The sequence below is a fragment of the Trachypithecus francoisi genome, unplaced genomic scaffold, assembly GCF_009764315.1.
Source record: "Trachypithecus francoisi isolate TF-2019V2 unplaced genomic scaffold, Tfra_2.0 Contig01461, whole genome shotgun sequence".
Classification (NCBI taxonomy): domain Eukaryota; kingdom Metazoa; phylum Chordata; class Mammalia; order Primates; family Cercopithecidae; genus Trachypithecus; species Trachypithecus francoisi.
The window spans coordinates 12,865,574-12,936,726 of record NW_022681433.1 but is presented as its reverse complement, the minus strand read 5'-3'; the positions used below and the strand labels follow the sequence as shown (position 1 = coordinate 12,936,726).

Below are 71,153 nucleotides of genomic sequence, written 5' to 3'. Positions count from 1 at the left end.
AGGGGAGAGAATGTGGAGGTGGGGGCGGGAAGGAGGAGGTGGGAGAGGGGAAAGCGGGGGAAGGGGAAGGTGAGGCGGGCGGAGGTGGGGGCAGAAAGTGGGGAGGAGCGGGGAGGGCGAGCGCCGCGGGTGGGCACGCGGCCCCAGGGAGCGGCGGGCGGGCGAAGCAAGTTCCTTAGTTTCTCCCAAGCCCGGGAACTGTTGGGCGGGCGGGAGCGCCCGGCTACCTGGAAGGCGTCTTCGGGTTTCGCGAGCGCCACAGAGCTTTCCTGCAGCCGCTAAATAAATAAATAACTACGGACGCTCGCCCCGCCCCGGCCCGCCCATCCCCGCCCAGCCCAGTCCCAGCCAGCCCAGCCCGGGTCGGCTCAGCCCAGCTCAGCCCAGCTCCCTGGCCGCGGCGGCTGTGGTGGCTGCGGTGGTGGCGGCGGCGGCGCCGCAGGCAGGGCTGGGCGCTCGGGGAGCTCCGCGCGCGGGGCAGCTTCCCCGTGACCGGCGGCCACGCAGCTCAGGGAACTCAGCTCCGTGAGGCTTCCGGGAGAGGGGAAAGACTGTTCTCCTCCTTTGATGCTCTTTGGTTTTACAGTGGAAAACTACAATTTAAAAAACATAGCCATGAAAATAAATGAGATTAGAACCTGCCGGCTTCACTTCCTGGAGGCTTTTTGTTGTCTTGAAACTAGGATCTTTGCGGGTCATCCCTGTAAGTGCCTTTTTAATCCATTCACACGGATGCTTGTGCGTCTCTGCCGCGTTTAACATCGGTCAGCGGGTGACATTGCATTAATTTACTCTGGTGGCGATTTCTGCTTTGCCAGGTTAGCATTGCCTCGCTTGATGACACCTAATAAATGCACACACGTTGCAAAAATTAGGACACAGGGAGAGGCACCTTTTTAACTCTGCCATAAAATAGATAAGAAAATCTCTTCTAAAGCGATGCCAAAATTGGGAAAATGGTTTATTATTTAGACTGTGGAGATATTAAAAACAACAAAACCTAATTAATTATTCATAGCCATTCTACATAAAGTAACATGATAAAATCATTAAATAATAGCAATGACAAAACTCAATTTGTTGTTCTAAACTTACTGTTTTAGAATGTTTATCGTGTCATATATAGTAAATCACGTATCTGGTTTTTGTGCATGTGTGTCAGAGAGAGACAGAGAGACGTGGATAACTTCTGCTCTGAATCACAGCAGGTTTAAGGCTTCAGTACAGAGAAGTTCCATGTGGAAAATCTCCAAATACAATTACAATAAAGGAGATACAATACAGAGTGTTATTAAACTGGAGGTTCTTCCCCCAGAAAGTTTACTCTATCTTCCTTTAAAATAAACTAGGGCCGGGTGTGGTGGCTCAATGCCTGTAATCCCAGCACTTTGGGAGGTGAGGCAGGGGGATCATTTGAGTCCAGGAGTTCAAGAGCAGCCTGGGTAACATAGCGAAACTCCGTCTCTAAAAAATTACAATATTAGCCGGGCGTGGTGGTGCACACCTGTAGTCTCAGCTATTAGGGAGGCTGAGACGGGAGGATGGCTTGAGCCTGGGAAGTGGAGGTTGCAGTGAGCCGAGATAGCACCACTGCACTCCAGCCAGACCTTGTCTCAAAAAAATAAAATAAACTGAAAGGCCAGGGAATCATACATTTAAAATTGGCCAGTGCTCATTAAAGATCACTCAAAAACCAGAATTAGGCATCCTTATGGTGGGAAGGTAGGGTAATAAAAAGATGCAATCCCAATTTACAAAAATCTGGCCTTCAGGCCACATCTGATACACTTCCATAAAATCAAAAGATGATGCAATGCATGTTTTTCTAAATTAAACCAGAAATAGTGGTAGGGATATACCTTCATGCCAGCAGATGCACAGACAGGTTCTGATGGAAACCGTTTTCACTAAACCATGTCCCAGTTACTTTATGTAGCTTAACGACCTGGGATGCACCCAACCAGAGGGTGCATGCTGGAGCTCCATGGGCCTGAACTTGTCTTCCAGACCTGTTTGTTTGGCCTGCAGGGTGTAGTTTAAACTTTTGAACTAGTTATGGATATTTTGAAATTGTTATGTTTCACATGGAAAGCTGGACTTTGGGCTTCTCTGAAACACGAGAAGACCCGGCCACCGTGGGTGGGACTGTTGGCGGGAGCCAACAGCAGTGTTAGGTGTGACAGTGACAGTCTGCACCTTTCCAGCTGTCTTCCCCCACCTCTGCCTTCACTCTGTTAAGGCACTTGTCCACTCTGCACATGTGAATTTTCTAAAAATTCGTCCTGATTCAGACAAACCACTGCACCCAGTGCTTTGACATCTTACTAGGATTATTGAAGTCATAGATGACTTTGACACTCTAGGATCTAGAATTATGTAATGTTAAAACCTCAAATCTCGATTTCTGGAGACTCATTTAGGCAGATTCAACCAAACAGAGGCTGAATGTACATTTCCTGAAGGCAGGCACAACATGATGTCCTAGTTTCCTGGATTCTGCATTCCCCTAAGGTGCCGTGAGATGTAGGAGAGTGTGTGGTCTCTGAAATTAAGCTCAGGAATTTGGATCCCCAATAGTTACTTGCCATTCAGTGTAAAGCAAGTTATATACTATCCCTGAGCTTGTTTCCTCAAACATAGTTATAATCAAACTACCTCTGTGGATTATTGCATATTAAATTACTATATGTATGTCTGCTCAAGAGTTTACAGTAAATTTAAAATTAAATAAATCAATAAAATTACTATATGTGAAAGCATCTTGAACAGTACCTGGCCCACAGTGACCATCCAAAATAGTTGTTTCTCTTGCTCTTGGGATTTCAGTTTCTGGAGTGCAGTCAATCATAGCTCACTGCAGCGTCAACTTCCTGGGCTCAGTGATCTTCCCAGTCCCGCCTCCCGAGTAGCTAGGATTACAGGTGTGTGCTACCATGCCCACCTAATTTTTAATTTTTCATTTGTAGATACCAGGTCTCACTATGTTGCCTAGGCTGGTCTTGAACTCCTGGCCTCAAGCAATCCTCCTACCTTAGCCTCCCAAAGTGCTAGGATTACAGGCATGAGCCACAGTGCCCAATTTGGATACCTGCTTTACATTCCAGTTTCTGTTCTCTCCCTCAGGATTTTGATTCAGGAAGTCTCAATGGGGCCTGAGGGTTAACATTTTAACGTTTAATCCTGGGGGAGGAGTTCTCAGACCACACTCTGACAGTGCCCATCCTGGATTGGCCACAGTTGTTCAATTAGATGAGTCAGAGAACAAAGAGATAGGCCCTGGCTGATTCCCTGGCTGGTCCCGGCCAGCATGCTGATCCTGCAGCTCCATTGGATGCACTGCTTGGCTCCCAATTGTCTACTTATCAGTTTATGGATATTTATTGAGCACCTACTAGAAATATAGTGAGGCAGGCACTTGAAGTGGTTCCTGTTCTCAGGGAGATTGGGAATGAAATACAAAGCCCAGGGTCTGGCATTGGGCTGCAGTCCCTCCCTTTCCTACCACTCACCATTCAATACCATCTCTAATGCCTTCTTCCCAAAGACAGTCACTCCTCCCCACCCAGCGCCATGCATTCTCATACCATATTACTGAGTCTTGGATAACAGTTACTTTTGCATTACATGCAGACACTTAACATAGTACTGTTTAAGTGTTCATCACATATTTGTGGGACTTAATTTCCTTGGACAAATCTGTCTTCTGAAACTTCAGCTTATGTTTATTCACTTATCAAATATTTATGGGCCGGGCAGCGTTTTCACGCCTGTAATCCCAACACTTTGGGAGGCCAAGGTGGGCAGATCACCTGAGGTCAGGAGTTTGAGACCAGCCTGCCCAACATGGTGAAACTCCATCTCTGCTAAAAATAACAAAAATTAGCCTGGAATCCCAGCTACTCCAGAGGCCGAGGCAGGAGAATCGCTTGAACCTAGGAGGCAGATGTTGCAGTGAGCCAAGATTGCGCCATTGCACTCCAGCCTGGGTGATAAGAACGAAACTCTGTCAAAAAAAAAAAAAAAAAGGAAAGGAAGGAATGAAGGAAAAAAGGAAAGAAAGAAAAGAAAAGAAAGGAAAGGAAAGAAAGGACCAGACACAGTGGCTCAGGCCTGTAATCCCAGCACTTTGGGAAGCCAAGGCTGGTGGGTCACCTGAGGTCAGGAGTTTGAGAACAGCGTGGCCAACATGGCAAAACCCCATATCTACTAAAAATACAAAATTAGCCAGGCGTAGTGGTGGTCGCCTATAATCCCAGCTACTCGGGAGGTTGAGGCAGGAGAATCATTTGAACCTGGGAGGTGCAGGTTGCAGTGAGCTGAGATCACGCCATTGAACTCTAGCTTGGGAGACAAGAGTGAAACGCCTTCTCAAAAAAAAAAACAACAACAACTATGGATGCGAGTCAAGGCTTACACAAAAGTGAGGGGTCGGGAGGGGGAATGTATGGAGCACCTTCTATTAGCCAGACACTGGCGCAGAATCTGGGGATACAGCAATGGACAAAATTACAATCCCTGCCCATATGAAGCTTTTAGTTGGGGAAGACAGGTCATATAAACATACTATTTTGAATTCTTACTTATTCAATCGTTTTCTGTACCCTGACATCTGCTCCAATCTTACTTGCTCTCTGAATCCTAACTTATTTTCCTGCCAGATGGACTTCTTTCCTAGTCCTGGTCTACACAGCCTGTGCTTAGGTGGTGATTTTATTATCTATAGCTAGAGAGCTCTCTGCATATACTGTTACATTTTGATTCAAAATGTCTGTGTTTCTTCCAGGCTTTGATCAAAATCAACCGTTCCTTTCCAAAATTCAGAAGCTTCCACAACAAGGTAACTTTTAAAAATGCAACTTGTATATTCTTTTCTTACAGAATATTGCAGAGAAGGCTTATTGAAGCCAAGTGACTGCTGTCCCATTTTTTGTTGTTCTAATACTACTTTTCTTTTTAAGTTCCTTAGCTCTTATGGCAAATATAAAAATAACTCTGACTACTTTGCATTCATATTCCATAACTTATTTTGAGCAGTGCCATTAATAATTTATTGTAAAAGATAATCTTACCTTTAAATATGTGATTTTTAAATAAGTTTTGCTACCTTCTTACTGAGGTTTTCATGTCGGTCTGGGTGTAATACTTGTTCTACAGAAATTCAAGTCCAATTTTATAATTAAAATGATAGTTTTCAATATATTAAGTATTGTATAAAGTGAGTTACATCTGAAAATTCAGGTAAACAAGTATAATTTACATTCGTACTCTAAAGTGATAACTTTTTGTGAAAATGCCCCAAAATATATTATTTCTATCCCTTTGCATGAGTATATTTGACCTCTAGTCATTATCTTCTTTGGCTCTCAGTTGATACATTTTATCATTTCCCATGTCTGAATTACTTCCTGTTGAGAACATGAACTGGTTTAATAGAAATTCCTCAGGAAAAAAAAATTCAAACACCAAGGATCTCACTTTGTGCTGTGAAATACAAGGTGAGCAATCTGATCTGGATATAATATCAGTCTTCAGTCAGGCAGCAGGTGAATATGCAGGTAGAATTATAATGTGTAAGGCCGGGCGCGGTGGCTCACGTCTGTAATCTGAGCACTTTGGAAGACCAACGCAGACGGATCACTTGAGGTCAGGAGTTCTAGACTAGCCAGGCCAACATGGTGAAACCTCGTCTCTGCTAAAAATACAAAAAAAGTTAGCTGGGCATGGTGGCACGTGCCTGTAATCCCAGCCACTTGGGAGGCCCAGGCAAGAGAATGGCTTGAACCCAGGAGGCGGAGGTTGCAGTGAGCCGAGAGGGCGCCACTGCAATCCAGCTGGGGCAACAGAGCGAGACTCTGGCTCTAGAAAAAAAAAAAGCTTTATAATGTGTAGGATTGTGGATGATCACTCTAATCAACCAGTGGGCAAGTTGCTTTGCTCAGCGTAAGTTCAAACTGCCACATCAGAACGTTATTTGAGTGTATATATATGCAACCATTAAAAGTGGCCGTTACCACGATGCATTCTGGGAAAGGAGCAGCACCAAATCCAAGATGGCGGCCAGCAGGAGGCTGATGAAGGAGCTTGAAGAAATCCGCAAATGTGGAATGGAAAACTTCCGTAACATCCAGGTTGATGAAGCTAATTTATTGACTTGGCAAGGGCTTATTGTTCCTGACAACCCTCCGTATAATAAGGGGGCCTTCAGAATCGAAATCAACTTTCCAGCAGAGTACCCATTCAAACCACCGAGGATTACATTTAAAACAAAGATCTATCACCCGAACATCGACGAAAAGGGGCAGGTCTGTCTGCCAGTAATTAGTGCTGAAAACTGGAAGCCAGCAACCAAAACCGACCAAGTAATCCAGTCCCTCATAGCACTGGTGAATGACCCGCAGCCCGAGCACCCGCTTCGGGCTGACCTAGCTGAAGAATACTCTAAAGACCGTAAAAAATTCTGTAAGAATGCTGAAGAGTTTACAAAGCAATATGGGGAAAAGCGACCTGTGGACTAAAATCTGCCACGATTGGTTCCAGCAAGTGTGAGCAGAGACCTCCGTAGTACATTCAGACACCGCGCAAAGAAGGACTCTGGAAATTAACATGCCACTGCCTGGCGTTCGCTTGCAGCAGTTACTGACTTTCTACAGTTTTCTTAATTAAAAGTGGTCTAAGTAACCTGTAAAGAAAGGATTAAAAATTTAAGATGTTCTAAAATAAAAAAAAAAAAAAGTGGCCGTTAATAGACGGAACTATACATTGGACTAGTTGATGTTTTAAAAGCATAAAATCCGGCTGCCCTAACAGGATAAGCAGACAGCAGGATGTTGACACAGGGTCCTACCAGAACCCAGGGAACATAAAAGAAAAGAGATTGTATGCTCTATTCCTTGCTTTTTTTTTTTTTTTTTTGGTGGATGTAGATAGGAAATGGGATGAGAGTGGCCACAGGAATTCGTATTGTTCGTGGGAAATCCATTTTTGTTTTAATTGATGTTTCCTGTTGAACTGACGTTTAGATTGAAATACCTGCGAGCTGGGTTTGGTGGCTCACACCTGTAATCCCATCACTTTGGGAAGCTGAGGTGGGTGGATCACCTGAGGTCAGGAGTTCGAGACCAGCCTGGCCAATGTGGTGAAACCCCATCTCTACTAAAAATAATATAAATAAATAAATAAAATTAGTCGGGTGTGGTGGCAGGCTCCTGTAATCCCAGCTACTCAGGAGGCTGAGGCAGGAGAATCATTTGAACCCTGGAGGCAAGAGGCTGCAGTTAGCCCAGATATCGCCACTGCACTCCAGCCTGGGCAACAAGAGCAAAACTCTGTCTCTCCACCCCATCCCAAGAAAACTGACTGAAATGCCTGGAATGCACACCATAATTGGGGTGTCTTTAGGCTGAAATGGAGACAACAGAAAGTGAGGTGGCTTGGAGGGATTCAGATGGCATTGTAAAGGAAATGAAACAAATGCAAATTTCAGACAAAAAAGTAACTTTGCCACCTCTCATTTTGGCTGGGCTGCTCTGAAGTGCTGCATCTTTTATCGTGTCTAGGCTCTCATCCTTAATGACATTTTCATATTCTCCATCCCCCATCCCCCACCACCTCTCCAGTAAGGCCTTTTTGACAAGCTGCACTTCCCTGCTTTAGTAATTGGTGATAAGATTTGTCCTGTAGAACATATACATAGAGGATTGTTCACTGTCCTCCTTTTATGAAATAATTTTTAGAAATTGAGCTGTTAAAGGTTGTGTTTGAACACATTTTTTTGGAACGAGAACTTTAATTAAAGGATCAAAAAACCCAAGCTCTTGCTTTTGAATAACTGAAGCCGGTGTCTATAATTTCTCATATCTAAAATCTGTAGGAACTAGTTGTGTGATTCCAGGGGTGCATGGGACCCCTTGGGTGTCTGAAGAGAAGGGTGTGGGAGGGAGAGCCGCACCCGTGCAGTCTTGCTCTGCTGGGGTAGTGGGCAGCTGTCCACCCCCACCCCACCCTGCACTTCAGGCTCTGGAGTCAGCAGATTAAGCATTTGATAAATTATATTTTAAGTATATATTTTAAACTTGTCAAAAAGATACATCAGTCTATAGAAACTATTATCAATCTAGCTTCTTTTACCTTCAACTTGTAAAGAAAGTTTGCCTTCTTGAGTTCTTTTGCGTCATGTGCAGTAGGAGTAGCTCGTGTGAGTATCATCAGTGAAGGGAAACTCACACATCTTGGTGAGCAATGAGAAATCACCATGTTAAGATTCCAGGGATTTTCGTCTCTGGTCATTGTCATAGCCAGTGTCTTCATGGAAGACATATTTTCATTTCATTACCATATTTGATGCCCAGGTATTTACTAATCGTTTATGACTACTAAACTTTTGAGGATCTTAGAATTTAACTGGCTCTAGAAAGTAGCAGAGAAACCTACACATGATTCCATGTCCTAATCCGTAAGACATGAGCGATACAAGCTGAGGAGGGAAGGTGAGTCACTCCTCCTGTTAGTCTGGGGGAATGTGTATGAGTCATTTTGTGCTTCTTTTTTTCTTTCTTTTATTTTATTTTTAGCATTTTTAATGAAGTACCAAACAAAGAGTTGTCTGGTTTTTGTTTTGGAGAGTGAGGGCTACTGGTGAGGGTAAATTTCTGAACTACCCCGGAGAATGTAGTCAGGAACCTCCCAGCAGGATCAGAGAGGAGCCATCAGCTGGAGGGAGAGGGGAAAGGATCAGGAGAGGTAAGGGAACTAAGATTGCTTCACATGCAAGGGGTAAAGTAGAACCAAAAAGAATTTTTGTGCCCCAACATGGAGCAGGGAAATCTGAGAAGATGCCAACCAACTTCTAAGATTATTTTATTGATTCAGAGAAAAATGCAAATTTCAGCCACAGCTAAACAATAAAAAGGGAAACTTTTCATTTAGAACCAATAGTTATCATGAGTTGATTAAAAACATGAGCTGGCCTAAAGGTGGTATCCTAAACTTCTGGAGTGTGGAAAGTGATTGTTAAATTGCCTTAATTCTCTACCTAACATTTTTCTACAACGCAAGCATCTAAGAAAAGACTGAAAAAGTGGTAACCCAGATATTTGAAGTCTGCTTTTGCCCAAATATGAGAAAATTTTTAAATGTCAGGTGGGCAATGGTGTTGGTCTTGCTCCTCCAAGGCATTCATCTTGCAGGGACAGTGTTGGGGTGCAGGTGGGGTGGTCATGAGGACACAGACCTGCTCTATGAAATCAATTTCCAAAGCTTGAGCTCACTTCCAAAAACACTTCTCAAGCATGATGATAACCAACTATAGATTTATCCTGAGGGAATAATCTTTCTACCAGCTTTTATGTTCACTGTGTTGGCTTCTGGTAGCTAGTGAAAACTGGGTGATTTCCTCCCCTCATCTAGAGGTTGACCATTTAGAAACACAGTAGAAGAGGTTTCCAAAATGAATAAATATCTCTTGCTGTTTGAAAAGTGAACCTTCTAACAGATGAAGAAGCTGCCCAGGCAGGTATTCTGAGTCACTGTGTGATTCTGGACATGCCATTCAACCTTTCTCCAGGCTTAAGTGAAGTTAATGTTTTTCCTCCCACTGACTCGTGATGGTGCCTTGGGGACAGAAGAAATGAATGTTAGAAAGTCCAGAGCAAATTTCTAAAATGCCACAGGAAAAATCAGGTAAAAAACACTTTTTTGTGAAATGTAGCTGCTGTGTAAAAGACACGTGGCACACAGCCTTCCTGGCTCAGGGACAAAAATATTCATCTTTCTATAATTCAAAACCAAAAGCGGAACAACACCACGGAAGGGACGCAGGGTGTCCTTTTTACACCAGTGAGGTGAGTCATGTTCTTTTCTGATGTCTCTGGGAAGGATGTGATCAACATAAAGATGTTTTATTGCCGATGCCTAGGTAAAGCAATCTCAGTATTCATGTCTCAGAAACGTGTCTTCAGATTCAGTTTCACTTCTCTGAAAATGAGCTCTCCTATGGGAAGGTTTGGTTACTAGTATAATTACAGGCTTCTGAGGGTGCCCTGGCTGTGTCTTTTGTCCATTCCCAACTGTTGCTCCTTCTTTAAAATATACATGTCACACTTCTGTCTGATCTCTTGACAGTGCTGACTACAATGCCTTTTCCTACTGGTGGGCCACATGCATCAAATAGTTTCACAACATATGGTTGTCAGAAGGGCCATCTATGAAGCAGCATATAGACCAGCACTTAATGTTAGCATCTCTCACCACTTAGTGAACGAATTTAGTCACAAGTCAGGCTGGGATTCTAATTTTTTAATTATGTATTTACTTATTTTACAGACAGGGTCTCTGTTGCACAGGCTGGAGTGCAGTGCAGTGGCACGATCATAGTTCACTGTAACCTTGAGCTCCTGGGTTCAAACGATCCTTCTGCCTCAGCCTCCAGAGCAGCTGGAACTACAGGCACGTGCCACCATGCCTGCTAATTTATTTTAAACATTTTTTGTGGAGACAGGGTCTCACTATATTGTCCAGGCTGGTCTCGAACTTCCGGCCTCAAGTGATCATCTGCCTCAGCCTCCCAAAGCACTAGGATTACAGATGTGAGCCACCGTGCTCACCCCGGCTGGGATTCTAAAGATAGGCAGGCAAGGGCTTTTGTTAGAAGGAAATTGTCTAAAATTTCAGCAAGCAAACGTGTGTTTTTTCTTGATGAGGACACCATACAACACACATCTCCACTAAGGCAAGACACTTGGAAACGGGCTTTGCCAGAGATATTCCACAAGAGGTGAGGCGCTAAGACAGTTAGTTTACTGGCCTCAGCAGTAAGCAAGAAAAATAGGTCAACATTTCAGAATGACATAGAATTCTGAGGAATTCATGAAGTACAGAGACTCATGCCCACGTCACCTGCTAAAGTTCAAAGGATACACCTTTACACGTGGGAAGATGCTATGCAGTGACTATTAGAAAAGGATAGAAAAGTTTAAAAGGGTTTTTTGTTTTCTGTTTTTTTGTTTGGTTGATTTTTCGGACTCACCAAAGTAGCCACTAGACCATCAAGTCTGCGAGACACGACTTCATAAAACACAAATGTCTGTAATCCCAGCACTTTGAGAAGCCAAGGTGGATGGATCACTTGAGTGTAGGAGTTCAAGACCAGCCTGGGCAACATAGTGAGACCCTCATCTCTGTAAAAAATACAAAAAAAGTTTGCCAGCTGTGGTGGCACATGCCTGTGGTCCCAACTGCTTGAGAGGCTGAGGTGAGAAGATCACTTGAGCCTGGGAGGTTGAGGCTGCAGTGAACCGTGATTATGCCACTATATCCTAGCCTGGATGACAGAGCAAGACCTCATCTCAAAAGAAAAAAAAAAAAAGAAGAAAAAAGAAAACACAAATGCCTGCTTGTGTGTTTAAGATACTCTTCTATTCCCATGAAAAGCTTGGAGAGGCCAGGCATGGTGGCTCACGCCTGTAATCCCAGCACTTTGGGGGTCTGAGGTGGGTGGATCACGAGGTCAGCAGTTCAAGACCAGCCTGGCCAAGATGGTGAAACCCCGTCTCTACTAAAAACACAATAATTAGCTGGGCGCGGTGGCAGGCACTTGTAGTCCCAGCTATTTGTGAGGCTGAAGCAGGAGAATCACTTGAACTGGGGAGGCGGAGGTTGCAGTGAGCCGAGATCATGCCACTGCACTCTAGCCTGGGTGACAGAGCAAGACTCCATCTCAAAAAAAAAATAAAAAGAAAAGTCGGAGAACTAGAAATTTAATTTGTTTACTCTTTCATTAAGTTGTGCAGCAAACTTCAATGAACACCTCCAATGACCAAAAGCTGCACTTGGCCCTGGAGAGAAAACTATAAAGGGGACCCACACCCTGCCTTTGAGGAGCCTCCAACCCTTACCCCATTTTAGGCTCTGCATATGTAGTTTCAGGCTAATTTGCACAACTGGACCACCTATTTGGAACATGAGAATCAGAGAGAAGTGGTTTCTTGAACTCATCAATAACCAATTATCACTAAAAATTCTATGCCTAGATATGAGAGTATTCCGTGACCTATTTCAAAAACCTCATCTAAAAATATACTTGGTGGCCAGGTGCAGTGACTCACACCTGTAATCCCAGCACTTTGGGAGGCTGAGGTGGGAGGACCACTTGAGGCCAGGAGTTCAAGACCAGCCTGGACAACATAGCAAAACTCCATCTCTAAAAACACTGGAAAAAAAAAAAAAAAAGTTAGCGAGGCCTAGTGGTGCATGCCTCTAGTCCCAGCTACTCAGGAGGCCAAGGCAGGAGCATCACTGGAACCCAGGAATTTGAGGCTGCAGTGAACTATGATGACACCACTGCACTCCAGCCTAGGCAAAAGAGACAGACCTTGTCTTTGGAAAAAAACAAAAACAAAAACCACCACCACCACCACCACCACCAGCAAACTCAGAAAACAAAAGTAAAACAATGGACTTTTTTTATCCTAAAGGGAGGTAATATTCCTGAACGCCCACATATTTTTGGATATCCACAACAGCAGAGCAGAAAAGATGAGGTTAAGGAGAGATGCTTGTTGGGGCCTGTTCTTTTCCATCATTTTAGAACCAACTTGTTCTCTCTGTATTTGAGAAGTATTCGAGGCCATCACCCCTAAGAGGCCAAAGAGGCCAATCCAACTGTAATGGAGTCACAGAGACTCACATAATCAGATAGACTTGGTTTTGTTGTATTTTTTGGGTTTTTGTTGTTGTTGTTGTTTGTTTGTTTTCTCAGGACTGAGTCTCGCTCTGCCACCCAGGCTGGAGTGCAGTGGCACGATCTTGGCTCACTGCAACCTCCACCTCCCGAGTTCAAGCAATTCTCTTGCCTCAGCCTCCTGAGTAGATGGGATTGTAGGCGTGAGCCACCACGCCCAGCTAATTTTTCTATTTTTAGTAGAGACAGAGTTTCACCATGTTGGCCAGGCTGGTCTCAATCTCCTGACCTCAGTGATCTGCCTGCCTCGGCCTCCCAAAGCGCTGAGACTACAGACGTGAGCCCCCATACCCGGCCAGACTTAGTTTTTATAGAAGGGTAAAAAGCCTTACAGATAATATGGCTGGCCAGAGCCTGGATATGGAGGCAAAATTTCAGTTTTGGAATGACCCATCTGACATGTCCTCTTACTTGTTCGGGCCCCAGGTTACTCACTTGTGAAATGAAGGCATTACGCCAGATGATGTCTGAAGTCCCTTCTCACATTCCATTATTACATGGTAACAGTGGCATTCTTAGCATGTTTTGTGATTTTAATTCGTTGATTAGGTATTTCATCAAGGACCAAAGTTGCTTCAATGCTAAGATTAGAACAATTTTGGTGAGGCTTCAAAGTTAATAATTAATGCAAATAAATGAGCCATTTCACACCTCCACTGGTATGCTCTCCTTTCCAACTCTGTACAGGAGAAGAAATAATAGCAAACAGCAATGAATTAATTCCCAAGCAAAGATTACTTCTGGCAATTAGGAAAGACAGACTCTTTTCTGTTTATCTATACCTATGCTGTATATAAATATGTGTTCACATTTATAAATATATATGTACCATTTTTCATTAAATGCAAATATTCCCAAATAATATTATGATGCTAAAACCTATAATATTTGTTGAGCACATACTGTTGAGGACTTCATAGACATTATCAATGATTTCTTATTTTCATTTATTTCTTCTATTTCCAGTCTTAATGCCACAAATGATTTCTCAAAATATGGAGATTTACAAAGTTTATTGTAAACATTTTATCTAGCAGGCACAAATGTTATCAGAGTATAAGGAAATGACAATTCCTAAAAAATACTCTCAATTTATCTGAACTTTTGCTAATGAACTTTCTAGAAATGTATTCATTTGAGCATGTTTATCTGGGGACACGGATTTTGTCTCCACCAAAACTTTCCTCTTTTGGACAGAGAGAAAAAAATCTTGGAGATTATGGAGGACGGGAGACATTGCCATCCCTAGAGAGATCAGAAAATTTTAAAAATCTCAGTCAGCCTCAAGGAAAATTTCCTGGCAATGAGGTTTATATTTGATAAGTTGTGATATTTGAACTACATGCTCTGGAAACAGTTATAAAATAAATTTTCACGTAACTGAGACAATTTAGGTGTGGTTCTTTCCATCTGGACCATATCCGAATTCATACTGGAGCTGAAATTTCTTAGAACCAATAATTTCCATCTCCTTTGCTCATGCAGAACTCCCAGAGCAGTGATGAAACACTTAATAGCATAAGGGATGTGTTTCGTATTATGATGATTATAAGGCTACATGTTTTCCCAAAATGTGCAAATACAATATGCCACGTTTTCTCTACTCATATGCCTGCATATGGAAAGCAGAAATAAAAATTGTTTACTTTGGTGACAACAAATGCCATTCTCTTGCTTAGTGGCTTTTGATATCCTTCAGCCAAACATGCAGCCTCTCAAGATACCAGAATCTGGCCGGGCACGGTGGCACATGCCTGTAGTCCCAGCACTTTGGGAAGCCAAGGCGGGCAGATCACCTGAGGTCAGGAGTTCCAGACCAGTCTGGCCGACATGCTGAAACCCCATCTCTTCTAAGAAAATACAAAAATTAGCCAGGCATGGTGGTGGGTACTTGTAATCCCAGCTGCTTGGGAGGCTGAGGCAGGAGAATGGCTTGAACCTGGGAAGTAGAGGTTGCAGTGAGCAGAGATTGCACCATTGCACTCCAACCCGGGCAACTGAGTGAGACTTTGTCTCACAAAAAAAAAAAAGGCCGGGCGCAGTGGCTCACGCCTGTAATACCAGCACTTTGGGAGGCTGAGGCAGGTGGATCATGAGGTCAGGAGATTGAGAGCATCCTGGCTAACACGGTGAAACCCCATCTCGACTAAAAATACAAAAAATTAGCTGGGCATGGTAGCGGGTGCCTGTAGTCCCAGCTACTCGGGAGACTGGGGCAGGAGAATGGTGTGAACCCTGGAGGCAGAACTTGCAGTGAGCCGATATGGCGCCACTGCACTCCAGCCTGGGCGACAGAGCGAGACTCCGTCTCCAAAAAAAAGATACCAGGTCTGTATTAAATACAATAATGAGTTTCTCACTCCCAGCCTCCTTTTTCTCTCTTTTCCTTTTTAAATGACTCCATTGTTAAATAAGAAATGGATAATGTCAGCTTTCCCAGTGGCACTAGTAGTATTTGTTGCTGTTGCATAAGTAATTTAGGAAAGCAACTGAAGCATAAAGAAGCTAATTATTTATTACTGTCTTCTCCTCTACTGGATATCACTGTAATCTTTAATATTAATGTCTTTCTTACAAGTATAAGGTTAGAAAATTGAAGTCAGTGAGTTTCATGGATAAATTAAGCAGCTATGAAATGTTATCAGGTGACTAGCTGATCCTGATTTTATCATCAAACTAAAACAGTGCTTTGCTTAATGCATGCATTATCTAAATATTTAATCTAAGTGTGTGTTGATGTATTCTTAATTGTTGTAACACCTTCTTTAAGCAAATCTCTTTTAGGGTCATAAGCAGTTTGAGCTGGTTCTCATAAGCCAAGTGCAACCTTACCAATCAACTGTTCGACAACCAGTGTGGTATGGACAGGACAGACTGAGCCAGGACAGAGCAATAGCCTGAGTGATGGAAGCTGTGCTCAGAAGCCAGCCTCGCCAGAGCTGGCAATTCAGGTAATTCACAGGATAACGCAAAAGCCACAATCTGGGAGCCTAGAATCAGAAGAGAGGTGTCTGATATGGATATTGTTGGAAAGTGTGTGCATCATACAGCCAGAGTATGTCAGAAGAAACAGGGTTCTAGTACGTTGCTCTTCAAACTACAGGATGCAGGCAGAGATCATTAAGCAAATATATGTCAGAAAGGACAGGAAGCTCCTTGCCTGGTTCAGCTACCACCTCTCTGTAAAGAGGAGTGCATAAAACCCACACAGATAACCCACCTCTACCCACCCATAGAGCATCCTCACCTAGGATGCATGAAAATACCTAAAGGTTTTCAAGTCTCTCGATGGCCTTGTGAAAATTAGCCTAAAATCACATGTGCAGAGGCTAAAGATGCGAACCGTTTTCTCAAATGAGCACTGCATCTTTTCAATTGTTCTGGAATTGGTGACACTACCATCATCCTCTTGATTCCTGTGGAATCTTCTTGGACCCTGCCCTTGTGGTCCATTTTGTCTGCCCCACGCTGACCCAGCTCCAGTGAGTGCTTTACCTCCAATGGCCGGGACACCACAGAACACGCTGCCTGAAGCACCATTTTTTTTTTTATTGTTTGAGACAGGGTGTCACTCTGTTGCCCAGGCTGGAGTGCAGTGTCACGATCTCAGTTCGCTGCAGCCTTGACCTCTAAGGCTCAAAGGATTCTCCCACCTAAGCCTCCTGAGTAGCTGGGACTATAGGCACACCACCATGCCTGGCTAATTTTTTTTTTATGTTTTGTAGAGATGAGGTTTTGGCGTGTTTCTCAGGATGGTCTTGAACTCGTGGGCTCAAGTGATCAACCCTCCTTGGCCTCCCAAAGTTCTGGGACTATAGACATGAGCCACAGCACCCAGTTTTTGTTTTTTGTTTTTTTTTTTTCCCGAGCCAGGGTCTTGCTCTGTTGCCCGTGCTAGAGTGCAGTGGTATGAACTCAGCTCACTACATCCTTGACCTCCCGGTCTCAGGCAATCTTCCCACCTCTGCCTCTTGACTAATACAAAAAAATTAGCCATGTGCGGTGGCACGCACCTGTAGTCCCAGCTGAAGGCTGAGGCACAAGAATCTCTTGAACCTAGGAGGCGGAGGTTACAGTGAGCTGAGATCACACCACTGCACTCCAGTCTGGGTGACAGAAAGACTCTGTTTCAAAAATAAATAAATAATAAATAAATAAATAAATAAATAAATAAAAGAGGAAATTAAATTAAAATAACTTTTGCATGCTCCCCATGTTCTAACGATGTCATTTTTTTGCCCCTTATAAATACATACTTAATAAACAAATAACTTACTCTGCAGTGGAGAAAATAAACCGCACACATATAATTGCCTGATTACTATTCTATATTTTAGAGTCTGGAGACAAGTGGTTGTTTCTGTTTTGTCCAACTATGGATACATAGCAGAAAGGTTTGCTGTGCTCAACTAGTTAAAGTAGCACCTGATGCCCCACGTCCATGGCCAGATGCAGAACTCTGGGCAACAAGGGCCGGGGCCTTTTTCTAATCTAGCATTTCATGCCTCCAATGGAAAATGTTGACAGGAAGTTGATAGAGCCTGAGAGTGCTACCTCACTTGCGATTCATCTGATGGATCAGTGTGACCTGAAGCACTAAGTTAACCAACAGGCTCATTAATTTTTAAAAGAGGTGCTTAGTAATAAACCAACAGTGGTGTACAAATCCAATAGCAACCTACACACCTTCAAAAGTCCCCAGAATGAGATCAAAGGACAAGGCAGCATCCGTTTCATTCCAACAATAGCATTTTGATTGAACATCTACTTTGTTGGCAAATGTGCAGGAATTAAATGATGTGTATTCCTATAGTAATTTATATCCTAAATTACCCTGAAAAGCCTAGTTGGTGTCCAACAAATTCTATTTCCTTTAGACTGTAGCTGTATTAGTTTGAAGAATCAAGTTTTTACTGGATGAACCGATCAAATACATCTAAAAGTATCAGCATTTTAATGGAATATCCATTACCTAAGACCGGACATGGTGGCTCACACCTGTAATCTCAGCACTTTGGGAGGCCCAGGTGGGCAGATCACGAGGTCAGGAGTTCGAGATCAACCTGGCCAATAAGGTGAAACACCGTCTCTACTAAAAGTAGAAAAATTAGCCAGGCAAGGTGGTGCGCATCTGTAATCCCAGCTACTCAGGAAGATGGGGCAGTGAGAATCACTTGAACCTGGGAGGCAGAGGCTGTAGTAAGTTGAGATCACACCATTGCACTCCAGCCTAGGCAATAGAGTGAGACTCCATTTCAAAAATAAACATAAATAAATAAATAATGCATGCCTAATGTATCATAATGGTTCAAAATACCCACAATCATAGCTGGTTCCCAATGAATTTAATTTACTTGAGCTTGTGGCCATATGATTTTAAGGAATCAAACTTTTTGCTTAATTAGTCAAATCAGCCAAAACTTATAAATTCAGTGAAAAAAATAGTTGCTTGGCTAATTTGAGTGGCTAATGCAGCAAAGTAAGTCAAATTATTAGCTCAAAATACATACTGCCTTAATTTGATCTGAACTATAAACATCTGCTTTGCCTTTTTGGTTAGGACAAGACCAAAAAGCATTAGTTTCCAAACTTAGCTGAGCATTAAGAATCACCAGGAATGCTTTTTTTTTTTTTTTTTTTTTTTTTTTTTGAGACGGAGTCTTGCTCTGCCGCCCAGGCTGGAGTGCAGTGGCCGGCTCTCAGCTCACTGCAAGCTCCGCCTCCCGGGTTCACGCCATTCTCCTGTCTCAGCCTCCCGAGTAGCTGGGACTACAGGCGCCCGCCTCGTCGCCCGGCTAGTTTTTTGTATTTTTTAGTAGAGACGGGGTTTCACCGTATTAGCCAGGATGGTCTCGATCTCCTGACCTCGTGATCCGCCCGTCTCGGCCTCCCAAAGTGCTGGGATTACAGGCTTGAGCCACCGCGCCCGGCCCAGGAATGCTTTTAAAACTTCCAAAGCACAAGCCACACCCAGACCAAGTCCATCAGAATCCCTTGGGTGAACCCAGGCATCAATCCCCTGGATGATTCCAATGTTCAGAATTCAAGAAATTCCTTGAGATCAGGAATTCAAGACCAGCCTGGGCAACATAGCGAGATCCCATCTCAAAAAAAAAAGCAACAGCTAACAATGTATTAAGCTGTTACCAAATGCCAAGCAAAATGGCAGGCATTTTCCATTGATGATTTTATTAAATTCTCACACATCAGTGAAAACTTATAAAGTCAGTATGATTGTGCCCATTTGACAAATGGAGAAATTAAGGCACAGGAGGTTGGGTCCTTGCCCAAGGACACCCATACTAGCAAGTGGTCAAGTGAGAGTCGTCACAAATGCAGTGACTCCAAAGCTTTAACTTGAATTATTTCTTAAAACCAGTGACTTAAAACTCAGTGCTTCTTTAGGTCTTTGTACTTCTCTGTCTTATCTCTCGAGGGCATTGGTTTGTTTCACTTTTGTTTCTGGATGCCGGCGCCTCTCCAAATAGCACACAAAAGCAATTTCTCACGCCCCCGGGAGAGAGGTAGGTGTGGCTTTATGGATATGATAGGCAGAGGACTTAATATTCTGCATTAAGATCTCCTTCTCTCTCAAGGGAATTTCTGGCAGACTTAAAGCACTGTAGGCAACAGAAAGGAAACCTGAAACGCAACATCCACCTGGAAGACACATACATATTTGCTGAAGTGTGTTTCAAATTTAATTGAAAAAGAAGAAGAATATAATTGTGCTTCTCATTCACTGCAAATCTTGTTATTTCATAAAGTCTTCAGTGTTGACCTGTCAACCTGTGTGGGTTGTTTAAAAAGTTGTTTTTTTTTTTTTTTAAGGCAGACCACTTAAGTATCATGTATTACTGAATACCAGCTGAATTATTTTGTTGTTGTTGTTTCGAGACAGTCTTGCTCTGTTGCCCAGGCTGGAGTGCAGGGGCCTGATCATGGTTCACTGCAACCTCGACCTCCTGAGCTCAAACGATCCTCCCACTTCAGCCTCCTGAGTAGCTGGGACTACAGGCGTGCACCATTATGCCCAGCTATTTTTCAAAAAAATTTTTTGTAGGGATGGAGATCTCACTTTGTTGCCCAGGTTGGTCTCAAACTCCTAGCCTCAAGCAATCCTCCCACCTCAGCCTCCCAGGGTTCTGAGATGATAGGTGTGAGCCATTGCATCTGGCCCACCAGCTACATTATTAATATTTAAATTATAAACATTACAATTTTTTGCTGCAGAGCAAAACTGAAAAGAAGAAAGATGAAAATACAGTACAACGTCATGGTCATTTGCACCAGTTTCCTGTGTACAGCTCTGCTGCTGTACACTCATTTCTTAATCAGGTTTTATCTCTCTTTTTCACATTAAAAGCTGAGAGAGGAGCTAAAACTGCCCTGAGAAGCTCCCGCAGGACCCTGGCTGGCCATGAGGGGAATGGGGCCTACCTCAGCAGTCTAGTTTCTTCATTCAGCCCTCCTGCCTCAGGAGAGCAGTTCGTCTTGCCCAGAGGAAGCAGTGGCCGCTCTATCCCATACCCCGTCAGACCGTTTCCCATGGGAGACGACCTAGGGTGTGTGCTCAGGGTTCCAGTTTCTGGGGCGTTGAGCGGGTCCAGTACTCCTTTCTACACCAGGCTGAACCCCAAGGAACCCCAAGGAAGAAGATGTGCCTGGGATTGCACATAGACTGGGGCCCCATCCCTGTGCCACCCTGTGTGTGGCAGGGCAAGGAGATGCATTTTAAATACCTTTCAGGCTATGCTTCCTTTTTCTTTTTTTTTTTGGCATACTGTAACTCCAACGTTTCTTCTGTAAGTATCACCATTTATTTTACTAAAATCTAGATTTCCCAATCCAGGTGTTAGGAAGGTAGTGTGCTGCTTTGGGGCTTTCGGTCTGGCAACATCTATAAACAATGCAATAGTGAGTCTAGTCAGTTTCACGGTCTCATGTCTGAATCTTTTTTTTTTTTTTTTAAGACAGAGTCTCACTGTTTGTCTCAGCCTCCCGAGCAGCTGGGATTACAGGCGCCCACCACCATGCCCAGCTAATTTTTGTATTTTTAGTAGAGACCAGGTTTCACCATGTTGGCCAGGCTGGTCTCGAACGCCTGACCTCAGGTGATCTGCCCACCTCAGCCTCCCAAAGTGCTGGGATTACAGGCGTGAGCCACTGACTGCGCATGGCCTTTTTTTTTTTTTCTCCCCGAGACAGTCTGGCTCTGTGCCCCAGGCTGGAGTGCAGTGGGGCGATATCTCGGCTCACTGCAACCACTGCCCCCACCAGTTCATGTGATTCTCCTGCCTCAGCCTCCCGAGTAACTGGGATTACAGGTGTGCGCCACCACAAGCGGCTTATTTATGTATTTCTAGTAGAGACAGGGTTTCACCATGTTGGCCAGGCCCGTCTCCAATTCCTGACCGCAGGAGATCCGCCCACCTCCACCTCTCAAAGTGCTGGGATTACAGGCGTGAGCCACCACACCTGGCCTAGGCTTCCTTCTTTAAAGACCAGTTTCCAGTGGGGGTCTGTAAGTAATCCTCATCTTTTCGCGTTGAGGAGTGTGGCCAGAGGAGGTGAGTCTTGTGTACGTAGCAGAGAGCACAGGAGGGAAAAAATGGTCCGGAGATACCGTAAAAGGACTAAGAAAACCAGAGGGAAAAGGCCAGGCTCCAGGAGCACAGAGGCTGGATGGATTCCTGCTTCCCTGTGACTCCGCTGTGTTCAGGCGGTGCAGTCACTTCCTTCACCTCAGTGTCCCTGTTTGTGCAAATGAGGTGATTATTGGTGCCGACCTACTTCCCAGGCAGTTTTGAAGAGAAGTGGTAAACATTGAAGGGCGCACACTCTCCTTCCCCACCCGCCCTCCCTCCCCACGTGTGCACCCAGAAGGAAATAAAAGCCGTGATTTGCACTGGCGAGTCGGCCCGCCTCGTCGAGGGTTCCGCTGAGCTGCTCACAAGGGCGTGCGGAGGCCCGCGGCCGGCCCTGGCCCCTGTGGTGGCAGCAGCTGGCTGGCTTCCCGGGCGGCTACCTCCAGCTGCAGCTGTCGGTGCTATTTGCAGCTCTCCACATCCTGAGAGCTGGACGCCTAGGACGGCTCCCTGGAGGGCGTGAGTAAAATGCAGCAGCGGAGCGGTGAGGAGATTACCGGAAAAACTGGGAGCGGAGTCAGGCTTGTTCTGGAGCAGGGAAAGGCCTGGGAAGTTGCGAAACGTTGACCTGCAGGGTCCTGAGGAACTGTCGGCCTGGGCTGCCCCCGTGGGTCATTGAACATTAATCAGCCACCAGTCCTCGTCCAAGCCAACCGAAATAGAGTCAGCAGGCGGAATGACGAAGACAGTTTGAAAGGGAACGAACTTCGTCCTATTCTCTCCTTGGAAAGGCCTTTCCAGCCTCTCGAACTCACCCCTGTCACATTACCCTGTTGTGTTATCTCTGTGGGCCTGCGCAGCACCTGAAATGATCTGGCTTAGGTATGTGTGTGCTTGTTCATTGTTTTGTCTTCTCCGTGAAAATCTAAGCTCCTAGAAACTTTGTGAGGGAGGCAATGGGTCTGCTTTGTTACCTCTGCATCTCCAGGGCGGAGTACAATGCCCAGCTCGTAAGTAAATGAGTGAAGGAGTCCCCTACTAGCAGGCTGCCTACTCATCAATCAAGTCGCTGTCGGGTTTCTCACTTTTACCTTTGGAGATGTTGTCTTCGACCTACGGGGAGGAATTGGATCTGTTTGAGGGTAAGGAAATTCATCCTCCCTGGGTTTATGTGTTTTCCAACCCATTGCATAGAGTCTGACAAAATATTAATGGTCTTCACTGTTTCTTTTGATGATGTCTGCCACTTGTCACTATTTATTGTAATCTCATGTCATTTAAAGAAAGTAAAATTAGGGGCTGGGCGCAGTGGCTCATGCCTGTAATCCCAGCACTTTGGGAGGCCGAGGTGGGCGGATCACCTGAGGTCAGGAGTTCGAGACCAGCCTGGCCAACATGGTGAAACCCCGTCCCTGCTAAAAATACAAAAATTAGCCAGGTATGGTGACGGGCACCTGCAGTCCCAGCTACTCGGGAGGCTGAGGCAGGAGAATCGCTTGAACTCGGGAGGCAGAGGTTGCAGTGAGCCGAGACTGCCATTGCACTCAGCCTGGGCAACAAGAGTGAAACTCTATCTCAAAAAGAAAAAAAGAAGAAGAAAAAAAAAGAAAGTAAAATTATAGGGTAACTAGAAAGTTACAGTAGTATAACAAGCATAATCATTTAGAAGATTTTCACCTATAACGTGGTTAAGATAAGTTTGAGACTCAGTTCAATTCAACACATTTGACTTTTGGACAGATCCAATGTAGTCTGTTGTATTTATAAAGAATTCAGACCTTTATAAGGAAGGTTTCATGACATTAATGAAATTTATGTGTTAATGGAACCGAAGGACTTCACTCTGAAAGCAAGTGTTCTCTAAACCTAAATATTTTAAGAAGAAAATTAGTTGAAAATTTAAAAGCTTGTCAAAAATGACAGTCATTTCATTTCTTTTCTTTTTTTAGAGATGGGGGTCTCACTATGTTGCCCAGGATGGAGTACAGTGGCTATTCACAGGCACAATCATTGTGCCACTACATCCTGGAACTAATGGGCTCAAGCAGTCCTCCTGCCTCAGCCTCCCAAGTAGCTAGGACTACAGACACATACCACCACGCTCAGCAAAAGTGACAATCATTTCTAATACAGACATCCACACCTGGAAATACTGTGAAAATTATATTCATTGGGCATATTAGTGTCCGTTCTTTCCAAGATCTGAGTTCAGAATGTTTTCTTCTATAATTGTAATGAAATATCACCATTTCTTGCTAGCATTATACCAAATCCCTCTAGGCCACTGGGCAGTAGGGTATGCCACCCTAGGTTTTCAGAGATTACTTGTATCCCGTTCACTATTAGAACCAACATGTTAGAATTTGTGATTTGTCACAGAGTAGAAAGCGAGTTCACTCAAGAAGCGCTTATGTATGAGGACCTGCACAGGTGATACAACAGTCAAATGATAGGAGTTCTGAACCTTCTGGAACTGACAATCTTACTAGAAAAATAAATGTCACCACATCACTCGAACAAAGGCACAAACAACTATGCAATTTGAGTTGTGTTTTGACTCCCTCACTGCTACTTTGTTTTTATTTATTTATTTATTTATTTTATTTTAATTTTAATTTTAATTTTTTATGCCAGAGATGTTGCGGGGAACGGAGTTTTGCTTTTGTCACCCAGGCTGGAGTGTAATGGCACGTTCTCAGCTCACTGAAACCTCTACCTCCCGGGTTCAAGTGATTCTCCTGCTCCAGCCTCCTGAGTAGCTGGGATTACAGGCATGTGCCATCAAGCCCGGCTAATTTTTTGTATTTTTAGTAGAGATGGGGTTTCACCATGTAAGTCAGGCTTGTCTCAAACTCCTGACCTCAGGTGATCTGCCTGCCTCAGCCTCCCAAAGTGCTGGGATTACAGGTGTGAGCCACTGTACCCAGCCCCGCCTTGCTGTCTTAATAGAAAGTGGAAAATAGAAATCTTCTACACAAGACCTTTGGTTTGAAGACAACGTGCCTAGAGATAGGGAGCTGGAATCCAACACCATTGCCTACAGATCTTTGGAGACTAAAAGAGAAAGAATCCAGGAGAGAAAAAAAACAAAAAAGGCTGCCATAGCTATTGGCCTCATTGGACAGGCCTGGGGGATATGCACAGACCCTAAAGGTGGCCAGAGCTGACCAGCTTCCTACCGCACTCTTCTGGGTGGCCCAGGCACCCAGTTTCATTGGCTGTGGCCACTGAGAAAGGATCGAGTCAGTCTGAGCCATGGGCAGTGACAGAGGAGAGGGGATCAGCAGAGCCTACTTGAAAGCAAAGGAGAAATGGGTTGGTTGCCTCATTGCAGAATTTACAGATGAGGGGGACAAACTTGTTACCTGAGGGGTTCCTTCATGCCTTGGAGTTTCTCTGAAAGAAAAGACAGCTGAGCATTTGCCCTGGCTTTGTTTTTCTTTTACCATTTTTGCACTTTCAAAGTCATGCCATCAAGTTTTAAGCTAGTAAAAGGACACATACATATGGTAAACAGGACCATATACCGAATGGTACAATATCATAGTTCTTGTAGCAGCCACATTTTGATGAATAAAATTTCTTTTAAAATCTCTTTTTTAAAAATTAAGGGGCCGGGCGCGGTGGCTCAAGCCTGTAATCCCAGCACTTTGGGAGGCCGAGACGGGTGGATCGCGAGGTCAGGAGATCGAGACCATCCTGGCTAACACGGCGAAACCCCGTCTCTACTAAAATATACAAAAAACTAGCCGGGCGAGTTGGCGGGCGCCTGTAGTCCCAGCTACTTGGGAGGCTGAGGCAGGAGAATGGCGTAAACCCAGGAGGCGGAGCTTGCAGTGAGCTGAGATCCGGCCACTGCACTCCAGCCTGGGCGACAGAGCGAGACTCCGTCTCAAAAAAAAAAAAAAAAAAATTAAGGGACTTCTTTCTATCAGGCAACAAATGTTTCTTTCTTATGTAAACTTAGCTTGCAAACATAATTTTGAACAGCTTTATCATGACTATATATCTTACTAATTTATTATCTTTTTTGTTTTCTTTCTTTCTTTCAGAGTCATGGTCTTGCTATATCACCTAAGCTGGAGTGCAGTGGTACAATCATAGCTCACTGCAACCTTGAACTCCTGGGCTGGAGCAAGCCTCCCAACTTGGCCTTCCAAAATGCTGGGATTGATTACAGCGTGTGAGCCACCTCACTGGGCCTCTTGCTAGTTTATTGTTTAAAACTCTTCCTTAGGGCCGGGTGCAGTGGCTCATGCCTGTAATCCCAGGCCTTTGGGAGGCTGAGATGGGAGGATCACTTGATCCCAGGAGTTCGATACCAGCCCCAGCAACATGGAGAGAGCCTGTCTCTACAAAAAATCAGAAATTAGCTGGGTGTGGTGGTGCGCACCTGTAGTCCCAGCTACTCAAGAGGCTGAGGAGGGAGGATCACTTGAACTCAGAGGGTTGAGGCTACAGTGAGCCATGACTGAGTCATTGCACTCCAGCCTGGGTGACAGAGTGAGACTTTGTCTCAAAAAAGATAAATAAGTAAGTAAATAAATAAATAAATAAATAATAAAAGCCTTCCTTAGGCTTTTTCCCTGGCACTTTCTGAAGTGATGGCAGATGGGTTTTATTCTGGTTTTTATAATAGCTAAAATTGGGTCCCAGAAAGGAATCTATATTAGATGACAAGAAGATTATTTTCGTCTGATAATTTCCATTACTCACCTAACTGCTGTCTTTCCTGGAATTAAAGAGAGAAGAAACTATGGAGGCCGGACGCAGTGGCTCACGCCTGTAATCTCAGCACTTTGGGAGGCCGAGGTGGGTGGATCGCCTAAGGTCAGGAGTTCAAGACCAGCCTGACCAACATGGTGAAATCCCGTCTCTACTAAGAATACAAAAAAAACTAGCTGGGCGTGGTGGTAGGTGCCTGTAATTCTAGCTACTCAGGAGGCTGAGGCAGGAGAAACGCTTGAACCTGGGAGGCAGAGGTTGCAGTGAGCTGAGATCATGCCATGGCACTCCAGCCTGGGCAACAAGAGTGAAACTCCATCTCAGAAAAAAAAAAAAAAAAAAATGGAAACAAAACAAACAAACAAACAAAAAACTATGGAGACCCAGGTTCCAGGGCCCTTGGGTAGAGAATACATTTTAGGAATTCCTTTGGATATCTGACAGTAGAAGCTACTCCTTGTAAGTCTGTTGCTGTGAGATCACAACATAGCTCATTTAGCAGCAGGACAGCCCATCTCTGGAAAAAAATGGTGTGGGGGTGGAATTATGCCTTGGGAGGCCAAGGAGGGAGGATTGCTTGAGGTCAGGAATTTAAGACCAGCCTGGACAACATAGCAAGGCTCTGTCTCTACAAAAAATAATTTAAAAAAATTAGTCAGGCGTGGTGGTGCATGCCTGTAGTCTTACCTACTTGAGAGGCTGAGATAGGAGGATTGCTTGAACCCAGGAAGTTTATTTAGACTGTAGTGAGCCATGATTGTGCCACTGAACTTCAGCCTGGGTGACAGAGCAAGACTCTGTCTCATAAAAAAATAAATAAATAACATAAAAAAAGAGATATTCATAATAAATGGAAGTATTTTGATGATTTCTTAGTAAGATTTTAAGAATTAATAGCCTACTGAGACCTAGAGGTAAGAACAAATTAGATTTGGCCTAAAAATGAAGATGTAGCAAAAAATAATAAAGAAAAAATGGCGTCTCTGTTTTTTTTTCCAGGCCAGTGATTCTTTTTTTTTTTTTTTCAGACAGAATCTTGCTCTGTTGCCCAGGCTGGAGTGCAGTGGCTTGATCCCAGCTCACTGCAGCCTCTGCCTCCTGGGTTCAAGCAGCTCTCCTGCCTCAGCCTCCCGAGTAGCTGGGATCACAGCCATGCACCACCACGCACTGCTAATTTTTAGTATTTTTATTAGAGACAGGGTTTCACCACGTTGGCCAGGCTGGTCTCAGACACCTGGCCTCAAGTGATCTGCCTGCCTCAGCCTCCCAAAGTGCTGGGATTACAGGCGTGAGTCACCGTGCCCAGCCAAAGTCAATATTTTGATTTTTTAGTAGAGACGAGAGAGGTGGATGAGCCACCTCGCCTGGCCTGGGTCAGTTGATTCTTAAGTAGAGTTATTTAAAAAGCTTTAGGACCTTAACAATTTTTTAAAAAACTCCCAAGTTTTATTTATTTATTTATTTATTTATTTATTCATTCATTCATTCATTTATTTTTGAGACAGAGTTCGCCCAGGCTGGAGTGTAGTGGTGTAATCTTGGCTCACTGCAACCTCTGTCTGCCATGTTCAAGCGATTCTCCTGCCTCAGCCTCCCGAGTAGCTGGGACTACAGGCGCCCACCACCATGCCCGGCTAATTTTTATATTTTTAGTAGAGACAGGGTTTCACCGTGTTAGCCAGGATGGTCTTGATCTCCCGACCTCGTGATCCGCCCCTCTCGGCCTCCCAAAGTGCTGGGATTACAGGCTTGAGCCACCGCGCCTGGCCCGGTCTCGATCTCTTGATCTCGTGATCTGTCTGCCTCGGCCTCCCCAAGTGCTAGGATTACAGGTGTGAGCCACCATGCCTGGCCAAAATCAATATTATTTCTAATGGTACATTGTAATTATCTATAGAAGCTCAATATATATAAATTCAGACATGAAAGTTTGCAATGCTGCCTTCAAAAGTTAAGTTCTTAAAAGAAACATGAGGCCAGGCACGGTGGCTCATGCCCATAATCCCAGCACTCTGGGAGGCCGAGGGGGACGGATCACTTGAGGTCAGGAGGTTGAGACCAGCCTGGCCAAGACGGTGAAACTCCATCTCTACTAAAAGATACAAAAATTAGCCGGGAGTGGTGGCAGGTGCCTGTAATCCCAGCTAATCAGGAGACTGAGACAGGAGAATCGCTTGAACCTAGGTGCAGTGACCTGAGATTGTCCCACTGCTCTCCAGCCTGGGCAACAGAGTGGGACTCCATCTTAAAAAAAAAAAAAAAGAAAGACAAAAAAACGTGAAATTTACACTACTTTTCAGTGACCTGTGTAGGGTAAAATCCAATACTCATCAATGTATGAAAAAGATTCCTATGGGGTTGTCTAGAGGATAAATTATATATAATTAATTCAGTTTCATGTGGTCTACTGGCCACTGTTAAATGAAACGTGTATGCCTTGAAAGAATGTCTTTCAAGAATGTCTTTGTTTTAAAACCAAGACGTAAATGAACGTGTATGCCTTGAAAGAACACGTTTCATTTACGTCTTGGTTTTAAAACAGTATGTGAAAATGTTGTTATTTAATCTTTTTTTTTTTTTTTTTTTTTTTGAGACGGAGTCTCGCTCTGCCTCGCCCAGGCTGGAGTGCAGTGGCCGGGTCTCAGCTCACTGCAAGCTCCGCCTGCTGGGTTTACGCCATTCTCCTGCCTCAGCCTCCCAAGCAGCTGGGACTACAGGCGCCCGCCACGTCGCCCGGCTAGTTTTTTGTATTTTTTAGTAGAGACGGGGTTTCACCATGTTAGCCAGGATGGTCTCGATCTCCTGACCTCGTGATCCGCCCGTCTCGGCCTCCCAAAGTGCTGGGATTACAGGCTTGAGCCACCGCGCCCGGCCTATTTAATCTTATTTAAAGAAAAAAATCTGATACAGTTACTAATTAGTAAGCTTTGGAGATTATGTAGGTTTTTACAAGGTGCAGTGACGCAATGAAGTGAAAAGCAAAAAAGCTCTAATGCTCTTGCAAACTTTTCAAAGTTTTTCTACCCACTCCAATTGATCTAGGCATTCACTTTTTGCAGTTCTGCAATTACCTGAATATAAAAGCTCTTTCTGTTAATCTCCAACCTGAAAAGTAGTAAGGTAACAGAAGTATAAAGGGGAATGGACATTTCAATCCAATGGTTTTCCAGGTTTTTCAGGCTTTTTATCTGCTTGCTTTTGAAGGTTTACTCCTTTCACAATTCCCCCCACTGTTGTAGGCTCGAACCTTTATAAAATCTTAGAAACCATGACCCTATTTTGTATCCCTTATATGTAAAATTGTCTGAATAGCCTTTTAAAAAGTTGTTACATTTGGGTGAAAACTTTCTAAAGGTGGCTTGGTAAAATTCACCAAATTTGGCTCATCTTTTGATTCAGTGATTTCACTTTGAGGAATATATTTATAGCCTAATGAAATAATTACGGGCAAAGGTGTGAGCATAAAGAAAGGGTAGTCATGTTAACCTTATATGTAACAGTAAAAAATTATAAACTAAATGTCTAATAATATGGAATTGATTTAATAATTTATGGTATTTTACATTCAGGCACTAAAAATAATGCCCAGCAGAATATGAATATATGATGACATAGACTTTTTAAATATTTGTATTTATTTATTTATTTTGAGATGGAGTTTTGCTCTTGTCGTCCAGACTAGAGTGCAATGGTGCAATCTAGGCTCACTGCAACCTCCGACTCCTGGGTTCAAGCATTTCTCCTGCCTCAGGCTACCGAGTAGCTTACAGGCACCCACCCCCATGCCCAGTTTATTTTTGTATTTTAGTAGAGACAGGGTTTCACCATGTTGGCCAGGCTGGTCTCGAACTCCTGACCTCAGGTGATCCACCCACCTCGGCCTCCCAAAGCGTTGGGATTACAGGCGTGAGGCACTGCGTCCGGCCGACTTTTTTTATTTTTTTAAAGACAGAGTCTTGCTCTGTTGCCCAGGCTGAAGTGTAGTGGCACCATCTCAGTTCACTGGGTGAACTCCTGTTCACCTCCTGGGTTCAAGCGATTCTTGTGCTTCAGTCACCCGAGTAGCTGGGACTATAGGCGCATGCCACCATACCCGGCTAATTTTTATATTTATAGTAAAGACAAGGTTTCACCATGTTGGCTAGGCTGGTCTCAAACTCCTGGCCTGAAGTGATGCGCCTGCCTTGGCCTCCCAAAGTACTAGGGTTACAGGTGTGCACCACTGTGCCCAGCTGACATAGACTTTTGTTCAAGATAGACTGTGAAGTAGAAAAAGTAGCTTACAAATGCAATATTTGTAAATTATTACCATTTTTAAAAACATATATATATGTATGTATATGTATATGCACACAACACTACAAAAAGACAACTCAATTTAAATATGGGTGAAGAACTTGAATTAGTTCTCCAAAGAATACAAATGGCCAATAAACACATGAAAAGACACTCAGTATCATCAGTCATTAGGGAGACACAAATCAAAACCACAATGAGATTCCACTTCACACCTACTAGGATGGCTATAATTTTAAAAAATAGAAAATAGGAAGTGCCAGCAAGGTTGTAGAGAAATTGAAACCCTCATACATCATTGGTGGGAATGTGAAGCGGTGCAGCTGTGGAGAACAGTTTGGCAGTTCCTCAAAAATTTAGACATAAAATTATTATATGACCCGACAATTCCACTCCTAGATATTTACTCAAAGAATTGAAAATAAGAACTCAAACAAATACATGTACCCGCATGTTCATAGCAGCACTATTCACAATAACCACAAGGTAGAAACAGCCTAAGACCTTATCACTGGATGAATGAATAAGGAACTATGGTATATATACACAATAGAATAATATTCAACCTTAAAAAGGAATGAATGGGCCGGGAGCGGTGGCTCAGGCCTATAATCCCAGCACTTTGGGAGGCTGAGGCGGGCGGATCACCTCAGGTCAGGAGTTCAAGACCAGCCTGGCCAACATGGAGAAACCCTGTCTCTACTAAAAATACAGAAAATTAGCCGGGCATGGTGGTGGGTGCCTGTAATCCCAGCTACTCAGGAGGCTGAGACAGGAGAATCACTTGAACCTGGGAGGCGGAGGTTGCAGTGAGCCGAGATTGCACCCCTGCACTCCAGCTTGGGTGACGAGTGAAACTGTCTCCAAAAAACAAAAAACAAAACAACAAAAAAGGAATGAATGGCTAGGTGTGGAGGCTCACACCTGTAATCCCAGCACTTTGGGAGGCTGAAGCAGAAGGATGGCTTGAGGGGAGGAATTTGAGACCAGCCTGGGCAACATGGAAAGACCTCATCTTTACCAAAAATTTAAAAATTAGTCACACATGGTGGCATGCACTTGTAGTCCGAGCTACTGGGGAGGCTGAGGTAGGAGGATCATTTGAGCCCAGGAGTTCAAGGCTGCAGTGAACTCTGATTGTGCCACTGTACTCCAACCTGGGTGACACAGTGAAAATCTGTTTACAAAAGAAAAAAAAGATTGAAGTACTGATACATGATAAATGTGAATGAACTGTGAAAATATTACATGAAGTAAAAGAAGCCAGACACAAAATGTCACATATTGTATGACTCCATTTACATGAAATATCTAGAATAGATAAATCCATAGAGACAATGTAGATTGGTGGTTGCCAAGGGCCAGTGGAGAAGAAAATAATGGGTACAGGGATGGCTTTTTGGGTGATGAAATCATGTTGGAACTAGATAGAGGTGATGGGCGCAGAACATTTTGAATGTACTAAATGCCACTGAACTGTTCACTTTAAAAGGTTAATTTTGTTATATGAATCTCACCTCAATTTTTAAAATCTATCTCTATATATCTATATCTATATATATTACATGTTATATATAGAAACTGGCCTTAGGGCACATAATATGGTAACAGTCTTGCTGACTGGTAGAATTATAGATTTTTGTTTTCTTATTTATTTTGTTTCAATAATATAAGTTTCATTCATAATAAGGGCAACCGATTTTTCAAAAGTTATAGTCGTGTGTAGCCTATTGCATCTTGCTTCTACTTCCGGAAGATCAGGCTACCGTCCTAAGCAGCATCTATTATTGCAGTGATTACCAGCCCTTTAGAATCAGATGGCCTACAACTTTCTACATGACTGGGAACATTTTTGTTTGGTTTGGTTTGACTCAGTTCAGAAATGTTCTGTCTAAGTAAATCAAAGGAGAAAGCCAGAGAAGAACCTCAGTGATGGCAGAATGTACTGGATATCCCCGCATAGCAAAAATTGTAGCCATAGCAGGAGAACCCAGGCCTGGAAGTGAGGGGCAACGAGGAAGCTTTCCAGCCTCTTTGTTGCTGTTCTTAAGGGAAGGGGAAAGAGCTCACATCTTTTTTGCACCTACTGTGAGCCTGGCACTGCTAGAGTGTTTTGATACTGCCATTTGTCCTTGAGCAAGCCTCCGAATCCCTACGGGCCTCTGTCCACTACTCTGTAAAAATGCACAGATTAGACTACAGTAGCCCTTAGAGCCCCTTTGCCTCTAATGTGCTAGGACCCTACACTAGTGCTATGCCTTATTCTGTCCCTCCCTGAAAAGAGGCTCTCTGGTCAGCCTCTCTGCTTCTGAGCCTAAGTGTGCCTAGCCCCATTCCCCGTGTCCAAGCCCCAGCCAGGCTGATTCCAGATGGCAGAGCGAGGCCTGGGGAAATGGGGCTTCGGGTGTAGGGGTGGGGAAGCTGCAATATCTTTGCTCTGAGTAGCCTCCAAGTTTTTACTCTTCATCTCTTCCAGGGATTACAATGGCACCTGAGGCTGTGGCAACTGAGCATCTTGTTTTTCTTTATCTTTTGGAGCACTCTCTCACACTCAACAGATCCTTATTTTATTTCAGGGCTTTTTATTCTCTTACTTGGTTATGTTCAGATCACTTTATAAAATAAGCTCTAATTGAAACTCAATAAACAAAACTAGGGTACAGTCAACACCTGTGAAGAGAAAAAAACCCAGAAAGCAAAAGCTAACAAACAAAATATGGTAAAGCCTCTATTGAGAGATTCTATGTAATTCTAAATACCCAAGCTTAATTTCACTTTAAGCATATAAATACAATTTCGTTTATAAGCACATTCAGAGTATGTCCTTTGCCATAAAGTATCATCTCCAGCAAGGAACTGGTGAACTTTATTCCATTTAAGGCAAATCCTCAGAATCCATTCTGCCTTTCCAAATACCTGTCTCCCAATGGCTAGTATCCGGGCCACACATTTTGCCTTTCGCTACACCTTATTGAACGACTTGCTTTTCCCAAACTGTTGGCTGCAGCTTCTGTAAGATTGATATACAATCTTTGATAGAAAAGACCCTCCCCAGAATAAAACAGACCAAAAAACTACCACATACTTCCATTTAGGAAAGAGTATATCAAAATGGGAAAGAACCTCCTCATTTTCACACAGTGGATTACTTATTTAGTTACTGCAGTAACTTGAGAGAAATAGTTTAGCAGTTTAGGCCGGGCACTGTGGCTCACGCTTCTAATCTCAGTAACAGGGCTGAGGGAGGGAGGGAGGGAGGGAGGGAGGGAGGATAGTTTGAGGCCGGGAGTTTGAGAAATAGTTTAGCAGTTTAAATAAAGCAGTGGCTTGTCCTAAGAGTCTTTCAGTTGACTCTGCCTGTGTTTCTTATTCTGGTCAGGTAGCTCTGGACAAATGACAGTATTTCAGTATTTTAATTTCTCGTTTTTAAAAATTGAGTCATAGAGCCAAAGAAAAACCAGTAAAAATCTTGATTAATTGCAAAATCATTGTTAAAATGTTTCACAGCATAAATACAGCTTTTGTGGGCGGGGGGCAATTTATCAACATCTTCCAAAATGTTAAATGCAAATGTCTTTTGACTCAGCAGTTCTACTTTTGAGGTATCTGAAGACCCACACATGCCTGAGAGAAATGGACAGATGTTCAGTGCAGTACTGTTAAACAGCGAAAAATGGGAAACAATCTAAATGTCCATCAGTAAGGGAATGAGAAAAAGTATTACGGATCATATACAAGTGAGATCGAAAAAAGAGAAAATATATATTACGGAGCACCATACTGTGTAATGTCATGTGACTGAATTATGTGACTAAAGAGAACAATCAACATGAGTACATAATTTACAGGGATCTCTCTAATCCCTTTTCCACTTTTTAAAATGGTATTTAGTATATTCACAAAATTATGTATTTTTAGTAGACAAGGTCTCACTATGTTGCCCAGGCTAGTGTCAAACTCCTGGCCTCAAGTGATCCTCCCACCTCGGCCTCCCAAAGTGCTGGGATTGTAAGTGTGAGCCACTATGCCTGGCTTTCCACTGATTTTTCTATTTGTGGATTCCAGAGTCTGCATACCCTTGCCCACCATTGGTTTGTTCATATTACTGCAGATTTTATTCCTACTTCCTTTTCAGTGGATGCCCAATAAATTTAACTATTTAAACTAGGCACAGTGGTGTGTCCCTGTAATCCCAGCTACTTGAGAAGCTGAGGCAGGAGGATTATTTCAGCAGATTTGGAGACCAACCTGGACAACATAGAAATTCTATGTAATCTCTCATGTCAAAGTAAGTAAAAATTCAACTAATTAGAAGGTCCAAACCAATCGACATGCCTAAAGTCATCTAGCATTTCTTCCTGGTAGAGATTATCTGTCTTAGACCAAAACCCCCTGGAAGACGAGCATTACATATTCTGGAGTGTGGCATAGTTTTTGTCGTTCCATGTTGTATGGCATTTCCTTCATGATGTATTGTGAAACAAGCAATTCTAGAACAGAGCAACATTTTGCCTTATTAATCTGGGAGCAATGTGGCGCAGACCCAGGGAATTTCCCAAGTTATGGCAAGTGTTAGCACTGCCTTGATATTAAAAGAGGACAAGAAAACGAACCACCTTCCATCTTTTGCTGGATAGCCAAATGAAATCACTTTCTGGCTTTAATCTAGTTTTAATAGGCATTTCAAGGGCCATTTGAAAGTGACACAAAGCAGAAATACGAAAAAGAAATTCAAATATCACACTCTCTAATAAAATAGCCTAATCACTTTAGCAAGTTAATTCTAAGACTTAAGCTGTGTACAGTGTGTGCAAATTTGCAGATACCTTACCATCATATTCAAGTGTCTTACTGGTACTGAAAGCTATCAGACCCTTTCAGGAGGCGTGTTGTACCAAGCAGACTTAAATGTGAACTTTCATCAAGAACCCTTTCAGGAGGCATATTGTACCAAGCAGAACTAAATGTGAACTTTCGTCAAGGACTATGTGATGTCAAGCAAGGTAGTACCCATGTATTTCATTCAAAAACCACTGTTGTCTCTCCTGTGGTTTTCAACACAGTTAAATCCTACAATGTCTGAGCAATGGTTACAATTCCTTAGGTAGTAAGGGAAATACCTGTTGAATGGCAGTTTTTGTGTTACATGGGCGCTTTCCCTATCTTTATCATTTAACCATTACTCCTGGGGTACACAGGACACACAAATTTCATTTTTCAGATTTCACTTTAAGAAAATTATTAATAAATACAGCAAACATTAACAACACTGTGATGGGACGATCATCAGAACTAATGATAACTAATCAGCAATAGCTCTCAACCTTTGCACAGCAAAGTTAGGAAATTTGACTCGTTAATCAATATGCCATATGCCTCTTTAAAATGCAAAAAAAACTAAGATTTATACGTCTTAGTTCATTAGTTTTAAAAAGCATCTTCCTTTTAAAAGTTGGCCCAATTAATTATAGATTGTTTAGTCTTTTCTTAATGTCAACAAAGTCTTTAAACCCCACAGCACTGTAACTATCTTGGCATTAAAATAGTTTCTATAGACTTTCTAAAAAAAATCATCTTCAGTTACAGGGTTTTACACTTAATTATCCAAATTGCCTCCTATTTCCATTTACTTGAGTTTTAGACATCCAACTTCCAGGTGATACTGTTGGAACACCAAACCAAAGTATACTAATCTTCAGATTGACGAGGGTTTTTGTCCATTTTCTTAAGATCTGTGGTCAAGAATAAACCTTAAAAAACGGTTCCCATTCTCAACATCTTAAAAAAATGGTAGTTGTCATAACATACCTACTAAAGTTACAAAGTCTCCTTGAGCCAGAATTCATTTTAAACCGATCAGAATTACTAATGTTGACAATGGTTATTTCTATACAGTAGAAACTTCCATTTAAATCAGATTGAGTCATTTGTTCCTCTTAACAAAAAAATCTGATGTTGACACAATTGCAGCCTATCACTAACCCTGCTTTTCACTTGCATGTATCTTTTTAAAAATCTTGTTTAAATCATTCTGAAAGTAAAACTAGTTTTTGCTCATTTATATATAGCACCGAGTACTTGCAACAAAACTTTTTATCAGCCCATTAACCTATTTATAATCATAAAGTGAGTATTTTTAAAGGGAAACTTTGCCATCCCTTATACTTATTTAAAAGATACTAAGAGGTATTATTAGAAACAAGATTTAAAAATATGTAACAAAATCTTAAATTCTTAAGTGAAAGCCATTTAACTAATATTTAAAACCTCTGCAATTATTAGTTTATTAGTATCATCCAGGACTCAGATGTTCAGTATTCCTCCTGAAATTACATAAACAAATGCAAATGGAAAGAATCCAAGTCAAAATTATATAACAAAACAGCACTCCATCACAAAAGCGTGTAAAATTACAAGAACGCTATTTTAAAATACTGGCACTTTAAGAAAACGATAATCTCGAAAACCACAAAATTGCCAAATTGTTCCCTAAACTGCTAAGCAGATAATGACTAATGAGTTTGTTTTATAAAGAAAAATCATTCAAATAAATTGAATAATTCATACTGAGATGCAAAGTTTAAGTGTCTTCTTTCCTCCTATCTACTTGGATTTATAAAGGGGCAAACCATAATATAGGAAAATATACCCTATTTTGAATGTGGCATCTTCATTTTAAAAGCTGGCCCAATTAATTAAAAATACTTGTAATGGAAAGTCTCGTTTCCTGAGCAGTCCATATTGAGATAAATGGGAAAAGACATCTATAGCCAGCATTTTCGTAGTCTTCACTGAGACTAATGTCAACAAAAAATTTAATATGGCAGTCTTGTATTTTAAGCTCACGCTTTTGGGGATACATTCTCAGGTCTTCTTTAATGTGGGAACTGCAAAATATAACTGCCATTACATGGTAATGGGAGTTAAAGAATAGAGTCCTCATGTAAAGGTTAGAACATACTTTTCTATTAGTCCTTCAAGGACAGACTTTCAAAATGTTTGATTCTAATAATCCCATGCTTTGAGTAGACTGATTACTCTTCAGTTTGTAAATGTAAGTGGGCTATGTGAAATTTCTTAACTGATCAAGATTTTTGATGTTCAGTTATAGATGAAAACTATCTCAACTTAACTTTACCCCCATTATGGTATGCAGGGTGTGTAGACAAAAGCTTTTTATTAGCTAACTATATGAAAGGATAAACACTGTAATAATTCATGTGATTCAAAATGGGCAAAAGCAAAAGACTAGCTTCCCCTCAAGAAGAAAAATTTCAGACCTATGAAAAGGACAACAATACTAATAAAAAAAATTGTATTTACTTAGAAGCATTCAGAATGTCAACAAAACAGCTGCAACTTTTTTTTTTTTTTTGCAATTACAGAGTGGTATTCAGTTAACAGAACAACAATTATTTCGTATAAGCTGCATCAGAGACAACTGAAGATGAAAAAACTACCATCCCCATATATAACTAATTTGTGCTGTGCACCAACAAGAACCTGCTTTAAATTTCCATGCCAATTTACAACCCCCATACTGTACCAGGCAAGGTTAGTGGCTATTGAAAATACCACCAGGACAGGGCTATCTAAAGACACATTCGGTAGTGTGTTAACTATACAAAAAAAGACACTGTACAGTTTAAAAACAAATCTTACACAGCCTTACATTTCAATTTTTTTCTTTAAAAGGAGTGAGTTGTGTACAGGGGGGTTAAATGCTTTATAGACAAGAAAAAAAAAACTGCGCTAGAACCAACTTATTCATCATCATCATCTTCTTCTTCATCTTCATCTTCTTCATCTTCCTCCTCCTCCTCATCCTCTTCATCTTCCTCATCTTCCTCCTCTTCCTTCTTTTTCTTGCTTTTTTCAGCCTTGACAACTCCCTTTTTTGCTGCATCAGGCTTTCCTTTAGCTCGATATGCAGCAATATCCTTCCAAAGCAAAGGGAGGACAAAACAGTAGGGAAGAAAAAAACATTAAGGGAAGAAATAGAACATGGCAGAACTTTATGAAAGAAATCAAGATTCTAGTTATACCAAAATATCACGTATCTGTAGATCCACTGCAACTTCAGAAATAAGTAGAACTTCAATAAATGAACATAAAAATACGCGATTATAACAATCTATAACTCATAAAATGGCATAGTCTAATATTTGCAAAGTTATGCCTCATTGAGGTGCAATTATGTACCACATCCTAACTCTATTAAAACCAGAATGTAGAGACTTTGATTAAAGGGTAGACACTGCCACCTTCTGAATGCAAAAAAGCACTCTACAGGTTTACACTGTCAGACCCTAATCCTTAGTAGAAAATGTTGTCTTAGGAAAAAAAAAGAAGTAATTTGTCAATAACCATGCAATTAGGAGGTTAAGAAACATCTAGAAATAAACACTTTTCAGAATGACTAAAGAAGCTGAAAATTAAGTATTTAATATTTCAATTTACTTAACTATAAGAGTTACAGATTTCTTTAATCTTATTAATTTATTGGACAGAGCAGCAGACTTAATTAACTTAGTGATGTTGTGGTTTTTTGAATATCTAAAGGAAAGGAACATAAATGTTTCAGGATATGATTAAGAAAAACATCGCCTATATTACTTTGTCTAGCTTATTTTTGTACTGTATGCCAAGCCATTTGAAAATACTCATTTTTGACCTGAAGTGACTATCAACATTTTCATAAACTTCAAGATACTGGGGAATAACAAAACCAACTTAAATGTACACAGCCTTTGTCTGAGTCTAATTATATTTAGTCAAAAAAACCAATTTATTTGGTCCTCTGTATTCTCTGAAGGATGAGAAAAGACATATCAACAGCATACTTAATGTAGCTGTTACACTAAAAACTTACTACGCCTCAAACTAAGTACAATCATACAACATCTGGCATACTCGTCATCATTTTACCAAGCAAACCCACACTTCTTACCTTTTCGTATTTTTCCTTCAGCTTCGCAGCCTTCTTTTCATAAGGCTGCTTGTCATCTGCAGCAGTGTTATTCCACATCTCTCCCAGTTTCTTCGCAACATCACCAATGGACAGGCCAGGATGTTCTCCTTTGATTTTTGGGCGATACTCAGAGCAGAACAGGAAGAAGGCCGAACTAAAAAAAAAAAAAAAAAAATTAAATTTAGGATTTTAAGTTAACAGACCACGAAAACAAATAGTATCAAGTGTACACTGCATTGCTATTTAAAGCTGCCTGTGAATTTCTGTGATGCACTGGACAGGGTGCAAATACTGTAACATGCTAATATCCTTCACAACCAGAGCTTAATTTACAACTATTTAATTTATACTAGCTAGAGCCCCAGATGAACATTCTACAATTACACTATTTCAGAGAGAGAGTATTTTTCAAGAAATAAAAGGACCAAAGGAGATACACTGGGCAAAGGAGACCAAGTGTCTAATTCAAATGCTGTGGTAACACTCCCACCCAACAGGAATTTTATACTATTTAAATATAACCAGTATGAACAAGTATTAGCTAAGAAACTTTGTACACTTACACCCTAAACTGACAAAGTAGCTTGCTAAATAAATTTCTCTCAGCTTCTATTGTAAAACGTGTCTGGGAAGTAAAAGCAGGCAAGATACTCACGGAGGCCTCTTGGGTGCATTGGGATCCTTGAACTTCTTTTTTGTCTCCCCTTTGGGAGGGATATAGGTTTTCATTTCTCTTTCATAACGGGCCTTGTCCGCCTTTGCCATATCTTCAAATTTTCCTTTCTCTTTAGCAGACATGGTCTACAAAATAATTATTTGTAAGTTTAAGTTGTAAAATTTAAGTAAATTATTCTCAAAACCAATGTCTTTTGCCATGTAATAGTGTGACACTATGAGAGCACGAACTAGACTTTTTTTTGCATCCTCAATTGGAAATTGTCTTTTAATTACCTTGTTACCATGTTTTAAGCCCCCTTACCTTCCACCTCTCTGAGCACTTCTTAGAAAACTCTGAGAAGTTGACTGAAGCATCTGGGTGCTTCTTCTTATGCTCCTCCCGACAAGTTTGCACAAAAAATGCATATGATGACATTTTGCCTCTCGGCTTCTTAGGATCTCCTTTGCCCATGTTTAGTTATTTTTCTAAAAAAAAAAAATAAATTATTTGATGTTAGCAATAAAATTATGACACATAAGAGCTTAAAGTACTTAGGAAGGGAATGAAAACCAAATACTGGTTATTTAACAGAGTAGTGACATCAACCTCCGTGAAATCAGACAAGAATATGGCCGAGAGATTAAATTCCTTGAAGGGGCTATGCCAAGTAAAAACAAAACAAAAACGGTCCTTCAGGGCGATCTTAAGAAGTCTAGACACAAAGATATACCCATACAGTATTCCCCATCTATCCGCCTGAGTCTGCTCTGAATAAGTAACTGGTCACTTAAACGATTTTAAAATCTAGAACACCATTTTAAACCAACCAAACCAAAGGTCAGAAAACATGCTGCCAATTCGTGGATTTGCACTACTAGGTAGGGAACAAACAAGGGCCTAAGCGAGTCGACTCTTCCTAATTAAGGACCTTTAAAACAAAAAATCACCGTGCACCGAAAGTTTTCAAAAACACCCTCTTTGCATAAAACTTTGCTCCGAAGAGGGAGCTGCAGCCAGCTCCGGTGCTCGGAACCCGGCTGGAGGGTGGCGGTGCCACCGCGAGGCAGCCTCGTTTCCTATCGGTTTGGCCCTGAGATGTATTTCTGTTCTGACTAAACACGTCCGGTCTGAAGTTTCTCCGAGTAAACAAGGATGAGGGACAAAAGCCACTCCTGCTCGTGGCTCGGTGGCCCCCTCCCCCAACTCGGGGAGTATTTTTTGGAGCCGTGAAAGTTGGGGTGCCTCCCGCGCGGGGCGAGCCCCCCGCCCCCAGAACTTCACCGGTGGCCGCGCGGCCGACGCGGCCCGGCTCCCAGGCCCGAGGCCGCCACGTGCACCCGGCAGGCCCCGCAGGCCCGCGCCGCCGCCGCCCCCATTTTGTCAGGCTCCGCGCAGGGAGAAGCCCCGCTCGAAATGGGGGCTGGCTCCGCCCGCGGCCGCCGGGGCCGGCGCGCACGGAATGGCCGCTGCGCGTCTTCCCCGCCTGCGCCGCCGCCGCCGCCGCCGCGAGGGCGAGCGCGAGCGAGAATATGGCTCCTTCCCTTTGTGTGTGTGTGTGTGAGTGTGTGAGTGTGAGTGCGAGGGTGCGGGCGCGGCGGCGGGCGGGGTGCGCGCCGCGCTCTGGCGCACACACTCGGCCATTACGGCCGGGGGAGGGGCGGGGGGCGCGCGGCCGGGCCCTCCCCTCCGCGCCGCTCCCCTCCCCCCGCCGCGGTGGGGGCCGCCCGAGGGCCCACCCGCCCGCCACTCCCCGTCTCCCTCCGCGCGGGCCGCGCGCCCCGCCGCCCCCGCACGGGGAACGCGGGGCTGTGAAAAGAGAGAGGAAAAAAAAAGTTGCCTCGGAACTGCTGCGCCCAGCTCCCCCGCCCGCCCGCCTTGTTTTCTCTCCAGCCAGCAGCGCCGGGCCCGAGTCAGCCATGTTCCAGCGAGCGCAGCGGCGCCGCTCCCCCCGCCGCCGCCGCCGCCGCCGCCGCGCCCGGCCGAGGCCGGCCGGGCCCGCACTGCCGCCCCCGGGCCCCCGCGCCGCCCTCGCCCGCCGCGGCGCCCCGCCCGCCCCGCCGCCCGCCCGGCCGCGCTCCCCGCTGGCGCCTGGCTCGCTGCGGCGGCGGCCAATGCAGCCCGGGGAAGCGCCGCCGCTGCCCTCCCGCCGCCGAGCCGCGCCGGCCCCGCCGCCCCGGCCGCGCTCCGCGCACGCCGCCCGCCCGAACGCCCGGCCCGAGGGCCCAAAACACGTTCAAAAATTTTTTAATTAAAAAAAAAATTTTTTTTTTTTTGCGCCAGTCAGCGCGGACGCCGCCGGGGGTGGAAACTCGCGGGGCGCGGGGCTCCCGGCGTCTCAGGCTGCCTGAGGGCCGGGGCTCCGGCGCGGGGCAGCGTTCCCGGCGCCCAGGCAGAGGCTCGCTCCGTGCGCAGTTCCCCCCACGGTCCCCCCTCATTTGCCTTTGTGTGGATCCTGACCCGCCGGCTCCCGGCCGCGGGGATCCGGCCGCCGTGCGGGCTGGGGAGCTGCCGGAGGCGCTCTCCCCGCCGCGGCGCTGCCCCAGACTCACCCTCAGCGAGGCACAGAGTCGCCCAGTGCCCGTCCGGCTCTCACTTGCCCCGGCGCTGTCTCTATGGAGCTCAATGTACTGCAATGGCTGTGAGAGCGGGAGCCAGACGCAGCCTCCTCACTCTCTCCGCTCTGTAACATTACTCTCCAGCCAGCGCGGCTCCTATTGGCTACCGCCAACTCACGGGGCTCGCTCATTGGCCCGATACCTCCCATTGTCCTGACCAGAGCCCGTTTGCTATTGGCTGTCTCCGGGGACACGTCATCAAGGATTGAAACAGCGCGCAAATCTGAATGTGTGTGTATGCCGGGCAAAGAGGCTGAGGCGGGAGAGGCAGAGGCAGAGGCAGCAGCTGCTACGGGAAAGCAGAGCTCTATGGTGTATGTGTGCATGTGTCTAACCCAAGCCAGCCCCACACCGGAGCGGCCGCCGGAGCGAAAAGGGCCTGACTTTTCCACAAGTGTCTCCAACTCCTCAGGCAAAAGAGACACCCACAGGTCTCCCCCCCCCCTTGCCCCACATTCACGCCCAAAGCCGTTGAGATAAGAGGCCCCAGGCTTTTAATGGCCCTTAAAAAGTGAGGGGGACACTATGGGATCCTGTCCCCTGAAAACGGGGGTCTCCGCTGGTGCCGAGGGGCGGAAGCCGCCGAGCCTCTAGCCCCTCAAAGGTCTCTGATTGCGTTACACTTTAGGTCTCTGGAAAGGCAGGGCTTCTATAACAAAGTGACATGATCCAACCAGCCGGGTTTAAAATACCCCTTTTCTGGGCTCATAAGCCGTCACGTCAGGCTCGCTGAGCAGCTGAAATCTTGAGTCACTGAGCAGGCATTCAGTTTCACCCTTTTTCTTGGTTTGATCGAGTTTCACAGCATGTCTAGAACTTTTTATTTAAATACAAAGCACTGTCTTAACTTCCTGGAAATCAAATAATTATTCCATGTAATTAAAGAACAGCCACTTCGTTTTGATATGGGGTACTCTAGCAGGAAATGTTTGTGAGGCCCTGGTAGAATTAGCAAATTCATTAGAGACCACATTCTAAACTGTTTGGCTATTTTATTTGGCTTGGTGTGGATTACTGTTATAATCAAACGAATCCTTGTGATGATATCTTTCCCTCCCATCACACCACTTAGTGCATCCATGTAACTGCTCTAGGATTACAGGAGTTGTAGGTATACGGTTACCCGAAGGATTAGATGCAGGCAGAGAGTGCATGTGCCCAAATCCACAGGCTATGGTTTCTCTAACTCACCAAGCTGACTGGTATTAATAGACATACTTACGTTTGTAGAGAAAATGTACTGGCTGTAGTGGCCAGTTCTGAAGACTCTACAGTTATATCAGTCCTTTATGAAACTACTATCTATTCCTTTTAGCCTGAGCAGACCACGCCCCTATTCAGTTATAACAGACTTCCCTTTTTTTCACTCTCTAATGGTATTTTGTACACTTCTAAATCCAACAGCCAATTCCTCCAAATGTAACAGATCAAAGTTGGAATAAATCACCTACATCGTGTTAATTTGATTTTCTGTATTGCTTATAAGCATCCATAACCTAATTGATTTCCTCAAATGTATTAAACTACTTGAGAGTAAGCTTAGATAACCTTTCCTGTTTTAATGTTGATTTCTTTTTTAAAAGAAAATATGCTATTGGCCTCAGGGATTATAGTCTCGGTGAATGGACAATATATCACACACGCACATGAAACAGACTATAATATTAAAGAGGATATAAATTGGTATACTGCACATGCAGTGTTTAAAGAGAATATATCTAAAGTTAACTTTTATGTTATTTTCACACATATTTACTATCTGCTTCCCTCTACTAATCATTCAAATTTTATATTTTATTTAAATCTAGATATATATTTCAATACTGTCTTATCTTCTCAATGTCTCATATTACAAAATATTCATGAGAATGATTAAGATACTTTCAATGGCATCCATGATATTAAAATGTGATGATTAGTTGAATATGGCACCATCGGTATTTTCCAGGATCAGTGTTGGCTTTGTACTGGCACGGCCATCCACTTTACTGGTTGTCTATACCAGCTTGCTCCTGCCAGGGTGCATTTATGGCCACAGGACATCTTGAGAGCAGTGGACCCACACAAGGATTCTATTTTCACAGGATGATATGGTGAGTAATAGGCACTGGAATTGAATAGACTTGGGTGCAAATCCCAGCTCTGCTACTTACTAGCTGTATGATCCTGGGCAAGTTTTTAAACCTCCATGCTTCAGTTCTCTCAGCTATAAAGTGGAGGGGACCACAGGGTTGTAAAGATTACACTTTTTTTCCGGTTTAAAATTATATAGACCCCCTCAATCCCATAATTGAGAAAACCTCAAGTGCAGTTAACCTTGAGTTTTTCTTCGTATTTTGATCTTATATGAAGGCAGTGATTGCAAATCTAGTGAAATTTGTTTTTTGTTGTTGTTGTTTGAGACAGAGTTTCGCTCTTGTTGCCCAGGCTGGAGTGCAATTGCGCGATCCCGGCTCAGTGCAACCTATACCTCCCAGTTCAATCGATTCTCCTGCCTCATCCTCCCGAGTAGCTGGGAATACAGGCACGTGCCAACACACCTAATTTTTTATTTTTAGTAGAGAGGGAGTTTCACCATGTTGGTCAGGCTGGTCTTGAACTCCTAACCTCAGGTAATCCACCCGCCTCGGCCTCGCAAAGTGCTGAGATTACAGGCGTGAGCCACCACACCTGGCCTTGTTTTGTTTTTTTAAAATTCTAACCTCAAACAATGTTCATCTTCCCCTGGTCTGGTGATGGTACCTTTATTTATTCCCAAGTTTAACAGAGGCTATGTCAGAGAGAAGAGTTTAAAAACCATCACTTGCAGGCACTTCATTTCTTATATTTGATTTTCTGTGATATAGGCAGGGAAGGACATAAAAAAGAAAGAAATTTTAAAATAAAACCTACATCTTCTAGCTCTAACCCCACAACCTTGATGTTCTCTTATGATATTAGACCCTTTTCTTCTTCCACATGAATCCTTAGTCACAAGTTGACATATTTTACTTTACAGTTACTGGGTTTTTATTGTTATTGCTTTTGTTTTTTTGAGACAAGGTCTCGCTCTGTTGCCCAGGCTGGAGTGCAGTGGCAAGATCTGAGCTCACTGCAACCTCCACCTCCCAGGTTCAAGCAATTCTCATGCCTCAGCCTCCCGAGTAGCTGGGACTACAGGCATGCACCACCATGCCCAGGTAATTTTGTTTTTTTGATAGAGACAGGGTTTCACCATGTTGGCCAGGCTGGTCTTGAACTCCTGACCTCAAGTAATCTGTCCGCCTCGGCCTTCCAAAGTGCTGGAATTACAGGTGTGAGCCACGGTATCTGGCCAAGCTATTGGGTGTTTTATCCCAAATTACAAAGTCATCCAGTTGAAAAGCCCTGAACACCCTCTCCCATGCTCAGTTTAACCAACTGAATTACAGATTGTCATTAATATACTTTATGCCCTTCCTCCATCCCCTCTAGGATAGGGGTAGTACCTCTTTTCTGTAATCCTGGAATATTCTGTATATTAATTACTGCAATCACAATTGTGGTTCTCCAGTTGAATCTGCTTGTCCCACTGCACTGTACACCTTAAAGGCAAGAACTCTATTTTTTCCTGAGACAGGGTATTGCTGTATTGCCCCGGCTGGAGTGCAGTGCTGTGGCATGATCACGGCTTACAGCAGCCTTGACTTTCTGGGGCTGAAGCCATCCTCCCACCTCAGCTTCCTGGGAAGCTGGGACTACAGGTTAGAGCCACCATGCCTGGCTTATTTATTTATTTATTTATTGAGATGGAGTCTCCCTCTCTCACCAGGCTGGAGTGCAGTGGCATGATCTTGGCTCACTGCAACCTCCGCCTCCTGGGTTCAAGCGACTCCCCTGCCTCAGCCTCCTGAACAGCTGTGACTACAGGTGTGCGCCACCACGTCCAGCTAATTTTTGTATTTTTAGTGGAGATGGGGTTTCACCATGTTGGCCAGGATGGTCTTGATCTCTTGACCTTGTGATCCACCCACTTCGGCCTCCCTACGTGCTGGGATTACAGGCATGAGCCACCGTGCCCAGCCCCGGCTAATTTATTTTTATTTTTATTTTTTGTAGAGACAAGGTCTCTCCATGTTGCCCAAGCTGGTCTCAAACTCGTGGGCTCAAGTGATCTTCCCACTTTGGCCTCCCCAAATGCTGGGATGACAGGTATGAACCACCGTGCCTGGTCCTGGCTATTTGTTTTTTGTAGACACAGGGTCTGTCCATGTTACTCAGGCTGCTCTCAAACTCGTTGGCCTCCCGAAATGTTGGGAATACAGGCGTGAGAAACTGAGCCCAGCCCCTATCTTTGAATCTCAAGCACCTAGCAGAGTACTTGGTATACAGCAGGCACTAAATAAAGCCCATTGCATAAATGAATTAATAGCTGAAGGAGTACATATTGCAAATTATTGTTGTAAACTTCCTCTTCTATCTTTAGATCTAAAAGTATTTAGGTCTTTCTAAATCAAAAGGCAGGAAAATAGAATAAGTGAATGTTAGGATACTAAGATTGAGGATAGGTGCCAATTACATCTCACTGATGTAACTTAAAAAGGGGGAGGCACAGTTGGAGGGTGACAGGTGATCTCAAATGTAGAGAAACACATATAGTCTAAGCATTTACCAGTTCCCAATTAGGCCAAGATTATTAGGTAGATACAGGGAACTATGGCAAGCCAAATTAGACTTTATCACAGAAAACTGCAACATTGTCTGCCCAAAGATTGCTACCAATGGGCTGTTTTGTTTTGTTTTGTTTTCTTTTCTTTTCTTTTGTTTTATTTTTGAGATGGAGTCTCACTCAGTCGTCCACGTTGGAGGGTAGTGGCGCGATCTCAGCTCACTGTAACCTCTGCCTCCTGGGTTCAAGCGATTCTCCCGCCTCAGTCTCCCAAGTACCTAGGATCACAGGCGTGTGCCACCATGCGCAGCTAATTTTTGTATTTTTAGTACAGACAGGGTTTCACCATGTTGGCAGGCCGGTCTTGAACTCTTGACTTTAGGTGATCCACCCACCTTGGCCTTCCAAAGTGCTGGGATTACAGGTGTGAGCCACCATGCCTGGACTTATTTATTTATTTTTAATTAATTAATTAATTAATTTTTTGAGACAGAGGTTTGCACTATCGTCCAGGCTGCAGTGCAGTGGTGTGGTCTCAGCTCACTGCAACCTCCACCTCCCGGGTTCAAGCGATTCTTCTGCCTCAGCCTCCCGAGTAGCTGGGACTATAGGCATGCACCACGGTTTTTTGTATTTTTAGTAGAGATGGGGTTTCACTATATTGGCCAGGCTGGTCTTGAACTCCTGACCTCGTGATCCGCCTGCCTTGGCCTCCCAAAGTGCTGGGATTAAAGGTGTGAGCCACCATGCCTGGACTGATTTATTTATTTATTTATTTATTTATTTATTTTGAGACAGAGTCTCACTCTATCATCCAGGCTGGAGTGCAGTGGTGCGTCTCAGCTCACTGCAACCTTGGCCTCCCGGGTTTAAGCAATTCTTCTGCCTCAGCCTCCCAAGTAGCTGGGACTACAGGCATGCTCCACGGCTAATTTTTGTATTTTTAGTAGAGATGGGGTTTCACTATATTGGCCAGGCTGGTCTTGAACTCCTGACCTCGTGATCCGCCTGCCTTGGCCTCCCAAAGTGCTGGGATTACAGGTGTGAACCAGCATGCCTGGCTTATTTTATTTTATTTTTAATTTTATGTTTGTCTCCCATGTTCAACCAAACCAATGGGTTTGTTTGTTTGTTTTTGTTTTTGAGACGGACTTTCACTCTTGTTGCCCAGGCTGGAGTACAGTGGCACGATCTTGGCTCACTGCAACCTCCAACTCCTGGGTTCAAGTGATTCTCCTGACTCAGCCTCCCAAGTAGCAGGGATTATAGGCATGGACCACCAGGCCTGGCTAATTTAATTTTAATTTTTAATTTTATTTTTAGTAGAGACAGGGTTTCACCATGTTAGCCAGGCTGGTCTTGAACTCCTAACATCAAGTGATCCACCCGCCTTGGCCTCCCAAAGTGCTTGGATTACAGGAGTGAGCCATCACGCCTGGTCTTTTTTTTTTTTTTTTTTTTTTCTGAGATGGAGTTTTGCTCTTGTTGCCCAGGCTGGAGTGCAATGGCCCAATCTTGGCTCACTACAACCTCTGCCTCCTGGGTTCAAGCGATTCTCCTGCCTCAGCCTCCGGAGTAGCTGGAATTACAGGCGCGCACCACCACACCTGGCTAATTTTTGTATTTTTAGTAGAGATGGGGTTTCACCATGGCCAGGCTGGTCTTGAACTCCTGACCTCAGGGGATCTGCCCGCCTCGGCCTCCCAGAGCGCTGGGATTACAGATGTGAGCCACCGCGGCTGGCCACCAATGGGCTTCTAAAACTTAAAAGGTGACAGGGTTTGGTGGCTTATGCCTGTTATCCCACTACTTCGGGAGGTGGAAGCGGGTGGATCACTTGAGGCCAGGAGTTCAAGGCCAGCCTGACCAACACGGCAAAACCCTGTCTCTACTAAAAAGGCCAAAATGAGTCTGGGTGTGTGGCGCATACCTGTAGTCCCAGCTACCTGGGAGACTGAGGCACGAGAATCGCTTGAACCCAGGAGGCAGAAGTTGCAGTGAGCAGAGACTATGCCAAAGTGCCACAGAGTGAGACTCTGTCTCAAAACAAACATACAAATAAAAAACTCTGACATAAAAAAATACAACATGCAAGGCCAGGCACAGTGGCTCACACTTGTTGTAATCCCAGCACTTTGGGAGGCCAAGGCAGGCGGATCACTTAAGGTCAGGGGTTAGAGCCCAGTCTGGCCAACATGTTGAAACCGCGTCTCTATTAAAAATACAAAAATTAGCCAGGCGTGGTGGTGCACACCTGTAGTCCCAGCTACTCCGGAGGCTGAGGCATGAGAATCACTTGAACCTGGGAGACGGAGGCTGCAGTGAGCTGAGATGGTGCCACTGCCCTCCAACCTGGGCTACAGAGCAAGACTCCATCCCAAATCAAAATAAAACGAAACAATACAGAAAACAACAACAAAAAAAATGCAGACTGGGAGTGGTAAGTTTTTCATTGGCTGAAGAAGATTGACTTCTCCCAGTGCAATGAGTCCTAAAGTCAAGCTGTATGATTTCTCTTGTCTGCTTTGCAAAACGGGCCAGTTTCGGAAAAGGAGAAGAAACACTAACCCAAAATGTCTGATGAGGTCAACCATACTAAGGATCACGTATACTGAAAACTTTTTTTTTTTTTTTTGAAAATAAAGGAATGAGGCATTCAGGAAAAGAAGAGAGCATAGGTTTGTGAACTCCAGACTAGAAGCAAGGATACTGATATCCAATCCCCTCAATTCACTATGCATGGACCTCTCATAGTCACCGAGGTCTGTGCTCAGTTTCCTCAACATTGCCTTAGGGCTGTTGCTACCTTAATCTAACTTGAAAGGATGTTTCATGACTAAATGGATAGGCAAGAAGAAAGACCAGAGGTGAAAGATAGGGAGGTGGTGTTATATGTGTTCATGTATGGAGAAGGAGAAACTCTTCCCCTGCTGCTTAAGTACCTCCTGCCTCAGCCTGAGTTTTCTGGGGGAAATCAGCGGCTTCACTGTGGGCAGCATTGATGGCTGTGGCACAGAAAATTGTACCAAAGCTAATTTATATCAATAATTTCTCTAGAATTGGATTATTTTACTGGTTAGGAAGGGGAAAATATCAGACCTTTCCTTAAGAGGCCTGTCTTCTGGTTAGTCAAAGAATGGTACACAGGATGAGTGGAAAACGTAATAGTAAAAGTTCTTACAGAAAGTTGATCTAAGTTCAGAAAAGATCCCTATATTAGGTCTTGATCTCAATAATCACATCAAACACCAAATTCAGCTGTCCTATTAAAACTGCCTTACACCTTCAGAATAAATGCTTATCACACACCCACGCAGATGGCTATAATCAAGGAGACAGACAGCAGCAAGCATGGGTGAGCATGTGGAGAAAGAAACTGGAACCCTTATGCATGCTCGTGGGAATGTAAAACGTGCAGGTGTTTTGGAAAACAAGCTGACAGTTCCTCAGAAGGTTAAACATAGATAGATACCGGTTGACCCAGCAATTCCACTCCAAGGTATATACCCAAGAGAAACAAAAACATGTCCACACACATTTGTACATGAATCTTCATAGCAGCATTATTTATAACAGTCAAAAAGGGGAAACCACCCAAATGGCCATCAACTGATGAGTGGATAAGCGAATGTGGTATACCCATATACATACATATCTATTTGACATTATGCTAAGTGAAAGAGCCAGGCATAAGAAGGCCACATATTGTATGATTCCATTTATATAAACTATCCAGAACAGGAAATATTATAGACAGGAAAATAGATTAGTGGCTGCTAGGGTTTGGGGAAAAAGAGAGTGCCTGCTAATGCGTGTGGAGTTTCTTTTAGGGGTACAAAAATGTTCCAGATTAGGTTATAGTAATGGCAGCATGACCTGGTGAATATGCCCAAAACCATTGAATTGTACACTGTAAGTGGGTAAATTGCATGGTGTGTGAATCATACTTTGATAAAGCTATTTTTTAAAAAGCCATAAATGTCTTATGAATGGTTTTGGTTAACTAAGGACAGAGAGGAACAATGGAACACTCCCACCTTACCGACCTGCCCATTTCTTTCTTGCTGTTCATGGTGTTTAACACCTTGTGAAAAAGAGGTCCTCTTCGTTAGGCAGAATTTTAATCTATTATTGGAGTTACATATTCTGTGCTTAAAGTGTATTTTTGCTGCAAAATATTATAGTTATTTTAAACAAGCACTTTCATAGGGATACCATGGGAGGCTCTTCTGGAGAGCCGGGGGTGACGGTAATAAGTATGCCCAGCCATGAAGGGTTAGGAATGACAGCGTAAACTGGCCTCTCTCTGGCCTTATCTTCTGACCCACAGACTTTTTTTTGGTTAAAGCGGTGTTTTAAAAAGGTAGACATTGGGCAGATGCAGTGGCTCACACTTGTAATCTCAGCACTTTGGGAGGTCGAGGCAGAAGAGGAGTTCGAGGATGCAGTAAACAGTGATTGAACCACTGCACTCAAGTCTGGGCGACAGAGCGAGACCTTCTCTCTCTCTCTTTTTTTTTTTTTTTTGAGACAGGGTCTTGCCTAGGCTGGAGTGCAGTGATGCGACCTCAGCTCACTGTCTCTCTCTCTCTCTCTTTTTTTGAGACAGGGTCTCGCCTAGACTGGAGTGCAGTGGTGTGACCTCAGCTCACTGCAGTCTCCTCCCACTTCTCCCCTCCCTTCGCCCCACCCCAATTAGCTGGGACTACAGGCGCGCACCACCATGCCTGGTTAATTATGTTTTTGTATTTTTTGTAGAGATGGGGGTCTCTCCATGTTGCCCAGGCTGGTCTTGAACTCCTGGGCTCAAGTGATCCGCCTGTCTTGGCCTCCCAAAGTGCTAGGATTACAAGTGTGAGCTAATGTGCCCAGTTTGAGACGGTCTCTTAAAAAAAAAAAAAAAATTCCCCAGGTGTGGTGGTGGCGCTCACCTATAGTTAGTTCCACCTACTCACTCAGAAGGCTGAGATAGGAGGATCGTTTGAGCCCAGGAGTTTGAGGCTGCAGTGAGCTATGATCCTGCCATCACACTCCATCCAGCCCGGGTGACAGAGAGAGACCCTGTCTCTAAACAAACAAACAAAACCCAGAAAACAGTAGAAATCTTCACAATAAAAAATCCAGATATTTGGCTTCTTTTGAAAAATGAGAGATCTGATAAGGTTGGGTTCACATTTCCACATGAGGAGGATGGGTGGAATGAAAAGTGGCTGCCTCCCTCAAAGGGGTCAGGATTCTCAACCACAGTCCTTGCCATTCCCTAAGTGGTTAGCCTGACTTTTCACCCAATCACATCACCTCCCTGGCCCCTGTAGACACTTGAGTTTGCAACTCCTGAGTTGGGGCCTTAGAATTTCATATAATTGTAAACTGTAATTCTGAAATTTTCTTGATCAGAGATTCTTTTTATAGGAAACACTTATTGTCATCATATAAACCATAAAGTGGGAAACTGAGAAACAGAACTGTTGTGATATCACAGATGGCATGTACTTTTCTTTTTTTTTTTTTTTTGAGACGCAGGTAGCATGTACTCTCTTTTTCTCTCTCTGTTTTGAGACGCAGGTAGCATATACTCTCTCTCTCAATTTTTTTTTTTTGAGACGGAGTCTTACTCTTTCGCCCAGGCTGGAGTGCAGCCTAATTGCAACCTCAGCCTCCCAGGCTCAAGCTCAGCCTCCCGAGTAGCTGGGATTACAGGCGCGAGTCACCACACTCAGCTAATATTTTGTATATTTTAGTAGAGATGGGGTTTCACCATGTTGGCCAGACTGGTCTCAAACTCCTGACCTCAAGTGTTCTGCCCACCTCAACCTCCCAAAGTGCTGGGATTACAGACCTGAGCCATTGCGCCCAGCCATCTTGTACTCTTGAGATGAGGAAGAGAGTGGCTGTGCTGCCAAGAGAGGATGCCTTACGACCCAGACAAAAGACTAGACAAGCTTTATTTAGCATGTGTCTCCCATGTGCTAAGCACTATACATAGATTATTTTGTTTATGGCTGGTGTGATAGCTCATGCTTGTAATCACAGCATTTTGGGAGGCGGAGGTGGGTGGATCACTTGAGCCCAGGAGTTCAAGACCAGCCTGGCCAACATGGCAAAACCCTAGCTCTATTAAAAATACAACAATATTAGCCGAGTGTGGTGGCACGTGCCTGTGATCCCACATACTAGGGCGGCTGAGGCATGAGAATCACTTGAACCCAGGAGGCGAAGGATAGAGAGAGCCAAGATCATACCACTGTGCTCCAGCCTGGGCAAAAGAGCAAGACTCTGTCTCAAAGAAAAAAGAAAAATCTGTTTAATCCTAACAGTAATCCTATGAGGCCAGGATGCTTATCTGTCTTTTACAGACAACACTAAGGGAGGCTCAGAGAGATTCATTGAATTGTCCAAGGTCACACAGCTAGTTAGCAACAATATTGACCCAGTTCTGAGTCCAAAGCTTTGTGTTTTCTCCACTAAAGCCATATGATCTTGCAGTTATTAGCCTAGCTAACAAAATAAAAACGGTATCACATTTCCCCACCTAAATATGCATCATAGCCCCGTGGGAATACTGACATGCGTTTGAAATGCACAGTTCACATTCTTGGCTTTCAAGGTCTTTAAATAGGACCCTTACAGTTTGCATATATAAAATCTGAAAAAAGTTTCATGAAACAATACCTACCATTATTGTGATGGACTCCGATTTTTTTTTTCTTCACATTTTAAAATTTACTTCCCAACCCATCCGTAGGCCCTGCGGTTTGTGAAACATGGAATTAGAGCAGCGGTAAAGAAGTTCCATTTCCCATCCAGGGCAACATCAGGCCTAACTGACAAGTGCAGGTGCTGAGGCTGATTGAATAGGACAGAGAGGAGCAGCCAGGGGAGATGCCGAGCACCCAGGGCCAAGCTCCCCAGCAGACCAAATGAGGCTTGTGCCAACACAGTGGGCCTGTCCCAAGCCCAGAGAAAGGCTCTGAAGACAGAAAAGGGGACTGCCTTGCTCTGCCAGGGAGGACCAAGACAAAAAGCAGCACTCCAGGCCAGAAAATGCCAGGAAATGCAAAGATGCTTGCAAATTCCTGAAGCCTAGGAGAGAAATCCTAGCAGACCTGACAAATATCTTCCTCACCTAAGTGAGGTTCCCCTCCTTGGATTTGCCTCTAACGAAAGTCACAGGCTGGAAATGCAGAAGTCCCTCTGCCAGTGAGGAGCTGGACGAGTTGGGACAGACAGCCTTACCATCCAAGTTACCAGGCCTTTTTGTTTAAAAAACGCTGAGTGCCCAAAGTGGCTTGCAAGGGTAAACAGAGGGTGACTGCTAACGCATACCTGAAGGTGTTAAAGAAAAAAAATCAACAACAAAAAATGTATATGCTTTTTCTGAAAGGTTGCTGTTGATCCTTTTTCTAAGGTTTCCTTTTGACTTACAAGAATGGAAATGAGGAAGTAGGAAGGAGATAGCACGCTTCACTATGGTCTAGCGTAAGTACTACCAGCAAATTGATAAGTCATGTTCAGAAATGAACTCTGCATTCAACACACTCATGGCATTTGACCAGTGATTTTGCTTCTAGGAAATATTTAGAAATAAGTAAAAAGTGACCAGGCATGGTGGCTCCCTCCTGTATTTCCAGCACTTTGGGAGGCCAAGGCAGGAGGATCACTTGGGCCCCGGAGTTCAAGGCTGCAGTGAGCTATCATCGTACCTGTGAATAGATACAACAGCCTGCGGACACAGTGAGACCCTGTCTCTAAAAATAATTATTTTTAATTAAAAACATTATGAATTGGAGCATTATTTATAATGTGGAAACAACCTAGATGTCCAATGTCCAATGAGAGGTTTGGCTAAATGCATTTTAATCCACCTTTATGATGCATTATTATTATTATAATACTACCAAATTCTTATGAATACTAAACTGAATGCCTTGCAAAAATATACACAAAATCTTATGAGGAAAACTATTTTCAGAAGGATCCCTAGTTTGAAAAAGAGCACGTATGAATCCAGAAAAGACTGAAAGAATATACTAATAAATGTTAATCTTATTTATTTCTGATGGAAGATAATCTTTGCTTTCTTTTTTTCTTTTTTGAGACAGGGTCTTGCTCTGTCGCCCAGGCTGGAGTGCACTGGCACAATCATAGCTCACTGCAGCTTCAAACTCTTGGGCTCAAGTGATCTTCCCACCTCAGCCTCCCAAAGTGCTGGGATTACAGGTATGAGCCACATGGTGCCCAGCCCCCAAATCCCAATTTCTTTTTTCTTTCTTTTTTTTTTTTTGAGACAGAGTCTCCCTCTGTCACCTAGGCTGGAGTGCACTGGCGCGATCTCAGCTCACTGCAACCTCTGCCTCCCGGGTTCAAGCGATTCTCGTGCCACAGCCTCCCAAATAGCTGGGCCAAATCCCAATTTCTAAGAGAAGAAATGTACTACTAGAGGACTCAAAGATTCAGATAATTTTACAAATTCAGCATTACTCTAGAAACTGTTCCCTATGGAGAAATATTCCCTATAAAGATAAATATGCACATTTATCATAGCTCTAAACGTTTACCTCTTGTCACTATTGATGTGTCTTCTCTAATAACTGTTCATTCTTCCCCTATAATTTGGACCTCAGTCCACATCTTTGCTTCTCTTCTGCTCTCTTTAAGACCTCAGTGACCAACTCTCCTTAGAGGCGTTTTAAGCACTGTCATTATGTAAATGACCCTTGGTTTCCATTCCAGCCCCAGGCTGTATCCTGGACTTCAGACTCCTATTCCCACCCCTCACCAGTTTTGCAAGCTCTCCAGTTTGCCCTCTAAACCTTACCTCTTTCCGATTTCCCTACCTGCAGAATTCCCACACTGGCTCAAATTCTAGCAGTTGTTTTTGACTCCCCTTTCTTCCTCTCCTCTCACACCAACTTCAGTAACATTTAAGTCACAAGACTTTTTGAATTCTTTTTTTCATTTCTTTTGTTCTGGCATTTATTGTTTTGTGGTTAAGAATGAAGGCTTTGGAACCAGACACCTCTAAGGTTAAAATCCTGGTCCTGACTAGCTGTGTTACCTTGGGCAAAGTGAATGAACATATCTCTGAGCCTCAGCTGCTTCCATAAAATGGATGATATCTCCTTTGCAAGAGGGTTGTGAGTTTCAATGAGCTCATATACCTAAAGAGCTCAGCCTGCAGTGTAAATCGCTTAGAACACTGTAAATGATCAACAGATATTGGATGTTATTATAATTTTCCTAATGCATACAACTCCACTGCTTAAAAAACTTTTTATTTAATTACAATGTTTTCTTCCAAATTAACTACAAAATCCTCTTCTGGCCCTCAGGGCCCTCCCTAATCTGGCAGTTTCTCTCTTGCTTTCCCTCCTGCTGCCCTCCTGATTTCTAATCAAACTGGACCTTGTACTTTCCCACCTTCGAGATTCTGGTCACACTGTTTCTCTGGCCTGTAATTTCCTTCCCCCTCCTCTGCTGCTAAAACCCAATCTCTCCTTTTAAATGTTTATCGTGTGACAATAAAGATGCTTTTGGAAGTTAAAGCATGTGATTTTCTACATATAACCAGAAATCACAGAAGCTCATAAACTCCTTCAAAATGTATTGCCTTGTGTGGAATATTTACTTTGACACCAAAATGTGTATTTGCTAAATTCAATGAATTCCGTCTATGTTTCATTTATTTATATATTTGTTTGTTCATTTGTTTATTTTAATTTTAGAGGTGTGTAGAATATTCACTTTGACAACAAAATGTGTATTCACTAAATTCAATGAATTCAGTCTAGGTTTTCTTTAAATATATATTTGTTTGTTTATTTTAATTTTAGAGATGGGGTCTCACTATGTTGCCCAGGCTCAAGGGATCCTCCTGCCTTAGGCTCCTGAATAGCTGGAACTACAGGAGAGCCACTGCACTCAGTTCTAGGTTTTACATTTGGATGAAACCTGTTTAGATTTGCATGAAATTAGCCCAGTTTCACGGGAGCAGTGTGGGTGATGTAGATGCCCTGGGTGAAGCTGGTAGAACTCAGGGAAGGAGAGCCAGGCCTCACTGAGGACCTACTCCCTTCTATGTCAGTCGCTCTCATGCAGTGCTATGGTTCCTTTGGCACCTAGTACCGCCACTTTCCCTCCTTCCCTCGCTCTTTTTTCTGTCTCCTCCCCTCCCCGCCCTTCTCTCTCATGCTTAGCAAACACTGTGCCTAAAGTACCTAGTTCCTAGGATTTATACGTGCCAAGTGGCTTTGGGGAACAAGTTTTTCTCAAGTCCAAGCATCAAAAGGCACTTATTTCAACACTTCAGGGAAAAGTAGTAACTAAGGAAATCAATAATCTCATCCCAAGCAGAAGAATGGATTTTTGTGAGACTCTCTCTATGGTTTCCTGCTCAGCTTTTTAAAGAGGTGTAATATTAGTCTCTTGAATCTTTTTCCTCTTGTGTGTGTGTTTTTTTCTTTAACCTTACCTTAAGAAATAAATGTAAACTTGCAGGTAGAAACTATGTCCTGACCTAAGTATTATATGATAACAAGTTGTTTTCAAGAACTATCTGTTTGTTAAAGACAATTAGAAGACTCAAAAAAAAAAAAAAAAAAAAAACACGGATGAGATTAGAAGAGGATCTGCTACAACAACAGAAAAAGAGAATGCCAAGAAGGGGAAGAGTGAAGGCTGGAGAGTGGAAGCCACTGCCCAAATGTTCCGAAGCTACATCTAAGAAAGGTGGCCTGAGGGAGATTGCAAGCACTAACTGCTAAACTAAGGCTTAGATCTTATCTATGTCCAGAAGGAGTAATAAGAAAGAATGTGTATCTCCAAAAGCTGAAAGATTTGGAGAGGACCCAAGGTGGCGGCGTGGCATTTTTCTAAATTGAGATGCCAATCCCATCATAGTTTAGGACTGTAAGATTCAAGGATGGAGACTGGATCCCCCAGTGGGGCAAAATCAGTGGATGGGACACAGCACATCTGCCATCGTGATGAAAACAGTAAACCGCTACTGAGGCTCCGCTCTTGAAGCGTGCCTCTGTCAGACCCCAGTTATCCAAGGCTGGTGCTCAGGGAAAAAGGACTCAGTCTTAGAAGGCCAGGAAGCTGCTGTCGTACTCAGCCTGATATGCCAGCTCCATGTAGGTATTCTTAAGTCTTTTTTTTTTTTTTTTTGAAATGGAGTCTCGCTCTGTCACCAGTGCAATAGTGCCTCTTGGCTCACCACAACCTCCGCCTCCCAGGTTCAAGCGATTCTCCTGCCTCAGCCTCCTGAGTATCTGGGACTACAGGAGTGTGCCACCACACCCAGCTAATTTTTGTATTTTTAGTAGAGATGGTGTTACACCATATTGGCCAGGCTGGTCTTGAACTCCTGATCTCAAGTGATCCACCTGCCTCGAGGTATTCTTAGTCTTAAATGTCCTACTGTAGACACATATTATTGTCACATAGGTTAATATTTTTCTTGGAGAAAGAACTGAGGGAGGACAACTGAAGGTACTCTTTCAGGCAACATTTTCATTTAGGAAAGTTCTAAATTTAGTTTGTATCCATTCCGCATCCCTCCTCCTCTCCCTTTCTCTTTTCTCTTCCCTTCTCTCCATTGTCTGAAAGATTAAGTAAAACAAAAACATACACACAAAAGCAACAGGGAGATGAAGATGGTAAAGATCAAGCTCATGTTTTATTAGAGTTAGCAGACAGTGGTGCTCAGGCCGCAAGCGTCTATGGTGGGGCCAGGAGGGGGCAGAAACTAATATTTATTGGGCATTTGCCATCTGCTAGGATCATAAATGCTTTACCTCATTATAATTCTCACATCAAGCCTTTGGAGTGGGTGTTATTTTCCTTATTTTACAGGTGAGGAGATTAAGGTTGCCTAAGCTTACCCAGCTAGTGATCCAAACCCGTCTTTCTGGCTCTGAAGCCAAGTCTGACCTGACACCTTCCATGTGTGTCTCTTTCCTATTCCCACCTTTGTCATTAAAACCAACAGTATCAGAAAGATGCGCTCCAAAGGTAGCAAATGACAATGGTAGCGACTTCAAGGGTCTTTGTGGGAAATAAAATTAAAAAAAAATGAGGTCTTTACCAATTTTTTTTGTTGTTGTTTAAATAGAGACACAGTCTTATTCTGTTGCCCAGGCTGGAGTACAGTGGTGCGATCATAGCTCACTGCAGCCTTGACCTCCCGGGCTCAAGCCATCATTATGCCTCAGCTTCCCGGGTGTCTAGGACTACAGGTGCACACCACCAACTCCAGCTATTTTTTTTTTTTCATAGAGACAGGGCATAGCCATGTTGCCCAGGCTGGTCCTGAACTTCTGGCCTTAAGCAATCCTCCTGCCTCGGCCTCCCAAAGTGCTGGAATTATAGTGTGAGCCACCATGCCTGGCCCTTTACCAATTATTGAGGAGCAATCGTCTTAATGTTAAGATGACAGGCCAGAGACTATAGCCACGGGGTAGCAGCCCAGCACTCCTCACCCACAGGTGAGTGAGCAAAGCAAACACAAGACCCCACTCTATTCTGCATCCACCAGGGCTTGGAAGCCTGGCACAGCCATAAGGTTGCCATGAGAATCACCTTTGTGCTCATGATTAAACCTTGTCTGGGGGTCCTGTCACTCAGTTGCCTGGCCCAGAAACCTGAGTATCATCATTAACTCCTCTCTTTCCCTCACTCCCCGCAACCAGCAAACCCTCCAGTCCTAGGGATCCTACCTCTTTAATGTGTGTCTCTGATCCCTGTCACTTCCCTTCATTTCTGAGGCCAACTTCTCCTGCTCACTCTACTCCAACCCTGGGCCTTAGTGTTAGGAAACTCTGAGTGACGTTTCTAAGGTAAATTATGACATTATGATCATGATGTTCCTCTGCTTAAATAATTCCTGCATGACTCCCTGTTGCCCACAAGAGAACGTGCAAATTTCTTTTTTTTTTTGAGTCAGGGTCTCCCTTTGTCACCCAGGCTGGAGTACAGTGGCATCATTTGGGCTCACTGCAGCCTCTGCCTCCTGGACTCAAGCGATCCTCCCCCCTCAGCCTCCTGAGTAGTTGGGGCCACAGACACGCACCACCACACCCAGCTAATTTTTAAACTTTTCGTAGAGATGGTGTCTCACCATGTTGCTCAGGCTGGTCTCAAACTCTTGGGCTGAAGCAATCCTCTTGCCTCAGCCTCTCAAAGTGCTGGGATTACAGGTTTGAGCTACTGCACCAAGCCGAATGTTCAGCTCTTAGCAGAGCATCCTAGGCCACTCATGGTCAGGCCCTGCTTCTCTGTCCTGCCCATGCTCAAGCTCCCATCCTGAGCCACTGGGAGGTCCTGGGATGGTCATGCTCCCTCAGGCCTTGATGTCTTTCCAGCAGGATAACCCTACACCTGTCCAACTTGTGCTTTTCTTTCAGCTCTGAGAGGCTGCCGTTGACCATCCCATTCAAAGCCTGGCTCTGGGGGAAGCAGTCCCTTGGTGCCCTCCATCCCAGTCTGAGCTGCCCCTCCTTGGCAATGTCTCCAGGGCCAGGGGCTGTACTACCCAGGCATCTGTGGCCTTCTCCTCTGTAAGCCCCTCCAGGGCAGGGTGTGCTTTCTTCCCCATTTTCCCCAGCATCAAACCTCCAGGAGCCACTCAGTTCATAATTAAATGTCTAAAATTATGGCAGGGTGCGGTGGCTCATGCCTGTAATCCCAGCACTTTGGGAGGCCGAGGCAGGCGGATCACGAGGTCAGGAGATCGAGACCATCCTGGCTAACACAGTGAAACCCCATCTCTACTAAAAAAAAATACAAAAAATTAGCCAGGCGTGGTGGCGGGCGCCTGTAGTCCCGGCTACTCGGGAGGCTGAGGCAGGAGAATGGCGTGAACCCGGGAGGCGGAGCTTGCAGTGAGCTGAGATCCGGCCACTGTACTCCAGCCTTGGCAACAGAGCGAGACTCCGTCTCAAAAAAAAAAAAAAAAAAAGTCTAAAATGATACAGTGGGGAAAGTAATGAAGGAATGAGAGTCTGTTAACAGCTTTGCTACCAACTACTCTATACATGCTACTAAAACTCTGTGAAGCAGGATGCTATTTTGCCATCCCTGAAGTAGGATCTTCACCACGTTCCTCACCCTCCATCCCTCAACAACCGCTATTCTGTCTCAGGGACTGGGATGGGTATAAGAGCTTATCATATTGTTTTGGTTTTTGTTTTCACCATTGAGAAAAAGTGGGCCAGGCGCAGTGGTTCACGCCTGTAATCCCTGCACTTTGGGAGGCCAAGGCAGGAGGACTGCTTGAGCCCAGGAGTTCAAAAGTAGCCTGGGCAACATTGTGAGACCCTGTCTCAAAAAAAGAAAGAGAAAGAGAGAGAGAGAGAGAGAAAAAGAAGATGAAGACGAAGAAGAGGAGGAGGAGGAGGAAAAAGAAGAGAGGAGAGGAGAGGAGAGGGGAGGAGAGGGGAAGGGAAGGGAAGGGTGGGGAGGGGAGGGGAGAGGAGGGGAGGGGACGGGAGGGGAGGGAAGATGACATGGAAGTGGAGATACACAGTGCAATCTTTTATTCTAGAGATTACTCTTCTTCTAGGAGACAAAGAGCCAAGGGGATAAACAGCCAAAGGACCTCTCACAGCTGGCTACATATGCAAAAAATGGGAGATAAGTATTAATACAGCAAAGAGTGAAGTATTTCGTGGAAAACATTTCTTTTTTTCTTTTCATTTTTTTTTGAGACAGAGTCTCACTCTGTTGCCCAGGCTGGAGTGCCATGGTGCGATCTTGGCTTACTGCAGTCTCCACTTCCCGGGTTCAAGTGGTTCTCCTGCCTCAGCTTCCCAAGTAGCTGGGACTACAGGTATGAGCCACCATGCCCAGTTAATTTTTGTATTTTTAGTAGAGAAGGGGTTTCACCATGTTGGTCAGGCTGGTCTCAAACTCCTGACCTCAAGGGATCCACCCATACTGGCCTCCCAAAGTGCTGGGATTACAGGTGTGAACCACTGTGCCCAGCTGGAAAACATTTCAAATGTACTTTTAAGATGAGTAAGATGAGGGACCCTAACTCCCATTTATAACATAGGAAGGCAACTTGGGAGACACTGGGGGCAGCCCCCAAAGGGCACCAGCTCAGCGTGCCGCGGCCATCACAAAGCCACCAAACTGTGCAGTGTCACTGGGAAACACAGAAAACACCACTGTCCTGCCTTGAGTACCTACGACTTTTTTCAGAGCCAGGGACTCTTTAGAGATGGGCAATGAAAATAATCAAGTGCATGCTGAGACTTATCAATACAAATAGATTTATAAAGAGAAGAAAAAACAGCAGATCTGCAATCACTAACGTCAAAGGAAAAGCGGGAGCATGAGGAAGATTATTCAGTCATGAAAAGCACAGATAGGGTGAACCTATAAGAGTAGAAAGAGTGGAATTCCTTAAAGTTTGACCAAAGTAACTTAGGGACACTTATGGGGAAAATATTACAGTATCTTACAATAGTATTTTAAATACTCTTTGCTATTCATTAGACTAGTAAGTATTAGTTTAAGAAGATTTATGGAATTTTAGAACACAGTTATAATCAAATTCAGCACCCCTATGTCTTAGATGAAGGAAATTGGGTCTAGAGAAGGTCAGTACCTTGCCCAGGGCCATACATCACCTTACAGCAGAGCTAAAGCTCGAACTCTTGATTCCTATTAATGCTTTTTCTATTAGATTATTTAATATGAAAACACTATGACTGATGATAGAGGCCCAAGATACAGACGTTAGAGACAAGGCCAGATAAATAAGGTATTGTTAAGGAAAACCAGGAATGTTGCATGGCACTCCCCTAAAAGTTTGAGGCTGACATGGTACAGCAACAATGTTCTCTCACAGAATGGCCCTTTGCATCACAGTCAGAGGCAGGCGTCCAGTCTGGTCTGCTGATCTGAACCCATTTCGATTTCTTACTCCCTCGAGCTGGAATCACCCATATGGTCCCACATGGGCAGTGCACTGGCTGGTTCACTTTGCTGCATTCCCTTAAAGGTTGGATGTTCAAGTCAATTCCAGCCATTCTAGGAATGCTGAGGTCAATGGAATTCTACCAACACTTGCCGGCTCTGGGGGAGAGGAGACAGCTGCCAATGGCAGTGGTATGGATGATGGGAGGGCCGTCCATCCTGGAAAATGTACTGCTGCCACAGCCTAGAATCTGGTAGTCTGAATGCTTAGTATCCAGGAAGGCTGGGAGTGGAAAATATCTTAAGTATTCCTCGCCTCTTGGCACCAGGGAAGCAGGAGAAAAATAAAGCAGGGGAACCTGTTGGACAGGACGGTCAAGGCCACTCTTGCTGGAGGCTGCCTGCTGCTAGAAGGAGCTGGATAGTTCTTCCTCCCCAGCAGAGAAGAGAGCAGGACCAGAGAGACTAGAGTGAACGGGATGCCTATTTGCCAAGACCTCCAGGGAAGTGCTGGGAAATGCTCTATCTCTGAGAAAGAGCAAACTTGAGCTTTGTTGCTCTCGGTTGGGGTGACGTTTACAAATGCCTAAACAACATGATCATGGGAAGAAAGGGAAGCTGCTCCAACAGATACAGTCTGCTGCAGAGGAGTGCTGCCCGAGGGACTGGACCGCATTCCAAACGTTGGGTGCGGGAGGGGAATAAAAACCTCATTTCACCTTTTTCTTCATGCCGGTCTTATTTCCTCTGGGTCATTTTATTTTTATGAAAGAATTGTAACAGGAGAAAAAAGAATACAAGGAACATGATAGGGAGAGACCTGAGCCAGAGAGCTGAACGGCAGAGATCAGCGCAGGTGAGCGGGAGAATGTAGTGAGTGTGGTCTTGTGTTTTGGGGAGAAGATCCTGGTATCCTTTTCTCCAACACTGTGGATGGAAGTGGCTTTTTCCAACTACCTACAACATCTACACAGTAACCACCTATACTCTTCAGAGGCCAGTGCCCCTAGCTTGCCAGGCCTGAGCACTGCACCCAGTGAGTTCTGCTTTCCACACTTGGTGCCTTCATCTGCAAGGAGCACCATGAAATCCTTGGCAAAGAGCAGACTAGGAGAGGTGGCTTTGTCGAACAGGCTTCTCTGCGTGGTGATCGAATAGGATGCTGGTTCACATATCCTTTCCTCAGGAAGCTTCTGGGACTCATTTGCATTTATGCAGAGGGTTGCAGAAAAAATAAGCACCTGAACTGAATTCTGACTTGATGATTTCTACCAACCTGTATATAAACTTTGTGTAATTCAATATCCAAGACATACAGTATTCTTTTCCTTGTAAGAGAGAAGCAAGCTAAATGACGTTTTCCCCCGCTTACCATTTCCTCCCCTTTTTCTTTCAAAAAGCTGCTATATCTATTTTATTTTATGGGCTAAAAAAGGTTACACCACATTTGGTATTCCACAAAGGGGAAATGGAAAAATTATTAAATAGTGAAGGTAAACAGTATTGCTTGCTTAGAAAATAAGACATATGAACGCTTAAGAATGGGAAAACACCAGCTACTATGGCAGGGAGAAGACATTTTGCCAAATTTAGAACCCACTTGAAAATCACGGGTTTTAAGTTTAGAACTGAACTAAAAACTTGAGCTCACATTGCATTTGGCATTGGTTTAAAAAAAATTCTAAACTACTAATTAAAGGGAAAAAATTATACTCTTAGTAGTTCTAGAGGCTGGGAATTATTTTCAAACAAATTCTTTATTGGCTCAATGGAGGGGCGTGCACTTAGTCAGAAAAGAAACAATTTTTTTTCTAATTAAAATTTCCTTACAAAACAATGATTTAAAATTGAGGGGAAAAAACATCTGCCAAAGTCTTTAAAGAGTTACAGAATTGTTGTGTAACCTTCTTTGAACCCAACCAAACACACCAGGTGGTCATACAAACTTTATATACTAAATATATATAAAACAGACACCATTAATTATAGCCAAAGAGTAAACTTCAAATAATAAAAATCTAGGCCGGGCGCGGTGGCTCAAGCCTGTAATCCCAGCACTTTGGGAGGCCGAGACGGGCGGATCATGAGGTCAGGAGATCGAGACCATCCTGGCTAACATGGTGAAACCCCGTCTCTACTAAAAAATACAAAAAACTAGCCGGGCAAGGTGGCGGGCGCCTGTAGTCCCAGCTACTCGGGAGGCTGAGGCAGGAGAATGGCGTAAACCCGGGAGGCGGAGCTTGCAGTGAGCTGAGATCCGGCCACTGCACTCCAGCCCGGGCGACAGAGCGAGACTCCGTCTCAAAAAAAAAAATAAAATAAAATAAAAAAATAAAAATCCAATAAAAATTGAAACTATCACTAAACAAAACAAGAACAAACTCTTACCAGCATTTTTATTTTCTAATTTGGATATTATGATAGTTATTGTAACATCACTAAAATGGATCTGAATTGCTGCTATGGCAATAATTACAAAAATTTTAGACTCAAAAGATTCAAAGTAGTAAACAGACATCCAGGCTTAATGTGATTCCAGGTAGCTGTCAACTTTTTCTTTTCTTTTCTTTCTTTCTTTCTTTTTTTTTTTTGAGACAGGGTCTCTCTCTGTTGCCCAGGCTGGAGTGCAGTGGCCCAAACCTGGCTCACTGCAGCCTTGCCCTCCTGGGCTCAAGCAATCCTCCCATCTGAGCCTCCTCAGTAACTGGGGCTACAAGCATGTGCAACCTTACCTGGCTAATTTTTCATTTAATTTTTTTTTTTTCTGATAAAGGGTCTTATTATGTTGCCCAGGCTGGTTTTGAACTTCTGGGCTCAAGAGATCCTCCTGCCTCAGCCTCCCAAAGTACTGGGTTTACAGGTAGGAGCCACTGTGCCCAGCCAACTTTTCAATTATGGGAAACTTACAGATATCTTACTCTGTCCTCCACACACCTAACATACATACACACATACAGACATGCATACACATACATATATAAATATAATAATAATGGCCTAAGAGGAAGACCGGAAATGAAATAATTTTAGACAAAAGGTTAAACATGCACATTCAGTGCAAATATTCCGCACAGCAAGCATTCAGAAACACAAATGTTGGGGAAAATAATTTTTCCTTTCTGTTGATTGCTTTTGAGTCTAAATACATTTTTGGGTGACTTTAAGGGAGCAGGCTTAGCAACTGGTGGATCTGACACTCTTTCTTCAGAAACACCATTAACTCAACAGTACAAAACCCTAGAACTTTAATTTCTAGACACTTCTAAAAACTCTCGTTGAAGGCTGGTGCAGTAGTATGTGCTTGTAGTCCCAGCTACTCAGTAGGTTGAGGCAGGAGAGTCACTTGAGCCCAGGAATTTGAGACCAGCCTGGGCAATATAGTGAGACCCCCATCTCAAACACATGAACAAACAAAAAAACTCTTATTGAAGGATATAAAATTAATTCCTAAGTTAACTATTTTTTTAACAAGAAGATGCAGTTGTACTGGTGGGAAGAGGATAGAAATTTAAAGTTGTAAAAGCAAAAAATACAGCATGTGTAAGTGGAAAAGGATTTGTTTGGAACATATTTTTAACTTGCTGGTTTTAAATAAGCAGAGTTACACAGTAGCTGTGTATTTGACCTAATAGCACCTGTAGCTCTCACTAGGAGGAGGAACAGAGGTTAACACTGTTAAGATGTGTGCCAAAGTCAGGATACAAATAGATTCATTGGCCCATTGTGTCACTCACTTCTGAATGCATGTTCTTCGGCACAGTCTTCTATCCTTTTAAATGACCAATTCGAATGGAATTTCTTTATTTTATTTATTTTTTTCTGAGATGGAGTCTCGCTCTGTTACCCACGCTGGAGTGCAGTGGCAAGATCTCAGCTCACCGCAATCTCTGCCTTCTGAGTTCCAGCAATTCTCCTGCCTCAGCCTCCTGAGTAGCTGGGATTACAGGCAGGCAACACCATGCCCGGCTAATTTTTGTGTTTTTAGTAGAGATGGGGTTTCACCATGTTGGTCAGACTGGTCTTGAACTCCTGACCCCAAGGGATCTGCCCGCCCTGGCCTCCCAAAATGTTGAGATTACAGGCGTGAGCCACCGTGCTGATCTCAAAAAAAACAAAAAACAAAAAAAAAAAACCCTGGAGAGTTTGCTGATGTCCACATCCTGACTGTCTGCCCCAAAAGCCCCAGATCCTTCAGTTGTCTTCCAGGCATTTTCAACTCTTTAACCTGTAAATTTTTTTCACAGAAATAGTAAGTGTTTAGTGTTGCCAAGAATCACGTATCCCAAATACTTTGCCATTATGCCTTCACCAAGTCTGAACCCAGGTTTTAATATTTTCCCTTGCCTTATCACTGTAGGTCTTGGCTCTAAAAAGAGTCATAGTTAAGTATTTCAATTAAGAATTTAGGAATTCGGGCTGGGCGTGGTGGCTCATGCCTGTAATCCCAGCACTTTGGAAGGCCGAGGTGGGCAGATCACTTGGGGCCAAGAGTTTGAGACCAGCCTGGCCAACACGGCAAAACCCCGTCTCTAATAGAAATACAAAAATTAGTTGGCCAGGTGGTGCTCGCCTATAATCCCAGCTACTTGGGAGGATGAGGCACAAGAATCACTTGAGCCTGGGAGGCAGAGGTTGCAGTGAGCTGACGTTTCACCACTGTACTCCAGCCTGGGAAACAGTGAGACTCTGTCTGAACAACAACAACAACAAAAATTAAGAATTCGGTGAATAAAAAAGAATTTAGGAATTTGGGAGGCTGAGGTGGGAGGATTGCTTAAGCCCAAGAATTTGAGGCTGCAATGAGCTATGATCACACCACTGCATTCCAGCTTGGGCGACAGAACAAGACCCTGTCTCTTAAAAAAAAAAAAAAAAATTTCAGGAAATGATATGCACACTTGATGTTGGTAGGTAGGCTTTCCTGAAGACAGGTGCGTTTCTCTGTGTGTAGGCAAAGGTACACTGCTGGAATTCAGCAAAAAGGTAGCTCTAATTCCCTCTGTCACACATTCCTCTTATCTCCACCTGGAACTGAAGAGACACCAGAAATAGTCCTAGACATATATGTTCAATTCATTTTCAACAAAGCTGGTAAGACATGCAACACAAAAAGGAAAGACTTCTTTTTTTTTTTTTTTTTTGAGATGGAGTTTCGCTCTCGTTGCTCAAGCTAGAGAGCAATGGCGTGATCTTGGCTCACTGCAACCTCCGCTTCCCGGGTTCAAGCGATTCTCCAGCCTCAACCTCCTGAATGGCTGGGATTACAGGCACGCAGCACCAGGCCCTGGCTAATTTTTTGTATTTTTAGTAGAAACGGGGTTTCACCATGTTAGCCAGGCTGGTCTCAAACCCCTAACATCAGGTGATCCACTCGCCTCGGCCTTCCAAAGTGCTTAGATTATAGGCGTGAGCCACCGCGCCCAGCCCATAGGAAAGACTGTTCAACAAATTTTACTGAAACAACTGGGTAGTCATATGCAAAAAGAAACAAACCTTGAGGCTGGGCGTGGTGGCGCAAGCCTCTAATTCCAACACTTCGAGAGGCTGAGGCAGGCGGATTGCTTGAGCCAGGCTGAGCAACATGGCAAAACCCCATCTCTACAAAAAATACAAAAATTAGCTGTGTGTGGTGGTGCGTGCCTGTAGCCCCAGCTATTCAGGAAGCTGAGGAGCTGAGGTGGGAGGATCACCTAAGCCTACGAGGCAGAGGTTGCAGTGAGCCATGATGATGCCACTGAACTCTAGCTTGGGTGACAAAGCAAGACCCTATCTTCTCAAAAAAAAAAAAAAAAAAAAAAAAGAAATGAACTTTGACTTTTACATCATGCTATACACAGAAATCAACTCAAAATGAAAGTGAGACCTAAGTGTACAATCTAGAAAACTCCCAGAGTTAAACAGAGGAGAAATCTCAGGACACAAAAAGCAAACTTTCATAAAAGAGAAAACTGATAAACTAAACCTTGTTAAAACTTAAAAATTTGCTCTTAGAAAGATATTGGTGGCCAGGCGCGGTGGCTTACGCCTGTAATCCCAGCACTTTGGGAGGCTGAGGCAGGCAGATCACGAGGTCAGGAGATCAAGACCATCCTGGCTAACACAGTGAAACCCCGTTTCTACTAAACATACAAACAATTAGCCGGGCGTGGTGGCGGGCGCCTCTAGTCCCAGCTACTTGGGAGGCTGAGACAGGAGAATCGCTTGAACCCGGGAGGCAGAGGTTGCAGTAAGCTGAGATTGCGCCACTGTACTCGACTGGGCAACGAGCAAGACTCTTTCTGGGGAAAAAAAAAAAAAAAAGAAAGATATTGTTAAGTAAATGAAAAAGCCAGGCACAGTGGTTCATGCCTGTAATTCCAGCACTTTGGGAGGCCGAGGTGGGAGGGCTGCTTGAGCTCAGGATTTTGAGACCAGCCTGGGCAATAGAGTCAGACCTCACCTCAAACAAAAATTTATTAATACATTAAAAAGAAAAAAAGAAAATGAGAAAAGATAAAGCATAGAATGAAAAAATATTTGCAATACATATAATGGACTGGTATCTAGAATGTATAAAGGACTATTACAACTCAATAAGAAAGCAATGCAATTTTTTCAGTGGGCAAAAGACAAACAGATGCTTTATAAAAAGAAGTTACATGAAAAGATACTCAATATTGTTCGTTATCTAGAAAACACAAATTCAAACGACAATGAGATGCCACTACACACCAATGAGAATGGCTCAAGATAAAATGATGACAATACCAAGTGTTGGTGAAGATGTACAGCTGCTGACAGGAATGTAAAATGGTACAAGCACTTTGGAAAACTGACAGCTTCTTTAAAAGTTAAACATGGCCAGCCGCGCTGGCTCACGCCTGTAATTCTAGCACTTTGGGAGGCTGAGGCAGGTGGATCACCTGAGGTCAGGAGTTCGAGATCAGCCAGGCCAACATGGTGAATCCCTGTCTCTACTAAAAATACAAAAATTAGCTGGGCATGATAGCGTGGGCCTGTAGTCCCAGCTATTCAGGAGCCTGAGGCAGGAGAATCACTTGAACCTGGGAGGCGGAGGTTGCAGTGAGCCAAGGTCATGCCACTGCACTCTAGCCTGGCCAGGTGACAAAGTGAGACTCCGTCTCAAATTAAAAAAAAAAGAAAAAAAAAAAGTTAAACATACACCTGCCATTCAACCTTGTCATTCCACCTCTGGGTATTCAGCCAGGAAAAATAAAAATATATGTTCACACAAAGACTTGTACAGCAATATTCATTGTAGGTTTATTTGTAATAGTTAAAAACTAGAAGCAAACCAAATGCTCAACAACTGGCCTAAACCAATTTGTTTATGGCATAAACAAGTTGTGGCATAGTCAAAAGGTGCGACATGAGTCAGTAATAAACAGGAATGAACTACTGATGCTCACAACATGGATGGCTCTCAAAATCTTTATGCTTAGTGAAATAAGTCAGACCTACTCACAAAACTACATATTATATGTTTTCATTTATAGAAAATGCAAACTAACCTGTAAGTGGCAAAAAGCTCAGTTGTTTTCCGGGCGTGAAGAAGGATAAGAGAAAAGAGAAAATTTGGGGGATGAAAGGAATGTTCTGAACCTTGGTTGTGGTGGGTTCATGGATGTGTGCATTGGACTGGCTGGGTGCAGTGGTTCACGCTTATAATCCTAGCACTTTGGAGGCCAAAGCGGGAGGATCACTTGAGGCTAGGAGTTTGAGACCAGCCTGGGCAAGATAGCAAGACCTCATCTCTACAAAAATAAAAATGAAAAAATTAGCCAGGCAAGGTGCACATGCCTGTGGTCCCAGCTACTTGTGAGGCTGAGGTGGGAGGATCTCTTGAGCCCAGGATTTCAAGTTTGCCTCGAGCTATGATCACACCACAGCACTCCAGCCTGGGCATCAAAGCAAGACACTCACCTCCTATACAGAACAAAACAAAAACTCTTTGAATTGAGCCAGGTGTGGTTGTGTGCACCTGTAATCCCAGCTGCTTAGGAGGCTGAGGTG

General features: G+C 43.7%; 2 protein-coding genes and 2 long non-coding RNA genes across 6 annotated transcripts; 2 read left to right on the top strand and 2 right to left on the bottom strand.

The window, feature by feature from the left end:
- Nucleotides 1-6,009: 6,009 nt before the first annotated feature.
- On the top strand, nt 6,010-6,717 carry UBE2L5 (ubiquitin conjugating enzyme E2 L5). The gene has a single exon (XM_033236163.1). It carries the CDS (start codon nt 6,051-6,053, stop codon nt 6,513-6,515), a length of 465 nt encoding a protein of 154 aa, XP_033092054.1. The 5' UTR covers nt 6,010-6,050; the 3' UTR covers nt 6,516-6,717.
- A 14,682-nt stretch (nt 6,718-21,399) lies between these two features.
- On the top strand, nt 21,400-37,793 carry LOC117097811. The gene is made up of 2 exons (XR_004443067.1): nt 21,400-22,466; nt 33,935-37,793. It is a non-coding gene; the product is annotated as an uncharacterized LOC117097811 (long non-coding RNA).
- HMGB1 (high mobility group box 1) lies at nt 36,605-42,658 on the bottom strand. Of its 3 annotated transcripts, none has more exons than XM_033236122.1 (5): nt 42,524-42,658; nt 40,296-40,458; nt 39,972-40,117; nt 39,296-39,470; nt 36,605-38,285 (listed from the first exon to the last, which is right to left on the bottom strand). In XM_033236122.1, the coding sequence occupies exons 2-5, from the start codon at nt 40,443-40,445 to the stop codon at nt 38,109-38,111; spliced, it is 648 nt and encodes a 215-aa protein (XP_033092013.1). In that variant the 5' UTR covers nt 40,446-40,458; nt 42,524-42,658; the 3' UTR covers nt 36,605-38,108. The 3 variants fall into 3 exon arrangements, with proteins under 3 accessions (XP_033092013.1, XP_033092031.1, XP_033092022.1); XM_033236140.1 differs by lacking the exon at nt 42,524-42,658 and adding an exon at nt 41,812-41,973 and having other exon boundaries at nt 40,296-40,459; XM_033236131.1 differs by lacking the exon at nt 42,524-42,658 and adding an exon at nt 40,922-41,234 and having other exon boundaries at nt 40,296-40,459.
- Nucleotides 42,659-44,963: 2,305 nt separating this feature from the next.
- On the bottom strand, nt 44,964-48,851 carry LOC117097796. The gene is made up of 2 exons (XR_004443064.1): nt 48,747-48,851; nt 44,964-45,053 (listed from the first exon to the last, which is right to left on the bottom strand). It is a non-coding gene; the product is annotated as an uncharacterized LOC117097796 (long non-coding RNA).
- Between the last annotated feature and the right edge of the window lie 22,302 nt (nt 48,852-71,153).

Bases quoted from the DNA above. Each gene is read 5' to 3' on its own strand.
- UBE2L5 (XM_033236163.1), top strand. From the start codon at position 6,051: ATGGCGGCCAGCAGGAGGCTGATGAAGGAGCTTGAAGAAATCCGCAAA.
- HMGB1 (XM_033236122.1), bottom strand. From the start codon at position 40,445: ATGGGCAAAGGAGATCCTAAGAAGCCGAGAGGCAAAATGTCATCATAT. The intron at 39,471-39,971 runs GTGAGTATCTTG...TTTTTTTTTTAG, and splicing joins AATGCACCCAAGAGGCCTCC to TTCGGCCTTCTTCCTGTTCT. The intron at 38,286-39,295 runs GTAAGAAGTGTG...TTGCTTTGGAAG, and splicing joins TGAAGGAAAAATACGAAAAG to GATATTGCTGCATATCGAGC.